Source organism: Solanum lycopersicum, chromosome 1 (genome assembly GCF_036512215.1).
Source record: "Solanum lycopersicum chromosome 1, SLM_r2.1".
Classification (NCBI taxonomy): domain Eukaryota; kingdom Viridiplantae; phylum Streptophyta; class Magnoliopsida; order Solanales; family Solanaceae; genus Solanum; species Solanum lycopersicum.
In genome coordinates, this window is record NC_090800.1 from 9,266,274 (window position 1) to 9,338,362 (window position 72,089).

Here is a 72,089-nt window from a genome sequence, read left to right on the forward strand (position 1 = left end):
AATGCAGGTAATGAACTTACATAAAATAAAAACTTTTTATAAGTAATCAATAACATCAAATCTATTTAACAATATCAACTATCCTAACTCATAGGTACAATTCAATATCATGCATTTAGCACTATCCATACAAATTCAACAACAATATGCTCAAAAACCTCGGGATCCGTTAAAAGGGACATTTCAGACCGAATTCAACACTTAGAAGCTAACCGCACAGAAAAAAATCTAATCTAGGAATGTTTACCAAGAATGTTGGTCAAGGTCAAACTTAGGCCTAAACTTAAATGATAAAAGGCCTAATTGCATAAACTTGCATCAGAAGCCTTAGGATATGTGTTTATCATCCCACTAGTCTAAAATTACCCTTCCAAAGCTGATGGAACCATGAGAATATTTTTCCTAGGATTTCTTCCTACAATTTTATTCGAAATCAACTGTTTAAGGTTTAAAAGCTCCAAAATATTAAAAATTCATTAAAACTACACGAACGACAAGGTAACAAAACTATCAGTCCCAATAAGTCATAAATGGCTTGGGCTCAATATGGAAAATTTCTAAATGACAAACAAAAAGGCCTTCATAAAGAGATGACTGTGAGGGTCATTACACCATGACACTCTCCAAAAACCAACCACTTACCCACGAAGTTTTTGATGTCCACGAGTTTGAATAACCCAAAATGGAGCTCAATTGAGGGAGATATCACCAAAAACAATCTTGAGAACAAGAACATATTGCATATGGTATTGTTTAAGAAATGAGACGGATTAATTTATAGTAATCATTAGGTAAAGCGTGAGGATCGTGGCCCGCTAATAAAATATTTCTCGCAACCATGGAGATAAAACTTCGTGATCATAATGTCCAAAGGTGGTCAACTTGGTCACGATTGCGACAAGGAGAGCATATGAATGCGAAGGTCAAATGGTCTACACCTTCATAATGTGTCAAGGACACACAATCGTAAACCATAGATACCCCCCCCCCTCGACCACCCGGACATGAACTCGTTACTCGATTACACCAGCAGGGGCACATCAACTAGTTTGTCCATTTCTAGAATTCTCCACGGGGGGGGGGGGGGGATTAGAATTTATTCAAAATCCTATGCGCACTAACGAAATATGCTATCAAACAAAATTTGAAATTATCAAAACTTCATACCCTGGCCATCTCGAAAAAAGTGAGTCGTCCCCACCGAAGCACCATTTTTGCAAAAATGAACAATAGGTCTTGAAATTGGCATAGAAGCTTCAGGACCCACACAAAAGGTTTTTCTAGACGAAACTCAAAGTTGTGGAGCTAATAGATTCTTTATAATTGCATTTTTGAGGTCACTTTCTTGAACTTTTGATTGAAGTCAACTGTTCACGTTTCAAAAGCTCTAAAACAAATAAATTCATTGAGAAATCAAATTAACGACCATGTGACTCTAAGTCAAGGCCGACTCAACAACATTTACGGCCTAAAGCAAAATTGAACAAAGGGACCCTAATATCTTATTTTTTTTCATCATATATACTTTTATTTAAAATCTACTTTTATAGCTATTTTAGATGTGAAATCATTAGGCACTTTTTTAAGATCAATTTGTTTTAATAATTCTTTTTCAAATGGTAATATAGCTTCTTAAAGAAGATTTAATCAATTTAAATTTCAAAAAACTTCTTTCGGCTGAGGTAACGGTTGCATAAACTATTAACATTATTCTATATGCAATATGAATATTTGGCAAAAAATCAAGTCTTTCTATTTAATTGAATATTCTCATTTGATCATTATCTTCTACTTTTATTGTTTCCCTTAACACTTTTAATACAAAAAATATATCTAAACCATCAATACAAAAGAACTACTACATGTTAAAGAAAGTTCTAGGTTAAGACAATATTTTTAAGTTCTCATCATCTCTTGATCTCAATAATTTACCACTAAATAAGAAATTTAAATATTTTCATATGCTTAATTGGTTCGAATCTATTATGAAGTGAAAAAATAGTTAGATCTACCCTACATATATAAAGCAATAAACACTAAAATATTCTTCAAGGGACTTGGTGACTTTGCTATCCATATATACATCAAATTGTTTCTTATGAAATTCAAGTTTATTTTCATCTCATATGCAATTTCCTTTGCATAAATCATAACACTCATTAGTACCCCCAGTAATTGATTGTTCCAAAATGGCCCCGCAAAATATATGAGGCCCCAAGCAATGGCTTTAGAGGCCTAGCGGTTAAGACAGTCATAAACGAATTGGGTCACTATAGAAATGCTTCTAAGCCGTAACGATCAAATAAAGTCATTTTCATATAAATGACCTAGAGGGTTGTTACGTTTAATTACTTGGCCAATTAATTGTGCGCATTTTAATATATGAATAATAAGAAACTGACACCAATTAATTGTGAACGTGCTTTCTATACATCCATATGTTATTGAAGAATTGACACCCATTTCTAATTACCTTTGTGGTGATATCACACCCTACTATTGTTATGAAGAATGGTGTGAATGTGGGCAACAACCTCCTCAAGGTCAAGTTTTATAAACTAGTTAAGGATAAATTGAAAAAATTTCATGAGATGAAATAATACAATAATAATAAAAGTTGGGACACTTTATTTCTTCCTTTCAAAATATAATATTGGAATTCAACTCCTATTTTTAAGTGGCTTAAAACAAGGAATTAACTAACTAAGAAATCTTATTGCTTCCTTCTTCATGTCCTATACCTTTCTTTTGATTTATAGTCTCTAATGATAATTGTATTCTACACTAATAATCTGTACTTTACAAAACATAGCCTTATTTAAAAAGGGTGTTTAATGAATAAAACATTTCATTATTGTTAAGTTGAACTAAGATGAAAGTTATTAGTTCGAGACCGAATAACATACTATTTTGAGAAAAATATTCACAATTGTTAAACTTCAAATTCTTTAGCCTCTATTTGATTGTGTGATACTTTATTCTCTAGCTGACTAATATATTACATTGAAAATATTAATTTTTATGTTTAAATATATTTTGTATTTCCATCATATAAGTCAAAGGAAAAATCACATAAATATTATTTCCTCTTTCATGTAATGCTAGTTTGACTTTGTTAAATTTGTTTGGTAGAAGGAACATAAGATAAAAACAAAATAGTCATATTACAGATTCATAAACTATATATATTTATTAAGTAGTCAACTAAATATACTATAAATAGGACACAAAGAAAACAAAACATCATCATCAAGTGACTTACTGAGCATACAAAAAAATTAAGATGTGTCTTTGAAAGTGTGGGCTTTTTTCCTCATGTTTACGATGATAGGGATATGTAAGTCTTTTACTTGTCTATTAGTAATGGTGTATCATATGCTTCTCTCTAATATTTTCTAAGTTAATTTTGAAAAGCTTCTTGTGATGAAATATGAAATATGTTTTTCTATTAATTATAGATTCTAACATTTAATTTGATAGGTGTCTCGCAAAAGGTTTAAGCAAAAGACATACCCAGGTGTTGTTGCAAGACAGACGCAGACTGTAAACGTCTTTGTGGCGATATACCTCCCTATTTTTGTGATGGTGAATGGTGTGAATGTGGGCATCGTCCTCCCATAGGTCGAATAACAAAAACTAGTGAAAACCTAAATTGAAGAATGAAAATTCATAGCATGAAACAAAAAGGAACAATATATTTGGAATTTAATTTCTCTTTCAATGTAACTTTCAACATGACATTACCTTATTAAGAAAGCTTATCGTTTCCTTCCATTCTGTTTCAATGTAACTTGCAACAAGGCATTAGCCAATTCCGAAAGCTTATTGTTTCCTTCTTTATGTCATATACCTTTATTTTAATAAATAATCTCAGATTTTTATATCTTTTTAGTAGCATTTCTCTATAAAGAGTTCTCATTTTTTTAGAGTTGAACTCCAAACTGTACATTTTGACACAAAACTTTGAGATGCAACTTTAAGTTGAGTTCAAGAATTTTAAGAACAACAAATAGTTGTTTTCACAATTTTTTCCCCAAAAGCGAAAAATCTGGAAAAGAATTGACCAAGTTAAGAAAGTGAGTTTTGGTTATTTTAAAGGACCATAAATTCTAGCTCAGGATGAATTAGGGTTATTTCTTGATATGGTTGGAAAGTCCTTGGAGAGATCTTTCAACTCCATTGAGTTTGCGCATTTTCGATATCGTATATGAAAGATATGCCTATCCGAATTTGGATTGTTCAAGTAAGGAAAGTCCAAGGTTTTCTTTTTGCAATTTTTATCAAAATTAATTGTTTAAGATTTAAAATCTTCAAAATATTAAAAAAATTCATTAAAACTACACGAACGACAATGTGAAAAAACTATCAGACCAATAAGTCATAAACGGCTTGGGGTCAATATGGAAGAGTTCTAAATGAAAAACAAAAAGGCCTTCACAAAGATATAATTGAGAGGGTCATAACACCCTTACACTCTCCAAAAACCAAATCACATAGCCAGGATGTTTTTTTACGTCCACGAGTTTCAATCACCCAAAAAGGAGCTCAATTGAGGGGGATATCACTAAAAACTATCTTGAGAATAAAAACAACTCGCATCTGGTCTTATTTTAAGAAATGATACTAATTAATTCATTGTAATCTTTAGGTAAAGGTTCAGGATCGTGGCCCACTAATAAAACTTTCCTCGCAACTGTGGAGGTAAAATTTCATGATTATAATGTCCAAAGGTGATCAACGGGGGTTAGCGTCTTATCAGATAACGACAAGGAGAGAATATGAATGCGAAGGTGAAATGATCTACATCCTCATAATTGTGTCAAGTCCACGCAATCGTAAACCATAAAAATTAGGCCTTTATGAATGTGGTCAAGGGGCCCTTACATGAACTCGTTACTGGGTAACACCAGTAAGGTACATCAGGTAGTTTGTCCATTTCTAGAATTCTCCAACTGGTGCTCAGGATTTATTCAGAATCTTATGCACACAAACGAAATATGTCATCGAACCAAATTTGAAATTTTAAAAACTTTATACCAAGGTCATCTAGGGAAAAAAAGTGAGTCCCACCGAAGCTCCATTTTTGCCAAAATGAACAATAGGTCTTGAAATTTTCATAGAAGCCTCAAGATCCATACAAAAGGTCCTTCTGACCAAACTCAATGTTGTGGAGCTAATAGAAACTTTTGATTGATGTCAACTGTTTATGTTTCAAAAGCTCTAAAACTCATAAATTTGTTGAAGAATCAAATTAACGACCATGTGACTGGGATGCAAGGCTGACTCAACAACATTGGGGTCATAACGCGAAACTGAAAGAGGGACCCAAATATTTTTTTATCATATAATTTAATGTAAAATCTACTTTTCTAGCTATATTAGATGTGAAGTCATTGGGTATTGTTTTATGATCAATTTGTTTTAATAATTCTTTTTCAAAAGGTAATATAGCTAATTCATTCAACCTTTCTTGAGACTATATTGATCTTAAAGAAGATTTAATTAATTTAAATTTGGAAAAACTTCTTTCGGCTTATGTAACGGTTAAAAAAACGGTTAACATTATTCTATAAGCAATACGTGTATTTGGAAAAGAATCAAGTCTTTTTATTTGGTTGAGTATTTCTGTTAGATCATTATCTTCTACTTGTATTGTTTCCCTTAACACTTTTAATACAAAACATAAATATAAATCATAAATATTAGAAGAACTATTACATGTTAAATAAAGTTCTAGGTTAAGGCAACATTTTTAATTTTCATCATCTCTTGATCTCAATAATTTACCACTATATAAGAAATAGAAAATATTTTCATATGCTTTAATTGGTTCGAATCTATTTTGAAGTGAAAAAATAGGATGATCAACCCTACATATAAAGCAATAAACACTTAAATATTCTTCAAGGGACTTGTGTCTTCGCTATCCATATTTACATCAAAATGTTTCTTATGAAATTCAGGTTTATTTTCATCTCATATGCAATTTCCTTTGCACAAATCATAACACTCATTAGTACCCCAGTAGTTGATTTTTTTTAAATGGGCCCCCAAAATATATGAGGCCCCAAGCAATGGTTTTAGTGGCCTAAGGGTTAAGATGGTCATAAACGAATTGGGTCGGTATAAGAATACTCTTAACCCCTAACGATGAGATGAAGTCATTTTCTTATAAATGACCTAGAGGGTAGTTACGTGTAAATACTTGGCCAATTCATTGTGTGCATTTTACTATACAAATAATAAGAAACTGACACCAATTACGTTCTTTCTATACATCAATATGTTATTTCATAATTGACACCCATTTCTAAATACCTTTGTGGTGATATCCCACCCTATTATTGTTGTGATGCATGATGTGAATGTTGGAAACAACCTCCTCAAGGTCAAGTTTAATAAATTGAAAAATTAAATTTTCATGGGATGAAATAAAAGTAAATAATAAAAGTTGGGACGCTTTTTTTCGTCCTTTAAAAAAATATTATTGGAATTAACCTCCTATTTTTAAGTGACTTACAACAAGGTATACCTAAATAGTTATTCTTATTGTGTCCTTCTTCATGTCCCATACCTTTCTTCTGATTAATAGTATATCATTAGAATGATATCTGTATTCTACATTAATTATTTGAACTAAAACATAGCCTTTTTAAGAGGGGTATTTTATGATTAAAACATTTCATTTTTTTGAAGTTGAACTAACAAGAAAATTATTAGTTAGAGACCGAATAAAATATTATTTTAAGAAAACTATTTACAACGTATAAACTTCAAACTCTTTAACCTCTATTTGATTGTGCGATACTTTATTCTCTAGATGAGTAATTTACTACATTGAAAATATTAATTTGTATGTTTAAATATATTTTGTGATTCCATCATATTAGTCAAAGGAAAAATAACATAATTATATTTTCCTCTTTCATGTAATGCTAGTTTGACTTTATTCAATTTGTTTGGTTGAAGGAACATAAGATACAAACAAAATAGTTATATTACAGATTCACAAACGATATATATATATATATATATATATATATATATATATATATATATATATATATATATATATATATATAGATATATATATAACATGAAAATTATTAGTTCGAGACTGAATAACATATTACTTCAAGAAAAATATTCACAACTTATAAACTTCAAAATTCTTTAGCCTCTATTTAATTGTGCGATACTTAAAGACCTAGATGAGTAATTTATTACATTGAAAAAATTCATTTTTATGTTTAAGTATATTTTCTGATTCCATCATATACAAAGGAAAAATTACATAATTATGTTTTTCCTCTTTCATTTAATGCTAGTTTGACTTTGTTAAATTTGTTTGGTAGAAGGAACATAAGATAAAAACAAACTTGTTATATTACAAGATTCGAAAGCTATATATATTTATTAAGTAGTCAATTAAATATACTATAAATAGGACACAATGAAAACAAAACATCATCATCAAGTGACTTAGTGAGCATAAAAAATATTAAGATATGGCTCTCAATTAAATATACTATAATTGCGTTAAAATTGTAAATATTTTTCTACTAATATCCATATATTTTAATGGGAAATAGGTTCATTAAACAATATTAGCAATATTCCAACATGAATTTAATTATTTTTCATTATAACGTAATCCAAGAATCTCTAATATATGAATTAATCACGAAAGGGATAATTCACAAGTGCCCCCTCAATCTATGCACTAATCCCAGAGACACACTTATACTATACAAAAGTTCTATTACCTCCCTGAACTTATTTAATTAATAATTTTTTACCCCTTTCAGACCTATGTGACACTATCTTGTGGGCCAAACGCTGGTTGACTTTTTTTTCAAACTAGTGCCACATAGGTCGAAAAGAGGTAATAAATTACTTATGAAATAAGTTCAGGGGGTTAATAGGACCTTAGTATAGTATAAGTGTGTCTCTAGGATTTTGGGCATAGGTTAAGAGGATACTTGTGCATTTTTCCTTCATGAAAAAATAAATCATTGGTTCTTTAATCATTTATTTATATTAAAAGAGAACATTCGGCCCGCCTATGTGGCACAACCACAAACCAAAATTCTCTTTTAACTTATTTATTTCCAAAAATAACCTTACGCTTCATGAAAAGTTGTGACTTGTGAAACTTTGCGACTTTTACAAAAAGTTGTGACTTTTTATAAAAAGTTGTGATTGTTACGAAGAGTTGCAACTTTTATGAAGAGTTGCAACTTTAATGAAGAATTGCGACTTTATGAAAAGTTGTAACTTTTATGAAAAAATTGCGACTTTAATGAAAAATTGTGACTTTTCAAAAGAGTTGATACCTTTTTAATAAACATTTGTTCACAGTCTATAAATAGAGAGATTTTCTCTCATTTTTAAATTAAAAAAAATTCTGAACTACTTTTTCTTCTTCTTCTTCTTCTTCTTCTTCTTCTTCTTCTTCTTCTTCATCTTCTTCTGTAAAATTATATATTCGTGTACTTTGCTCATGTTGGGTGACTGACTCACACCATTGTTTTTGTATCAACACACTTGTGAATAGAATCACACTATTATGAGAGGATCTATTTAAACTTCGGGTAGTAGAATGGACTAATATTCTTGAGGGAAAAATGTGCATTACGTGAGCTCGGTTTTTCCTTTATGTTTTATTTTGTTATTACATATTATGGTTTTTTTACAGTCATAATTTTTACTTATTTTATTTATTTTTGTGTACATGTTTTAAACATTGTTGTTTATGTTTATGATTTTGATTATTATGTTGAAGTAAATATATGTTAATCAAGAGTTTGATGTAATCATTAGATATTGGATTCATGTAGATTAGAATTCTCAAACTTGTAAAATAAATTACTTTAATCTTTATAGAGTTTTCAATAGCTAAAAGTTCTATGAGATGTGCAACAAAGGACTTCCAATGTTAAAAAGTTAGGGTGTTTCAACACTACTTTGGAGTTTTATTTATTCAACTTACTATCTTATGTCTGTATTCAATCGATTAGTGACATTCAAAAAATAAAGGAATGTTGTGGGATGGTAAGTATTGTAATCAACCTTAATCAAACGTTTGGGGTTCAAATGTTAGGTTGGAGTCAATAAATTATCACTCAAAGTAGGATGAATCTATATAAATAAAAGGGATAATGCCAAAGTACCCCCTCAACCTATGCCCGAAATCTCAGAGACACACTTATACTATACTAAGGTCCTATTTCCCCCCTGAACTTATTTTATTAATAATTTTTTACCCCTTTTTAGCTTACGTGGCACTAACTTGTGGGCCCAACGATGGTTGACTTTTTTTTCCGAACTAGTGCCACATAGGCTAAAAAGGGGTAAAAAATTACATATGAAATAAGTTCAGGAGGGTAATAGGACCTTAGTATAGTATAAGTGTGTCTCTGGGATTTCGGGCATAGGTTGAGGGGGTACTTGGGTATTTTCCCTAAATAAAATATTAAAGAAATAATTGCCTCCATAAAATTTAGATTTAATATCCCAACAATAAAGTTTTAACTATATTGATCAAAACATAAACAATGAAATATATGTTTTGGCTATCAAAGTAATGTCCTTGGCTGCATATTATTTTGAATAAGGGACCTGCCAAGACATTATCTAATCCAAATTATTTGAGAAATATACGTTATTTCATTGAAATCCAAGAGATGTGTTTTAATTAATTCATCAAGTACGCAAATGATTATATAAGATGCATAATATTTAGATTTTGTATGTAGTGATGTTGAGTAGGAGAAAAAATCTCGCATAATGAATATAATGTTTTGAAAACTTTTCCAAAATACAAATATAGCCAGTGAAATAATTGCATATCTTTTGTTAAGACTTTGGTGACAAACACAGATGTGTTTTAATTAATTTATCAACTAAGCAAATGATTATATAAGATGTATAATATTTAGATTTTATATGTAGTGGTGTTGAGTAGGAGAAAAAATCTCGTATAATGAATATAATGTCTTTAAAACTTTTCCAAAATACAAATATAGCCACTGAAACAATTACATATCTTTTGTTAAGACTTTGGTGACAAACACAGATGTGTTTTAATTAATTTATCAAGTAAGCAAATGATTATATAAGATGTATAATATTTAGATTTTGTATGTAGTGGTGTTGAGTAGGAGAAAAAATCTCGCATAATGAATATAATGTTTTTAAAACTTTTCCAAAATACAAATATATCCAGTGAAACAATTACATATCTTTTGTTAAGACTTTGGTGATGAACAACACAGTAAAATGAAGAATTGATAACAATATCTGTAAACACTTAGAATCAAATCTTTGTCGTTTTAAGATTAAAAAACATTTAATTTCATCTTTGGATATAATATTCTTGACAATTTATGGTAGGATTTTACCCTCTCAAAAACACATGTATTATCATCTGTTCAGAAATATATTATTTACATAGTTCATCACCGCGTGAAGCGCGAAGAATTTACCTAGTTAACAATAAAAGGAAAATTAAGAAGAAAATAGAATATATTTACAAAGGAATTTCATTATAAAAAGAATCATTTAAGTTGCTTAGATTATAAAATTGTGATATATGTCTTAGGAGAAAATTCAAAAGCTTGTTAACGTATTCAAAAAAGAAATTACTCTTGAACAGGAAAGCAATTATAACTTTTGAACTTGCGTAATGAATTTCTTCAATTGATAAGTGAAAAATTACATATCTATGTAAAAAGAGGATAATATGTAAGTTTATATATAGTACTTTTAAGTTATAGAACTTAATATAGAATCTCAAAACATGAATTTTTGGAGCTAAGTAAATAATTATTTTCTTTACAATGAATATACGTACTATAAGTGTATATGTACAATATAATCGGAGACAATAACTTTGTAGAAACATAAACAACAGAATTTAAAATATGTACTCAAAAACAACAATTAATATCATATGCATAAATTAATGGGTATAAAACTATTACCCTCCAATACCAGGGGTTTAATGAATTACATCCCCTCGTGATGGAACAATTTTATTCACCAATTTATTGATACAAAAACAACAGTGTAAGTAAGTTACTTAACTAGAGCAAATCAAACGAATATTTAATTTTGCAAAAGTAGAAGAAGAAAATAAGAATTTTTTTTAAAATGAGAGAAAATCTCTCAATTTATAGACAACAAAGTGTAGTGTGATCAAATGTTTGTTGTGCCTTATTTGGAAGGGTATAACTATTTGAAAAAGTTGCAACCCTACGTAAAGTTCATAACCTTTCATAAAAGTCACAACATTTCATTAAAGTTGCAACTTTTTCATAGAAGTAATTACTTTTGAAAGACATCACAACTCGTCATTAAAGTCACAAATTTCGATAAAATTCACAAATATCGATAAAAGACAAAATCTTTCATTAAAGTCGCAAATATTCATAAAATTCACATCTTTTAATGAAAAAATGATGGCTAGTTTTGGAAATAAATAAATTTAAAATGAAATTCTTGCTTGTGGTTGCGCCACATATGCAGACCTAGGGTTCTCTTTTTATATGATACCTTTATTTTGATAAATAATTCCATATTCTTATTTATTTTTAGGAGCATTTCTCTATAAAAGTTTTCACTTTTTTTTTAGAGTTGAACTCCAAAAAATTCATTTTTCCACAAAACTTTGAAATTCAACTTTAAGTTGAATTCAAGAATTTTAAGAACAACAAAAGTTGTTTTCACATTTTCCACCACAATTACTCACCAACACTTTTAATTTGTATTCATTGCCAAAGACAACTTTAATTTTAAAATATATCTTTTTTGAAAATAAAAGTCATTTTAAATAAAATTTAACAAAAAAGTATGGCCAACCATTAAGCTTGATGGTGGGTTGTGCTACTTGATATGTTTGTCTGGATGCCGCTCAAGACCTGTAGGTTTGAATGCATTGTCCCACGACAAGGGGTGCCAGTACAAAATAATAGAGCATGTAAGATATGCTGGAAGTTGACACTAAAGTAAAAGTATTGAAAGAAAAGGGAAGGGATGAAATACAAGTAAAATATCCAATATCCCTATAACAATAAATTATAAGCATATGAAAAGCAATTACCTAACATTGCCCCCATAAGCCTGGTAGGTACAAAAAACACACAGTCCCTTTAGGTCCTAACGACAGTAACAATCGCTAAATACCCATATTATCCCCCTTACCTGGATCCCAATGACAATATGTTCTAAACCATCTGAACGTACAACTTCCAACAATCAATCATTATCTAAAAAATAATCTTTACCGGCAACTAATTAGAAGTTGTCACTAAATATGTATTCTTAGAGGAAATTAGCACTCTTTGTATGTATCCCTAAATGATTTAGCGACATTCGATCTAATGACACTTAACTAATGCTGGTAAAGACTTTAACACACTTATTGATGTGTCTATTTATTGCCTCAGAAAGTTATTTTTGTTGTACTGAATGCAAATCTGAGGCTCTGTGGTACAACACACATATGCTACCCCGCAGGTACAACCTACCTAACCTATATACATGGACTGCTCTTCCTGTAGACTTGGTCTACCATGATCATAGGCACGGTCTACCCTTCCTTGAGTAATTTCTAACTTGTCTTGTCAAGGCCTAGTGGAATGCTCGAGTATAGATTCTCTATAAACCTGTAATTGGTCGGGGACAGCCGACCCATATATCTAAAAGGGTAGACACAATATAAAAATAAATAGGTATGCTAGTGTATGTGTTTGTTGAGGCCAAAACAAGCTTCTAGAAGTTAGTTGACAAAATATCAAGAAAATAACAAGTAATCATAATTGATAATAATTTAATTATCACATGTTTTTATACTCCACTAATAATGAGTCGAGTGTCAATGGTAGACGCTATGTCATTTGGAGGAAGCCAAGAAAGATGGACAAGGCTACAAGTCAAATAATGTCAATAGAATATCAATCTAAAGCTTATATCTTTACGATCATGCTAAAAGAGAAATAATAGCTTTAACGTACCTTTCAAAAAAGCTGATAGATGTGTGCAACATCTCACAATTTGAAATAGAAGGAACAAACTAAGAAACTAAAGATAATCATTTTTGGGATGAAAGGGGAAAATCTAACAAAATTGACTGAGTTAAGAAAGTGAGTTTTGGTCATTTTCAAATGATGATAACTTCTAGCTTAGAATGAGTTAGGATAGTTCTTGATATGGTTGTAAAGCACTTGGAGAGATCTTTCCAACGCCGTCGGTTTGTGCATTTTCGATATCATATGAGGAAGATATGCCTATCAAAAGTTGGGCTATTTGAGTATGGAAAGTCCAATTCCAGATTTAAGGGAGGGCAATCTAGTTTTTTCACCAATTAAATTCTTATTTCATATTAGGGATTTATTTGGGAATAAAAACAAGTTTTAGTTCAGATTAGAAAATCAAAATCACGCTTAGGGCTTGGAGAAGAGAGAAAATAAGAAGAAAAGGGAGAAAAAATCATGGATTCGCCAAAAACGCCAAGGTTTGCGAGTGGATTTCATCAAGGGTAATCGCTATCAAGGTATGTGAGATCTTTTAGTATTGGGTCAGATCACCTACACACCAATCTTCCTTCAATCCTTGGATTTTTCGAAATTGGTTGAATGAGAAAAGTGAAGTTCTTGAAAGACATGATTGAATTCTTGTTGATTGACTTGTTGAAATGCCTATTATTGCTTTGATTCGTAATTTTGGGTTGTTTATTGAGTTAGATCTATTGGGGATTAAAGGTACTTATAATCCTAAGGGTTTGGAAAAAGAACTATGGAGGTTTGAGTGATTTAGGATCAAAAACAAGAGCAGAAAATCGTTCAAGCGCACCTTGACACCACCAGGCACGACACACACCATCTGCGCTAGAGGTCTTAGGGCGGCTTGCCTGCAGTGCATTTAATGGTGCCTCGGACCAATGGGTCTGGCGCGGAGTGCCCCGAACGCGCCAAAGTTGGAATTTTTCGTCCAGTTTCATAGTGCAGTAGGATTAAGACCATCTAAGGTGTTTAACTCTTCCTAACGACTGTAAATACTCTAAATAACTTCTTATCATATAGAAATCATCCAGAAACATGAATTTACAACCTTGAATCCCTAACTTCAAACTCAAGGAAAAGTTAGAGCCGAGTCTAAAGATTCCTAAAGTTCTTTCATAAAGTCTTTTGCAAATACTTTAAACTTGTTTTAAGACTTAAAGATCAGTTTGAGTAAGGGCTAAAGATAAGCAGAAGAAGTTCATTTCAAGTTTCATAAGTATTTCAAAAACATTTTGTGCGTAGTTTTAAGACTTAAGCTCAAGTTCAGTTCCGAGTAAAGTGAAGTATTCTTTCAAAGCACTATATGGGAACTAAATATTTCCAAAAGAACTTAAAAAATTTACATTTAAGAATAAAGGAAATGAGATTTCCAAAGAGCCTTCAGGCTAGTTTTCAGTTAAAGATAAATAACTTTCTAAATAAAGTAACCAGGGAAACTAAGATTTCTAAGATATCCTTTGAGCTAAGTATTTTGAGCACTAATCTAAAACCAAACAATCAGTATGTTTTTAAAACATAAGAGCTAGTATATTTTGGGAGTAGTCTTGAGCACAGATATGGGGGAGAGTTCAGACACTCACAGCTCCCATAAACCATGTAGCCACCATGGGTAGAAAAGGGTCATACTTTTTAGATGAACCCTTTTTCATAGTAGACTAGTGGATTCATTAGGCATTTCAAGTCTTATACCTTTGGTCGGGTATAGGATGCGCTGACAGCGTGAGGTAGACATTGTATCATCACTATAGCTCTTAAGTGATGGTTGTCGGTTAGAGAAACTCTCACAGAAGTTAAATGTATTTATATATATACATCAGTTTATTTGTATTTTTACAAACATCTCAAAGTTATTTGTATCCTTGCAGGCATTCAGAAATTACAACAGGTATTCAAACAACTTTTTTTTATATTACACTTGCTTTAAAATCACTTTATATTAAAATGAGTTATGTTATTCATAAGTTGAGCAGAGCCAAGTTAAGTATTTATCATTACTCTTTTCAAGCTTAAATCGGTTTAGCATTCCAACTTGAATGCTCGTACATTTAATGTACTGATTTCAGTTGTTCTGCATCATATAATGATGCATACATAGGTAACGAGGATCGACATTCGGCGCATCGTTGATCCAGTTGAGCACTCCAGAGTCAGTGGTGATCCTCCTTGCATTCTGGAGGACTCTTTTTATTGCTCGTACAATATTTCTCCTTATTAGTATGTTTTACGGTTTGTCCTAATGTCCATCTTAGTTTTAGAAGGCTTCATAGAGAGACAATCATACAATTAACATTGTCTCTTATTTTTGTGTTGCTGACATTTTGTGATTGATACTTAAGTGCCATTTTGTCCAACTTATTTACTTAAGTTATTGAATGAGTTTTTTTCATTGAATTAAGTCTTTCGCTGAGTTAAGTAAGCCAGGTCTAGGGTCCGCTCAAGGCCATCAATAGTTATTGGATGTCGGCCACGTCCAGGGTATAGGCACAGGGCATGACAAACTTTGTATTAGATCTCATAGTTCAAGAGTCCTAGGGATTCTACGAAGTCATGTCTGTAGAATCCTAGTTATCGGTGTGAAAATGTGTCACATCTATAATAAGGAGGCTGGGACATTTTGGAGTTCCTCAGTTCTTTCATTTTTCTTTTCGTGTGTTAGATTTTATCTCTAAAAGTTTCTCTCTAATTCGTGTTTGCACATATTTCAGATAATCATAAATCCACGAAGAGCAGCAAGAGCTCACCCAGTTAGGAGGAATGTAGAGGAACCAGAGTTGCCAAATGCAGCTAAAGTACAACTGCAAGGAGAAGATTCTAATGGTGAGTTTATAGAGGTAACAAGGATTCTCAGTCAAGTGGTACCCATTCAAGTTGGCAAGCAGACAGGATCCCGACAATAAGAGGCTGACACTTCACGGATTCGTGAGTTCTTGAGGATGAATCCTCCAAGTTTCACGAGTTTGATCGCTACTGAGGATCTGGAGAATTTTATTTGAGGAACTGAAGAAGGTTTTTGATGCGATGCATGTTGATGATGTTGAACGAGTTGAGTTAGCAGCATATCAACTAAAGAATGTGGTTAGTACTTGGTTAGATTAGTGCAAGAAGGGAAAAGATGAAGATGCACCACATCCGAGTTGGTCCTATTTTGAAGAGGCTTTCTTGGGGCGTTTTTTTCCTGAGAATTGAAAGAGGCTAAGGTACGGGAGTTTCTTGCACTGAAAGAGGACTTCTTAAGTGTGCATAAGTATGGGTTTAAGTTCACCCAACTGTCCTGCTATGCTCCTGATATTGTTAAGGACATGAGGAGCAAAATGAGCTTATTTTTTGCTGGCTTGGGTCATGCATCAAGCAAAGGGGGTATAGCTGCAATGATGATAGGTGAAAGGGACATATCCAAGTTGATGGTTTATCTGTACTAGGTTGAATAAAAGAAGATGAGGGACAGAGAAGAGTATAGAAATAAGTGATCTAAGACAAGGAATGATTTCGGAAAGCAGAAGAGTAATCCAACAAGTAATCCTTCCAAATAAAACAGAAGGGTCTTGCCCCATCATTTTCTAGTGCACCTGTACCTATGAACAAATGTGAGTACTATGGTCAGAATTCCAAAGAGAAACATGCCTATTCATATGGTAGTGTGGCGCAAGGGGGTAGTAAGCGTCCTGCCTGTGCCAAGTGTGGAAGAAACCACTCCGGTGTTTGTTGTGAGGACTCTACTGGTTGTTTCAAGCCCATTAAGAATGGGCATGTCATGAAAGAGTGTCCAAAGAACAAGCAATGAAGTGGTAATGGATCAATAAAGCCCAGACTTCATCAGTTGCTCCACCAGACAGGGTTGCACCTAAGGGAGCTATTTTCGGTGTTGGTGGAGGAACAAACCGCTCATATGCTCTCAACAATCGCCAAGAGCATGAGAGCTATCCAGATGTTGTCATGAGTATGATTCAAGTCTTTGACTTTACTGTTTATGCATTTCAATACCCATGAGAGAATTTATCTTTTGTAACTCCATATGTTTCCATGAACTTTGATATTATTCATGAACAACTTAATAAACCATTCAGTGTTTCCACACCTGTTAGTGAATCCATTTTAGCAGAAAGAGTCTAGCGTGATTTTCATGTTTCTGTCAATCACAAGAGTACCATGGCTGATTTAGTTGAGTTAGACACGGTAGACTTCGATTTCATTCTTGGTATGGATTGGCTTCATGCGTGTTATACCTCAGTTGATTGTAGAACTCTAGTAGTCCAGTTCCAGTTTCCAAATAATTCAGTCTTTGAGTGGAAAAGTAGTCAGCAGTGCCTAAGGGTCGATTCATTTCATATCTCTAAGTTGGTTTCTAAGGGGTTTGTCAATCACTTAGTCCAAGTTAATGGTTTATAGTGTTGAGATACCTCCTATTCAATCAGTTCCAGTAGTGAAAGAGTTCCTAGAAGTCTTTTCGGATGATCTTTCTGGAGTCCCTCCTGAGAGAGAGATAGACATGGTATATATATCCTTCTAAATACTCGTCCTATAATTTCATGTTTGAGTTCATTTTCGTGAACATTTGGTTGGAGTCAATTGTTCATGTTTCAAAAGCTCTAAAACACATAAATTTGTTGAAAAATCAAATTAACGACTGTGTGACTGAGATGCAAGGCCGACTCAATAATATTGGGGCCTAAAGCAAAATTAAAGAGAGGGACCCTAATTTTTTTTATGTAATTTTATTTAAATTTTACTTTTCTACCTATTTTAGATGCGAAGTCATTAGGTACTATTTATGAACAACTTGTTTTAATAATTATTTTTCAAATGGTAATATAGTTAATTCATTTAACCTCTCTTAAGACTTTGTTGATCTTATAGAAGATTTATTCAAATTAAATTTTGAAAAACTTCTTTCGGCTGAGGTAACAGTTAAAAAAACTGTTAGCATTATTCTATAAGCAATATGTGTAATTAAAAAAGACCACTCAGCTCGCCTACAAAAATGTATTTCGTTTGCGTACAAAACCGTCTTTCTAGTTAAGTCTTTTTATTTAGTTGAGTATTTTTGTTAGATCATTATCTTCTACTGGTATTGTTTCATGTAACACTTTTAATACAAAAAATAAATCTAAATCATCAATATCAGAAGAACTATTACATGTTAAATAAAGTTCTAGGTTAAGACAATATTTTTAAATTCTCATCTTCTCTTGATCTCAATAATTTACCATTAAGTAAGGAAACAAAAATATTTTCATATGCTTTAATTGGTTCGACTCTATTTTGAAATGAAAAATAGTTTGATCTACCCTACATATATAGAGCAATAAACACTAAAAGATTCTTCAAGGGACTGTGACTTCGCTATCCATATTTTCATTAAATTAGTTCTTACAAAATTCAGGTTTATTTTCATCTCATATGCAATTTCTTTAGCATGAATAATATCACTCGTTAGTACCCCAGTAATTGTTTTTTAAAATAAATGGGGGCCCAAAATATATGAGGCCCCAAGCAATGACTTTAGTGGCCTAGGGATTAAGACGGTCATAAACAAATTGGGTCTCTATAGGAATGACCGTAAGCTTCTCATAGCCCGAAAGTACCCCCTAAAAGTTAGAATAAGCCTTAGTTCAGAAAATTGCGTACTTGACCTTTCGGAGGTGTTGTACTAGCCATTTTCTATCATTCATTACATAAGACATAAAAAGTAATGTGAAACTAAAACTTTTCACAACATTTATAATAATAAGGAAATATATTTTATAAATACTAAAGAGTAGTCTCGTCGTCACAAACCAACTGAAAGACAACTAAATATCTTAGGAACACGGCCCTTTACATTAAAGGAAAATACATAATGAATCTTAATAGTAGAAACTAATAAATAGAACTATGCCCTCGAATATATGAGGACATATTTAGTCTTGAGAGAGTCGATTCTCAAGATTACCTTCTAGTCTTCGCCTCTAACTTATACTTATAAAGTATAGAAAAGTATGGGGTTAGTACAAACAATGTACTAAATATGACATATGCAACAACATGTGAAAAAAGACATTTTGGTAGAAATAAGCTTTTATGTAAATTAAGTGAAACATTCATGAATATAGAGGTGAAATAGCATATAGATCATCATTTAGCACATAAGAAAGGACTTCTATAATTTTAGCATAAAAGACCACTTTACAGTGAACTCCAAAATAATTACAGTGAAGTCAACTTTACAGTGAACACATACATACCAAAACACAGTGAACTCATTTCCTTTGAAGTTTCCCTAACCAAGTTATCCTAAGACTCACTAAGATAAGACATGAAGGAACCGCCCATACACCCCCTTCAATGCACACCTAAGTGATCCTTAAGACTACCAACCATAGGCTTACCTCGTATGGAAAAACAAGTCCATACTCTATAACTCGACATTAGAAGAACATTTATGCATTAGGGACTTCACATAAGGGCCCTTCCCCAAGTGGACTTACAAGTTACACAAAGTGCAATGTGAGAATAGCATCCCATACTAGTATTCCCACTTTGTGCTCCTTGAGGATTCCATGAGGTTAGGTACACCACATTTATCCTTCATAAACTTCATTATACAATATATAACTTTAACATGCTTTCTTAACATTAGATATTTAGTCACATAACTTCATTTGATTACATAACAACACATTCATACATTAAAGGTAAAGACACACCAAGACTCCCCTTTCTAGTGTCTACTTGTTCAATTTATAAATAGCATCCCATACCACCACCTACCCTAAGTAGTACACTCGTTCACTACATTATTTTGTGGAGATTTAGATTTAACTTAAATAGACCATTTGAGCTAGAATGGAATCTCGATATTACCCCTATCGGATGAGGGATCCCCACTTGCCTAGGGTAGGGTCATTCTCTTAGCCTTTGCATAGATTGGCCAATAGCTACACCTATGTGGACGCATAGTTAGGGATAAGGAGATTATTTCTAAGTAACTCATTCTCTACTAACGAGGAGTATTCATCTCAAGAGGTACATCGAGTACAAGATATCTAATCACAATGTGTACCCACCCCTTCTTCAGATCCTCTTCGATGCTAAGCTTAACTCCACACGAAGTCTTAAACATTCATTACTATAGGTTAAGGGATATCTAATTAGTACCACATCTCAACTCACGAAGGATAATTATCCCTAGAGGTTACATTGGAATACCACATCTCAACTCACGAAGGGTATCCAACCTCCAACCTATCTTAGAACGCTTTTGGGAGATAGTGTGGTTGCTACTAAACACTACATCTCAACTCACGAAGAGTGTTCACTCCAAAACTCCCCTTTAACATTCGTTAGCTTCATTCATTCATTCAAAACGTGAGTGTGTATGTACATGTGAGTGCACCTTTCACATAATCACCATATTCATAACATTGACTTCAAAACATGGTTTCATCTTCATTCATCATATTCCACACTTTAACATGCTTCACTTAGACATAATATCTAGCATACTTCATATAATAATCATCATAAAGCACATCAACAAGAACAACATCATTACCATGTTACTTCACATAATATTCCTCATGGCTTCATTCACAATACATATGTAAATTCATATTCATATACTTCAAGTAAACACCGCCACCAAAGGTGGACCATACCACTCAAGTACATTCCATAATAAGAGCTAAACAATGTAATCAACTTACCATTAATCCAAGATTTCACCACTTATTCACAAGTTCTTCAATAATTCATCATAAAATAGCCTTAAGGCAGTAGCTAAAACACAATATAACCATAAGCAAAACATATTTCTAACATTCTCTAATGATGCTCATTAAACCTGTTGCATAACCTAAAAGTTGATAAAAAGCATAAACATGGGTACATTGGGGTTTTGACATTAAAATCATCATTTTATACTAAGAACAACTCATTTTAATCATTAAAACAATTTAATACAAAGACCCATACTTAAGGTCAATGAATAAAGAAGTTTGATGTTTGAAACCCTTTTAGAAAGGCATAATACATATATTGGACCCTAAACTTGACTTCAAATTTTAACTTTGACCTCCAACTTTCATAATGCACAAACAGGCTTTTTAACTATCAAACTTTTAAATAAATAAACACATGAGTCCTACATGGCAAAATACATGTAGGATGAAAAATGACCTGTAGGATGATATGTAGTACATGTGTGTCTATTTATTAAACTTTATACAAGTTTAAGTGTCTACTTTTGTACACCCAAAGTTGAAAGGCATAAATGTAATTCGAAGTCAAGTTAAAGGGCACATTTATGTATTATGTCTTTTAGAAATATCTTTGAAGTGGCTCCTTGAATGAAAGAGGGTTCAAGGATGACTACCATACCTTAATGAGAAGAAACCTACTAATATTTTATGAAGAAATGTCCAAAACCAGCCCCTTCTAGCCCTTCCTTGAGTTCTAGCTTCTATGGAGTTTGAGAGAGTCTTTCTTGAGGGAGGAGTTTTGGGTTTTTGAAAATGAAGTCTAAAATTAGATCTTAGTATTTAAACTCTCTTAATATACCTAAAATACCCTAAAATAATCATCCTTGTTTCATAAAATTCTTGATGTTAACTTACAAAACACCCCAAGCCAAGGCAGTGCGTCCAACAGCTTTTGCAGGACCACCATCGACGGACCCAAGCAATGGCATCGACTGAACGACGTCCCGTGCTTCTGGGCGTCATTTGGGTTTGCATCTAGAAGAGTGGAGGTTTTATATCCAAGGTCAAGTCCCAACCTACACCCCTAGAGGACGGGGCGTCGTCTTGACTACGGCCAGTAGGTTGATGGGCGTTGATTGTCCATTTTTGGTCGCTTGGTTGCCAAGTCTAGTGTCCTTCACTAGGGCCCCTTATGGGTCGTAGGTAGAGTCGTACCCGTAAGTTGATCCCCTAAACATGGTCATCTAGTAATCAGGATCACCCCACATCAATTTCAATTAAACAAACACGTAAAACTCTTTAGAACATGCTAAGACACACAAGCACTTTCTAATGCAAATATTCCAAACATAATGGACGTTCTGGGACGTTTGACCTCCAAACATCACCAAAATTTAGACACTGCTTTAAAACATCATTATTAACCATTTTAGCACAAAATTAACTCATGAGACATATGCGAGGCTCTAGTTCAACCTAGTTCGTTTTAGGGATGTTACAAAGTCGTAACGATGAAATGAAGTCATTTTCACATAAATGACATGGAGGGTTGTTACGTGTAAATACTTGGCCAATTAATTGTGTGCATTTTATCGTATGAATAACAAGAAAGTGGCACCAATTAATTGTGAACGTTCTTTCTATACTTCGACATGTTATTGCATAATTGGTACCCATTTCTAAATACTTTTGTGCTGATATCCCACCCTATTATTGTGATGACGCATGGTGTGAATGTATATATATATATATGTATATATATATATATATATATATATATATATACACACATACATATATATATTAAATTGTCAACTAAATATAATATAAATAGGAAACAAAGAAAACGAAACATCATCATCAATTGAATTAGTGAGCATAAAAAAAATAAGATATAGCTTTCAAAGTGTGGAATTTTTTCCTCATGTTTATGATGATGGGGATGTTAAGTCTTTTACTTAATTTTATCTTTAGTAAAGGAGTATAATATACTTCTCTCTAATATTTTCTAAGTTAATTTGAAAAGCTTGTTGTGTTGAAATACGAAATGCGCTTTACTATTAACTATAGATTCTAACATTTAATTTGATAGGTGTTTTGCCAAAGGTTGAAGCAAAAGACATTCCGAGGTGTTGCAACACAGATGAAGGTTGTAAACATCTTTGTGGCGATATACCTCCCTATTATTGTGATGGTGAATGTGGAAATCGGCCTCCCAAAGGTCCTGTTACAGAAACTAGTGAAAACATAAATTGAAGAATTAAAATTCCATAGCGTGAAATAGAAAGGAATAATATATTTGAAATTTAATTTATGTTTCAATGTAACTTGAAACATAGCATTACCCAAATAAGAAGATTATTGTTTTCTTTTGTTTTGTTTCTGGGTAACTTACAACAAGACATTAGCCAACTCAGAAAGTCTATTGTTTCTTTCTTTATATCATATACCTTTATTTTGATAAATAATATCATATTTTTATTTCTTTTTAGGAGCATTTCTCTATAAAAAGTTCACTTTTTTAAAAAAAGTTGAATGCCAAAGAATACATTTTACAAACAAAACTTTGAAATTCAACTTTAAGTTTAATTCAAACAATTTTAAGAATATTCTTTTTCTTCCCCCCAAAAATTACTCACCCAAATTATATAACAACCATCAATTTGTAGTAATTGCCAAACACAACTTTAATTCTAAACTATTTTCTTATTTTAAAAATAAAAACTATTTTTATAAAATTTAACAAAAAAACATGGCCAACCATTAAGCTTGATGGTCGGTTGTGCTACTCGACATATTTGTCTCGCTGCTACTCAAGACCTGTAGGTTTGAATGCGTTGCCCCCAACAAGGGGTGTTAGTACGAAATAATGTACATAACATGTAAGATATGTTGGAAGTTGACACTAAATTAAAAGTATTGCACAAAAAGGGAAGGGATGAAATACAAGTAAAATATGCAATCTCCTCATAACAATAAATTATAAGCACATGAAAAGCAATTGCGTAACAGGTCCACTATTAGCTTGATAGGTACAAAAAACACAGAATCCCTTTAGGTCCTAACGAGAGTAACAATTGCTAAATACCCATAGTAGCTCCCTTACCTGGATCCCAACGACAACATGTTCTAAATTCTCTGAATGTAGATCTTCCAAGAATCAATCACAATATATAAAAAAAAATTAGCGGCAATTAACACTTTTTGTATGTGTCTCTAAAGGATTTAGCGACATAGGATCTAATGACACTTAACTAATGTCGGTAAAGACTTTAGCACCCTTTAATAATGTGTCTATTTATTGCCTCAAAAAGTTATATTGTTGTAGTTAATGCAAATATGAGGTTCTGTGATAAAATACACATGTGCTACCCGTAGGTACAACCTACCTAACCTATAGACACGGACTACTCTGCACGTAGAATTGGTCTACAATGATCATGGGCACGATCTACCCTGCCTTGAGTGATTTCTCACCTATCTTGTCATGGCCTAGTGGAATGCTCGAGTATAGATTCTCTATACTCCTGTAAATGGTTGAGACCGGGCGGCCCATAGATATAAAAGGGTAGGCTCAATATAACAATAAATATGTATGCTAGTGTATGTGTTTATTGAGGCCAAAACAAGCTTCTAGAAGTTAGACGACAAAATATCAAGAAAATAACAAGTAATCATAATTGATCAAAATTTAATCATAACATGTTTTTCAAATTCACTAATTATTGAGTTGAGTGTCACCGGTAGACGTTATATCATTTTGAGGCAGCCAACAAAGTAGGACAAGGCTAAAAGTCAGATAATGTCAATAGAATTGCTATAAAAAGCTTAGATCTTTACGATCAACAAAGGCGAAAAATGTGTCTATGAAGCTTGCTCAACCCTTTATTTCTTCTGGAAATAATAAAACTTGACGTTATGAATGAATAATTTGATTTTGAGCTTTTCATATACCTCTCGTTATGAACTAAAAGTACAACAAAAGGGGATACATGGATTTATTTTATTGAATATTAATATTTTAATTCATTCGTCACAACTTGAGATTATTTCATTGTTAAGAATTTTAAATTATCATTAACCAGCAAAAAACATTACACCATAGGATTTCTTATTATTATATCAGACACCTTCTCAGAAGAGTAACAATTAGATGTTAAGTAACTTGGAATTACTGTGGTGGTTCAAATATCTTGTTAACTTAAGTATTCAAATCAATTTATTTTGACATGAAAATTACATATAAGCGACAAAAGTTTTGTTCATAAGATGATAAGATTATGTAAAAACAAGAATTTATGGAGTAAAAGATTTTTTAATAACTTTCCAAAATTGATTTCTTAATTTTCCTAAAATAAAAAAGTTAATCTGTTTTCAAACAAATATCTACTAAACCATATGAAAATTTTTACTTAAGTTCAAAATACATAAGCCCATATCAAGGTGAATTTTTATTTTTACATTATTTCCTCTTTAATGTTCCTCCTATTATCTAATAATAATATTTTTTTGGTTATATGATGGAGTCAACAATACAAGAGAAATCTAAAGTAAAGCTACACAAACATGAAATTAATCATTGGCTCCAAAATAGGTTAAGGATGAACAAAATTAGCCCTAGCATATGATAGATGGTGCTAGCCTGAGTAACATCATATGTGCCAAAGGTTATAGATACGTTCACATGTAATGAACCTGCATGAAATAAAAAAAAATTAAGTCATCAATAACGTCAAATCTATTTAACAATATCACAAATAAAATCATGAAAATGCTACTTACAATTATAATTTGCCCAACCAATTCTTTGTCGAGCCAAATCATATACAATGATCCTATCTTTAAGTGCAACATCTGAGTAACAAGGGAGAATTTCATAAAAATTAAATTATGATGAAACTAGGGAACAAAGAAATAAAACATCTGGTAAATTACATAAGGCCTTATTTTTCAGTATTTTACGATCAGGATATTAAAATGTAATACTAACAGTAAAAGTATATGAAAAGTAACCATTATTCAAAAACTAACCTCCTATAGTTGTTAGGCTTAAATCCCTTCTTATAAAGTGAATGCACCACTTAACAGCAACATCCTGTTAAACACATATAATATAACATATGAATTTTATTGTTGAAGATTTTAAACTACAAATGAAGATCGAATCAAATACTTACAACAAAACCCATATCCTTGAGATAGTCTGTTGGTGTTAAATTCATGGATGCATCACCAGCGAAGTTTAGAGAAATTGTAGGAAGCACCTCGGCTATGTTCTCTAAGAAACTGCTCAAGTCATTAAAGAGACCAATTAGGTATTCAATTAATAACTTTTATTAAGTATTCACTGATAGAAAACAAAGTCATTTAACTTGAGGAAATGAGATAGCATGGGTACATTGCTGATTTGATTGGCTTAGCTGAAGGTGAAACAACTACAGCTATCTGCACATTAAATGTTCAAGTTAAGAAAAATGGTAAATTAGTTTGCTTTTATTGTACATGTACATGTTAATACATAATTAGAAGAATAGTTGAAATCAACTTTGTTTGATCTATAGGATAAACAAGCATATCTCCTAGAATTTTGAAAAGTTAGGAGAAATAGTCTATCAAATTACCGTACGTTGCCTTATTGCCCGATAGAGCACTGAAGGTAGTGGTTACTGCCTTGATGCATTAGCACACGTCAAAAACATTTAATAATAGCCCTAAGTCGGGGTTCACCTCCCAAGTCAAAAAATGTATCCTAGCTAGCTCTCAAGAAACTGATTAATCTCTACACGGATTATCCGTCATCCAAGGTATGAGTTGGCCATAAAATTTTGATTATTTATTCATCCTTAACACAAATGTTTATTTCTAACTTTTTGTAATTTTTGATTTTGAGATTTGTACCTACATCTTCACACATCTGCATCCATAGATCTACTAGATCTCTCTTTCTCTCAATTGTACCTAATTTAGACCTCGAAGATGAGTCACCAAACTTGTGTGTTCTCTTTCCCCGCCTTTTTTTTAAACTTTGAATTATTTCTAGAAATTTTGGAGAATAATTATATTAGATACTACCTCTAAAGTGATACAATTTTCTCATTTGAGATAGGCACTTGTTCTGTTATTAAGGCTAGGGATGTTGCATTGAGGACGATATGCTCTTTTACTTGTGGTGGTTGTACATTGAGTTAATGTTAGTGCTCAATATTATTTTATATAATCTTCTAGGTTGTGGAAGTAGCTGTGATTACCTTCAAGACGACAGAGTATGACTATGGAAGCATTGGGTCCCCACCGAATATCCAAGTAAGTTAACTCTGTAGATCTTTTTTACATGCTGCAAGCATCTCTTGTCATGAAATCTCTTATAGTACCCTCGGTGCGACTGACACTGTTCATAGATATATATATATGCCAAACCACTAAGTTGAACATATATTAAACTCCAATTCATAACTTTGGGAGTATGATAAGCTTAGTTCTAAGAACTTAAGGTTAAAGCCATTAAGTTTAGATCATGGATTTGTCTCAGTTATGAGGTTATAATTGAATAGGAGAATTTGTGCTCCTCCTAATCCCAACATTATTATGTTCTCTATTGAGAAAGGGAGAAAAAACAACAAAGGTTTGAGCTGGGCGGGACAGTATTCTTTGTGGTTATCTAATTGTTGAGTTTGAAACATCTTAATATATATAGGGCAACCCTTGTTATCAGGTAGAGTTGGTGGCTTGTAGACCACCTAAAGCTCCAATGATTTTATTAGTAATTGCCACATACCGGAGTAGTCGACTGATTTTCCATCAACGAAAAAACACAAGAGACTTTTGAAAGCCCACAGGCTTTGCAAACTTTTGATTGGTTCTGTGGAACTTCAAATCCAACATGCACAAAAAAGAAGGCTCTAACATGAATCCAAAGTTGATATAGGAATAGCTTTGGTCTTTGTCCCTTGAAAGATTTTATTTCTAGTCTATCTCTAGTAACAACATGGAGAAGCACGCCAATACTAATGAGATAAAGCAATGTAAACATATGCAGATTATAAAGGATGGTTATCAATGGAGGAATATGAATGCTGAAACGGTGACCAGCTGGACAGAATTGTAGACACAGTACTTGACCACTTTTGTGATGAATGATGAGCAATTTCAACTATATCTTACGTCAATGATAAGCGAAAGGCGAGTCAGAATGTATAATTGCAGACATGGAGCACTTGGGGCTAAGATTGGGGTACCGTTTCTATTTGGCTGCTTCAGAAGGGCTTACGTTTTTGCTAAGATTTGTGGCCATAATTTATGGTTGTTTGAACTATTATTGGCTTAATTAGATTTAGAGCATTGTTCTAAGAATCAATTTGTGGAGGTTCAAACCGTCAAAAAATAACCTCCGCTACTTGTTACAGGGGTTAGCAAAAAACCGCCACAGCTTAATTATGAAACACCTAATTTTGGGGGTTGTTGAAACCTCTGTTACAGCAAATTGCGGGGTTCCTAACCCCCATAGTATGTAAAATAAATCCCCGCTATTTAGTCTCTTTTTTTTAATAGAATATCTTCCATGAATGAGTTTAATAGAACCCCAAGAATCCTCCATAAAAGAATCCTATTCCAATGAATATTCTTACCCCCTTGAGTTTTACAAGATCTCAGGTATGAAATCATGAAAGTTAACGGTTTTTGTCTAGAAAACTAAGTGTAATGATTTCTTAACAATTTTTTTTACAACTTCTTAATAGTTTCTTGATATTTCTTGATGAATTCTTTAAAATTCTATGTCACGAATCCTTGAATGATAAAGAAATTCTTCAAATATAAATCTTATGATGTTATCTTATGTTTTCTTGATTATAATATTATGATGTGATATATATCTCTCATGAATGCAAAGATATGATACATGAGTTGTAACCTCATAACATGAACAAAAATAATGAACTATAATCCTCAAAAGGTATGAATATGAGTATTCGAGCTAATCCATGAACACATGGGCATAAGGGAGATAAATGGTTAACAGAGAAGGCATAAATAAATCTAAATGATGAACGCCTAAAGTTATGTTTGCTGACGTAGTTTAAGGATCATGCAGTTGGTTCGTATGTCTCATTCTTTTATATGTCCAGTAAGGGCTATGTATCATATTCGGTAAGGTATGAGATGACTTAGCTGATCGAACCGAGATTAAATTACATGAGCTCACATGGTGGTTTTTGTTGGTTATACCGCTTAAATGGTAGTTTTTGTTGGTTATGATATTATACTTCTATAATGAACTAAAATATTAGAAATACATATCCCTAAGGCAGTCTAATTAAATGACCTCATCTCTTAAGCTTCCTATATTACGATCATTACTATGGTTGTTGCTTCTTCTATTGATCTTGATATGTATGTTATGTTTTATTATGTCATTTTACATACATTACTATTTCACATGTACTTACATCCCTTTTGTTGGGGGCTCAACATTCTTTTATTGATGCAGACTTAGGTGTGCATGCACGTGATCAAGCCGCTCCCTAGGTTTCATATCTTCTGCTATTGGTCCCTTTATTTCATGGGGCATAGTATTCAATTTTCTACTATTTTATGATATGTGTTTAAGTTATAACAGGGGTCTTGTCGTGGTAGACATTACTTAGTGATATTTAGAGGTTTCATAAATACAGTTAGACCTGTGTGTTCTTTTTTCAATATTATGATTCAAATATATGCAAAGTCTATTAAAACGTTTTTAAACTATGTTTACACTCATTACTAATATCATGTTATTGATACGCTGGGAATTACTTACTTGAGTTTTGTTGGGTTATTGGCCTTTTTCCCTTCCTATGTGGATAAATAAAAGTCCAATTTGGACCAACCCATTTTTGCTCATAGGCCCATTCTTATGAGGCAAATTTAAGTCTATTTAGGTCTTATTTTCATACACACAGAGAGTGTTTTCAGTAGCCAAAAAGAGAGAAAGAGAGCAGTTTTCGCAGTCAAGATCCAGCCCTAACAGCCAACTTCAAATTGCGATTCCCACTTTGTTTCTTGTCCGATTGAGCTGATTTTTGGACAGAATATTATATTCATCTCAATCTTTAAATAGGAACTGACATAGTTGGATTTGGTGGCCTGTAGCTTCAGTTTTGTTGTCGTGAACAGTAGCTGCGAAGTTGTTGATTTTGCTCCTTTAATTCTCTAGATTTGGTTCAATCTTATTTTGTTGTTGCTCGTTGTTTGACACTTGTTTTGTGGCCAATTTTGGAGAACAATATTGTAACTCTTGGTGATTATAGTGGAGCTTTTGGTCCCGTGGTTTTTTACTCTTCATATCGAAGGGTTTTCCACGTAAATCTTGGTGTCTTGTGTGATTGGTTTATTATTGCTTTCTTATATTTGTTTGGTTGAATTACTTGCTGCCTTACTATCATATTGTTTGTGGTTTTTTATCTTCTCTTGGTTCAAATCGAGAAGGGAAAGTATAGACTTGGGTATTCTTCCGCTGTTATCCTGTCAGGCATTCTTTGTCAGTGCCTTGTCTTTCCCAACAAAGTGGTATCGGAGCATTGGTTATTGTTGATTGTCGTTTTGAATGATGGAGGCAAATATGAGAAAAATGGTGGGTTTAAATGGTAGTAACTATCATATTTGGAAAGGCAAGATGAAAGATCTTCTATTTGTCAAGAAGATGCATTTACCTGTGTTTGCTTCTAATAAGCATCAGTCTTTGAATGATGAAGAATGGGAATTTGAGCATCTGCAGGATTGTGGATATATTAGACAATGGGTTGAAGATAATGTTAGAAATCATATTGTGAATGAGACACATGCCAAAAGTTTGTGGGACAAGCTCGAGACACTTTATGCTTCGAAGACTAGCAACAACAAGTTGTTCCTATTGAAACAATTAATGAATATCAGGTATAAAAAGGGCACTCCTATTTCTGATCATATTAATGATTTTCAGGGTGTTCTTGACCTGCTGCCCGGAATGGGTGTAAAGTTTGATGATGAGATACAGGGACTTTGGCTTCTTAATACTCTGCCAGACTCTTGGGAAACTCATCGAGTTTCTTTGACTAATTCTGCTCCCAGTGGTGTTGTAACCATGGAATATACTAAGAGTGGTGTCTTGAATGAAGAAATGAGAAGAAGATCTCAAGCCTCATATTCTTCAGCTTCACACTCCGATGTTGTGGTTACTGAAGATAGGGGGAGAAACAAGTCCAGAGGTCAGAATGATAGAGGTAAAAGTAGAAGCAAGTCAAAGTCTAAATACAAGAATATTACATGTGACTATTGCCACAAGAATGGGCATATCATGAAATATTGTTACAAACACAAGAGAGATATGAGACAACAAAAGAGAGAAGGCGATAATGAAAATCGTGTTGCTGTTGTTGATAATGATGATCTTCTTGTTTCTTGTGATGCAAATACCATTAATCTTGTTCGTGATGAGTCTAGCTGGTTTGTGCATTCTGGAGCTACTTTTCATGTCACGCCAAAGAAGGAATTATTTTCTTCTTATAGTCTAGGTAATTTTGGAACGTTGAAAATGGTAAATAATCATGAAGTTGAAGTTATTGGCATTGGGACAGTTTGTTTGGAAAGTAACAATGGTTCCAAACTAGTTCTCAATAATGTCAAGCATGCTCCAAATGTTCGCTTGAATTTGATTTCTGTGGGATATCTTGATGATGAGGGTTATGTTAATACACTTGGTGTTGGCCAGTGGAAGATTACTGGAGGTTTGATGGTTGTGTCCCGTGGTGACAAGTTGTCTAACTTGTATGTATTTCAGGGCTCCATGTCCAGAGACTCAGTAAATTTGGTGGAGAATGATACTTCATCACAGTTATGGCACAGAAGGCTGAGTCATATGAGCGAGAAGGGGATTGATAGTTTGGCTAAGAAAAATTTTCTTTCTGGAGTGAAACAAGCAAAGTTGAAGAAATGTGTTCATTTCTTAGCCGGTAAATAGAAAAGAGTTTCTTTTCAGAGTCATCCGCCTTCAAGAAAGCTTGATTTGCTGGAGTTGGTACATTCTGATTTGTGTGGTCCTTTTAAGGTAAGATATCATGGTGGTGCACTTTACTTTGTGACTTTTATTGATGATCATTCTCGCAAACTCTGGGTATTTCCTTTAAAGTCCAAGGATCAAGTACTTGATGTGTTCAAGAGTTTTCAGGCCTTGGTTGAAAGACAAACAGGGAAGACATTGAAATGCATCCGCTCAGATAATGGTGGTGAGTATATTGGTCCTTTTGATAGATATTGCAGAGAGCAGGGTATTAGGCATCAGAAAACTCCTCCAAAGACTCCTCAGTTAAATGGTTTAGCAGAGAGGATGAACAGAACTCTAGTTGAGAGTGTTTTATGTATGCTTTCAGATGCTAAGCTGTCAGATTCCTTTTGGCAGAAGCACTTAATACTGCTGCTTATGTTATCAATTTATCTCCTGCTGTTGCTTTAGATGGTGATGTCCCTGACAGAGTTTGGACTGGTAAGAATGTTTCTTATGATCATCTTAGAGTCTTTGGGTGTAAAGTCTTTGTACATGTTGCTAAGTATGAAAGGTCAAAGTTGGATGTTAAAACTAGGCAGTGTATCTTCATTGGTTATGGTCAAGATGAATTTGGCTATCATTTCTATGATCCTGTTGAGAAGAAACTTGTTAGAAGCCGTGATGTTGTGTTATTTGAAGACAAAACAATTGAAGATTTTGATAAAGCTGACAAGGCTGATTTTCAGAGTAGTGAGAGCTTAGTTGATGTTGATCCAGTTCCTTTGACTATTGCACCGGAAGAAAATATTCATAAAGATGAAAATCAAGTTGATAATGAAGATGGTGATCATGTTCAGAATGACCGCCATGATGTTGTTGATGCTCCAATGCAAGATGATGTGGTTGTCCAACAACCAATTAGTGATGCTCCAGAGAGTTCTCTCAGACGATCTAGTAGAGAGAATTCCTTTATCTCGTTATTCTCCCAATGAGCATGTACTCTTGACTGACGGGGGAGAACCTGAGAGTCTTGATGAGGCCATGAAAAGTGAAGAAAAAGAAAGGTGGTTTGATGATATGGAATATGACATTAATTCCTTGCATGATATTCATACCTTTGATTTGGTTAAGTTACCTAAAGACAGAAAAGCTTTGAAAAACAGGTGGGTTTTTCGGGTGAAACAGAAGATGGTAATCCAGTTCCACGGTACAAAGCTAGATTAGTTGTCAAGGGATATAATCAGAAAAGGGGAGTTGATTTTGATGAGATATTCTCTCCAGTTGTGAAGATGTCATCCATTTGTGTGGTTCTAGGCTTGGCTGCAAGTCTAGATTTAAAGGTTGAGCAAATGGATGTTAAAACTGCTTTCCTCCATGGTGACTTAGATGAAGAAATTTATATGGAGCAACCGGAAGGTTTTGAAGTCAAGGGTAAAGAGAATGATGTTTGCAAATTGAAGAAGAGCTTGTATGGTTTGAAACAAGCTCCCAGGCAGTGGTACAGGAAGTTTGGTTCTTTTATGAGTCAGCAAGGCTTCAAAAAGACTTCTTTAGACCATTGTGTTTTTGTGCAAAAGTTCTCTGACGGTGACTTTATTATTGTGTTGCTTTATGTTGATGACATGCTTGTTGTTTGTCATAATAGTTGCAGGATTCAGAAGTTAAAGCAAGAGTTGAGTAAGTCTTTTGCTATGAAAGACTTAGGACCAGCAAGGCAGATTCTTGGCATGCAGATTGTCCGTGATAGAAAGGCCAAGAAATTGGTATTATCACAAGAGAAGTACATTCAGAAAGTACTTTGCATATTCATCATGGACAAAGCTAAGGTTGTCAGTACACCTTTAGCTATGCACTTCAAATTGAGCACGAAACAGTGTCCTTCTAGCGATGATGAAAAGGAAGATATGAAGAAAGTTCCTTATGCTTCAGCTGTTGGTAGTTTGATGTATGCGATGGTTTTTACAAGACCGGATATTGCTCACGTTGTTGGAGTTGTTAGCCGTTTTCTTTCTAATCCGGGAAGAGAACATTGGAATGTTGTGAAATGGGTTATGAGATATCTTTGTGGCACTTCTAGTCTGAGTTTGTGTTTTTGTACAGGGAAGCCTATTCTTTGTGGTTATACTGATTCAGACATGGCTAGTGATGTTGATACTCGCAAGTCTACTTCAGGGTACTTGGTTACTTTTGCAGGGGGAGCTGTGTCTTGGCAATATAGGTTGTAAAAATGTGTTGCTCTATCTACTACAGAAGTTGAGCTTATTGCTATCGTTGAAACTTGTAAAGAATTGCTTTGGATGAAGAGATTCTTGGGGGAACTTGGTTGTGCTTAAGAGAGGTATGTGCTTTATTGTGATAGTCAAAGTGCTATACATCTTGGCAAGAATTCTACGTTCCATGGTCGGTCTAAACACATTGATGTGAGATAGCATTGGATTCGAGATGTGTTGGATTCTAAATTTCTTGAGCTTGAAAAGATTCATACAAATGACAATGGTTTCGATATGATGACTAAAGCTTTGCCAAGAGGGAAGTTTGAAGATTGTTACATGGTCGCCGGGATGGCGATCTCCTCCAAATAGTTGTGAGGGGGAGAATTGTTGGGTTATGGGCCTTTTTCCCTTCCTATGTGGATAAATAAAAGCCCAATTTGGACCAACCCATTTTTTCCCATAGGACCATTCTTATGAGGCAAATATAAGCCTATTTAGGTCTTATTTTCATACACACAGAGAGTTTTTTCAGCAGCCAAAAAGAGAGAAAGAGAGCAGTTTTCGCAGTCAAAATTCAGCCCTAACAGCCAACTTCAAATTGCAATTCCCGCTTCTTTTCTTGTCCGATTGAGCTGATTTTTGGACAACATATTATATTCATCTCAATATTTGATTAGGAACTGACAGAGTTTGATTTGGTGGCCTGCAGCTTCAGTTTTGCTGTCGTGAACAGTAGCTGCGAAATTGGTGATTTTGCTCCTTTAATTCTCTATATTTGGTGCAATCTTATTTTGTTGTTGCTCGTTGTTTGGCACTTGTTTTGTGGCCAATTTTTGGAGAAAAATATTGTAACTCTTGGTGATTATAGTGGAGCTTTTGGTCCCGTAGTTTTTTACTCTTCACATCGAAGGGTTTTCCACGTAAATCTTGATTGAAGGCTATTATAGAAGTTATGTGTGGTCTAATTCAAATGAGATAACGAATAAGTCATTAATAGCATGGTCTAGAATATGTCTACCTAAGGCATCTAGACGGCTCAATCTAATTAATCTAGCAGTATGGAACAAAGATGCTATTGCCAAGACATGTTGGGACCTCTCTGATAAGCGGGATAAATCAGGTGGATTCATGCATATTATATAAAAGGCCATGAGCTACATACTATGAATATTTCAACTCAGGCTTGTTGGATGGTGAAAATGATTCTTGCTGGCAGGGGAACACTTGTGCAGGTTCACACTGAGATCAAGCCTGGACATAGTGTGATCAGGCAAATATATTTGCTGCTTCTTGGGGTGACATCGAAGATGGCTTAGAAATGTCTTATGTTTCAGAAGAAAGCAAGGCTGAAAGCTGTGCTTACTATGTGGCTACATCTTTATGGAAGATTTCTAGCAGCTGACAGCTTACTTAAATGGGGTAGGGTAGTGGAACCTATTTGTGTTTTGTGTAGTGAAAGGGACGAAATAAAGGAACATTTGCTTTTCAGTTGTCATTATACGATTCAAATCTGGACTAGAATCTTTACTTAGCGAGAATGGAATGGACAAAGTTGGAGAAGCTGGGATCAACATATTGAATGGACTATAGCTCATGCTAAAAGAAAGTCTCAAAAAGCTATTTTATTCAGAATAGTCTTTGCTGAAGTGATACATGCTGTGTGGATAGAGAGAAACTTGAGAATCTTTAAAAAAGATAGAGATTGGGAGGAATTTCCAGAGAAATTGCATATGTTTGTAATGTTAGAAGTCATGTCGGATGTAGCCCCCTTTTGCATAGTTTAGTCTTTTGATCCTTTCTAGTTTAGTGGTCATACTTAGTATGCTTGGACTTTAATTTAGTCGTTTTTGTGTTACTTTTGAGATAACCAACAGGGTGTGTTGTTTGGTTAGGTTATGTAATTGAAGTAACTTGGTGATTAATATAAGGATTAGTTACCAAAAGAAAAAGATATGCTCGAGTCAGGCATCGAGTGTCAGTCCCACATAGGATCTAGACTCGGGGCATGACAACATAAATTCTTTTATGGATCTAGAATCTTAAGTATTATATTTTTTTAACTATTATATATATAATAATTACAATTACTTGATCATCACGTAAAATGTCAAAATAATTTATATTTATAACCTGAACTATATAGCTTAATTAATAAGACATCAAGAAAATATATGTGTGGTTGAGAACGATTGGTGAGAAGAATACTTACAGCATTGACAACTGATTCATAAGCTTCCGTGACAAGATAAACTAAACTTGTACTGGAATCAACTATAGTTCCTCGATCACCTGAGTTTGCAAAAGCTTTTGGATCAATAGGTAAAATTCTTCCATGTACAGAAATGCTCTGCAAATACACATTGTAATGACCCCTACAAGAATTGGAAAAAGAAACAAACTAAATGTCATGACAGAAGAATTATTTTGAAAAAAACAACAATAATTTATAAAACGTTGAATAAAATAATGCTCTTGGAAAATTGCAGTACGTACTTTGATGGAACAAGGGGAGTATAGACCATACTCAGATGCAAAATCTCACCGAGCACTAATATCCCTCCACCGCTTCCCTCTCCTTTTAAACAATGTGAAAATGATTTCGGAGAAATTCCATGTGAAGAAAGTTGAGATATTATTGATAGTCTCTGTTGACCAAATCCGAGAATTCCATCAACTACTTTATCTGTCAAGATCAGGTCTCCTAATTGAGAGGTACTGCACCTGTTTTGATTTTACACTATTAAATCACCTAACGATATATTTAAGGTATAAGCCTCTTATTATGACATTCATAATTAAAAAATTAAATTGGTTACCTATTATGCTATTACTATAGATAATGGTTATCTCATGGTATAAATTATTATTTTGACAAAATTTACTCACACAAATATAGTTACACAACTTCAGCTCTAAATTATTATGAATCACACATTAAAGGTCTAAATTATTAACATAATTGTTTTATATAAGAATGAATCAATATAAATGATATTTTCTTTACTTACATTTTTTATTGATTGTTAAGTAATTAGCAATTTAGTACATTGTTAATGATATTACTTTAAATTTAATTGGAATAATAATAACTATTTTGCTATTAGATATATAACTAGTAATGCCATACTTTGTGATTTGTAATATTCAACCCAAAAAGATATCATATCCGTGACTTTTTTTATGGGATCAAACTTTAACTATATTGAACTTCAAGTAATTTTTGATAAATATTTTGAACATCTCCATAGATAAATAAATCAATTAAATGTAATGATTCTATTCATAATATTTTCAAGTAAATAATAAAAAAAATACCACTAACTAAATTTACGACAATTTTTTTATAATACTTTCATGTAAGAAAATCATCAGCTAATAGAAAATCCCCAAGTATATCATCACAAAAAAAAATTCTACAATTTGTTGCGCAATAATAAAATACTCAATAAATTCCCTGACATAAAATTCGGGGTAAACTCCTATACAATAAATTCGTAGCTAAATTTTTAGAATTAAGATCCAAAGTAATTTCTCACCTGAATTTTTTTAGGTAACTATTTCTAGCTAAATTCGCAAATAGCTTAATTTAGGTATTTCACTGCAAAATAATGAAAGATCAATTTTATTTTCAATGAAGTCACCTATGAAAATGATACCTAAATTAATTTTCATAGCTATTTTGTTATATAATATTTTTGTGCGAAAATGGCATAAAACATATTTATGAATTTTCCTAATAAACAGTTTTTGCATATAAAATAATTTAAAATTTATAGATTTTAGGTAGTTGCATGAAAATCTGTATATTTTTTTGGGGAAATAATTCTCAAATAAAATATTCATATAATACACACTTTTCTACTTGATCAAATTTATTTGTTAGCCATTTGTATAATTAGTCTAATTTTTTGTTTGGAGAGATTGAATGTTGATAGACTCGTCTTCCCTCTTCTTAAAGGATAACAATTGTATTCTTGTATTCTTATTGGAGTTTGATTCTATACTTTCTTTCTGAATTATAATACTCTAGAATATGTGAATAATCATATAAAAGAATACTCACCCGAAAATAATGGATGTTGAAGACTTGGAAATCAACGAGGTCCTCATAATTTTGTCAAAGTAAAATTAATCTAATACAAAATAGCCTGATGTGCCACTATTATCTGTGTAATGCAAGGAGTAAGCACATTGATTTGTTTCGCTGCACTCATCTGAAGTGCATACGAATGCTGAACATGTTGGATTTTATTTGCCCTGATTTCTTACCATAAATAGGTCTTCCTTTTAGGAAAAGGTTTTGGATTGACTAATCCTTTTTCTGGCAGGAAAAGGTTTAGGACTCTATAAATAGAGGCATGTTCCTTCTAACTTAATCAGCATTCACAATGTAGTCTTAAAAGGCTTTGAGAGTTTTGGTTAGAGGGAGAATTTGTGGGTCACAAGCTTGATATGTTATCACTTGTGTGAACCTCCCATGTATTCTGAGTGAATTGGTTGAGGTTGTTTCTCTCTGTATTTTGTACTCTCATATTTATAGTGGATTGCTCATCTCCTTTGTGGACGTAGGTCGATTGACCGAACCACGTTAAATCTTTGTGTCTTTTGGTATATTTCTCGTTGTCTTCTTACTCGTGGTCTTTCGAGGTTTGCTCTGCTAGCTTCCGCATTGACACCTGCTTATTTTCGGTCCTAACAAGTGGTATCAGAGCCAGATTTAATGATGGAGTAAGGTTCAGTGGTTCGATAATCGATGATTGAACCAGGTTAGAAAGAGGTGTTCATCTTGGCGGGTGTAGTTCTAGCCGTAACTTTTTTGACAGTAATGAAGATTTTGTTGGAGAAATTGTTTCAGAGAGGTTCTCTGTGTTGAGACATAAATTTTGCAAAGGAGATTATGGAGAGGAGAAGCAAGTTGTTGAAGATTAAGTAAAGAAGGTGGACAAATTTATTTTGTCAGAAATTCAGGCCAAGGGGGAGATTTGTTGGGTTTTATTTGCTCTGATTTCTTACCATAAATAGGTTTTCCTTTTAGGAAAAGGTTTTGGATTGACTAATCCTTTTTCTGGTAGGAAAAGGTTTAGGACTCTATAAATAGAGGCATGTTCCTTCTAACTTAATCAGTATTCACAATGTAGTCTTAAAGGGCTTTGAGAGTTTTGGTTAAAGGGAGAATTTGTGGGTCACAAGTTTGATACGTTATCACTTGTGTGAACCTCCCATGTATTCTGAGTGAATTGGTTGAGGTTGTTTTTCTTTGTATTTTGTACTCTCATATTTATAGTGGATTGCTCATCTCCTTTGTGGACGTAGGTCGATTGACCGAACCACGTTAAATCTTTGTGTCTTTTGGTATATTTCTCGTTGTCTTCTTACTCGTGGTCTTTCGAGGTTTGCTCTGCTAGCTTCCGCATTGACACTTGCTTATTTTCGGTCCTAACAGAACATGAGATGACAGACAATGTTGATGAATTGTCCGTGTCATAAAAGTTCATCTCAACCTGTAATAATATAATTGTGTTAGAAGTTCATCTAAATCTACAACAATATAATTATGTTCAAAAAAACACTAAAAGAACAAGTTTCTATGTCATAATTGTTGACACTCAATTTTGACTATTTGAATTTCTAAAACAGATGATGATGATTTGTTATATTCCTACTGGTAGTACAACTTTTGGACTTTTTCTTCTTCTTTTTTAAAGTAATTATTATTATTATATAATCTGACTAAACAATATTCTATTCTAGTCAAATAAGAAGCCAAATATCACAAGAGAGAAAAGAACAAGGTCCAACACTTACAGCTCAGTTAGTTTCAACCAAATGAAACCTATTCTTGGCCAAAATGACCCCAAATATTGAAGGAATAATTATGCAAATTAGCAAACATTAAGACTGCATTATTTAATAAAGCTATAGTTTCACATAATTATGAGTTGCAGCTATATTTTAATGAAATTTTCTCTTAATTTCGGAACCCACCAAAGAAACTCATATCAGGAATGTGATTTGTATACCTTTTATATAAAACATAATTTATCTATTCTCTTTTACTCAACTAATTTTCTCCTAAAATCTCTCATCCATATCAAAATTGAATTTTGAATTCTCTCATTCTCCCTCTTAACTCAATTCCAGGTACAGGCTCAAACGTGTTTCAACCAACTTTTTTCAATTTGTATATGTTTTTATAGTTCATCCAATCATTCATTATAACATGTCATTTTAAACATGTATAAATAACATATTTTAACATTTACATATATTTTGTATATATGTACAAAAGAACATATTTTAATATATATATATATATATATATATATATATATATATATATATTGTATATATTTCGTGCAATAGAGTTCTCTTAAGACACCTGAAGATTCGTGCATTATTCTAACTTCTCCGACTATGCCTCATCTTCGAGGTACCTAGAATAGTTAAGTTCTTATTCCTACCAATATGGACCCTGAGATGGAGCTAATAGAATGTCAAGAGACTGCACAACTGCTCGAGAAGATCCCATTAGTGCACTTTACTCCAATTGATTCAAAAAGATGCACTCTTGTTCGTGTTCACCTAAATTGTGTTTAGCAAATAATATGATATACTATCAAACCCCTTCTTGAACCTTTATATAGATGATACCTTTAAGGGCAAAGTATGCTCTAGAGCGCTTGGGTAGTGTTGTCACTCAAAAGATAGTGTGATCTTTATGACCCATTAATAGTAGAATTGCCCGAATTATAAGTTTTGAGTTGGAAATCTAATAATCCTAAAGAATGGTGATAGTGATGGAATAAAGTATGTAGTTTCAGTCATGTTCCAGTAAGTTAATAGAACACTAGTAGGCCCTCATATGTTGACTAAAGTGTAATCAATTTGTGGAGATTTCATGTTACTAGCACATAGAGAGTTATTGATTAGGTGACTTGAAGTATGCTATCTTGGCAGTATAGATCAGGTCTAGGTGGTGGATGAAAAATAAATGTGTGTAGGATTTTACATTAATAGACTTGTAATAAGAGTGGTGAGGCAACTAGAAAGTATATGTGCTCCCTTTGTGAGGTAGTAAGTGATGGAAAAATATTTAGGAATATGAGGACTCTAAGCCTTAGGGTGAGAGATGTGCACCCAAGATAGTATAGTATACAGTCGTGTGAAGCTCTAAGCTCATAATTTGCTATGTGTTATTGTCTGTATCCTTGAGTAAAATCAACATAGGCTAGTTTAGATAATTATATGAAATAAGTCAACAAACATAAAAGGTCAGCTTTAGATCTCAGAGCGAGATGATAGGTGATGTATTTAGAAAGAGTAGCAGTTCGTTCATACATTTATGCTCATTTCCTAGAATAAGAGGCCTGGATTCAACTCATGAACGACCTTAATCTTACTCTATGAAGTGGTGAATGTCAGTCTTACGATATACAACTCATAATGTATGCACTCATGTTTCTGAATATGCTTAGTCCCATGAACTAATGATATACCTTCAATTTCTAGTGTTAATGCTACGGAATGCATATTATTAGATCTAACTTCTTGAATGATTCGTGCTTATGATCTTTTCTCTCAAAGATCTTCTAGTAGTCCTACTTCAGTTTTGATAGAGTTGTTGATAGAAGTTGAATGTTGGTTTAGATGAGAGGGTAGATGCTCTTTATGGTGAAGATCACAGTATGTTTATTCCACGTGTGAAAAAGATTGAAATGACGATTGGTTATATGTAGTAGCTAGATCAAAATATTTTGTGTGTTCCCTTATTAATAATACCTGAATTTCTAGTTGGTTGAGATGATAGGAAGATGGATATTTCTTAGAAGAATTGATTACTTAGAAGTTCATGGAGTGTTTATAATACTAGGCTTGAATAGGGTGTTGATATACATGTAAATGACATAATTAAAACTCGAGGTTTGTTGAGTGAATTTGTAAGAAAAAGTCGTATTCTTGAGATGAAAATCCCTACAGAGTTGTAGATCGTGAATACAATGATTTAGATTAATATGATCACCTTATGTGGTTCACCTTGTGACTCCAAGTTAGGCTTGAACACATTAAGAGCATGCAGTTAGACTATGACCTTCAGACCTTCATAGGAGCAGACATATGTACCATTGGAGGAGCTATAGGTAGTAGCTTATGAAGTGTAGGGTTCACAAGAAGGAGCGTAGTAAGAAGTTTTGCTAAGCTTAAAAGCTATTAGTCATATCACTTAAGGCATAGTAGTTCAATTCTTTTTACATGCCCAAGATATCCCTATTTCATGTCAAATAGTTTGAGGTAGAGTATGAACAATGTCTTAATCTATATCATTCATGTTTAATGGACCCAGGCCAGATAGCTAAGACTCTTAAGATTTGTGAGTTCTTTATGTTCGAATATGAGACACAAATCGTGACCGTATTTCTTTCTCAAGAAGGTTATGAGAAACTTTTATGAGAACATTTGATGTGAGCCTTATTTCTATTGTGATTTCTAGAAACTTCATGTCATGACCCGTAATCTGGGAATCTTACGTGAACGTTCATGAGAAGCATACCCTAGTTGAGTTTCCACCTCTCAATACAAACCACTTCTATCTTTGTTAATGGGAAGTTCAAAAGTCACAAAGGTAGTAGAAGTAGCTCATTTCTCTTTTATTGCAACTTGACCATCATTCGAGGATGAATGATTTCAAGTGGGATATATTGTCATACCCTGAAATTTGTAAACTAAGATCAAATTGTTTTTCATATGTGTATAAGGTCATACAGAGTGATTATTAATTGTGCATAGGTGTTAAGGTCAATTCTTTAGTATTTTAATTGATTTGGAGATATTTTAAGGTCATAAGAATCCACTAAGACAAAGTTGAGTTCTAAGTTCCCATACCAATTGAGTTTCGATGTAAGATTTTACAAAGGTCAACTTCAAGTGATCATATCTCTTAGAATACTAAGAGTTAGGTGGCCCATAACTTAATCAAACTAAATATATTTGAGTCTTCTTTCCAAATCCACCAAATTTGCATCAAACAGAATTTGAAGTAAAGAGTTATCATCAATTTACAAACCTGATGGAGTGTAGTGACGTTTAGGCCGCTTGGAAGATATTAATAATAGTCATTTTTGTCATTTTACCTCTAGGAATATCCTAAACAAACTTCTTAACTTTTAAATGGCCTTAAAAATCAGATTTTCATCTTTTTATTCTTCCTACTCCTGTTTCTTGAACTTAAAAGACAAAATCCTAAGGAAAATCAAAGCATAGAACTTTTAACAAGATTCTATTTCAAGGTAAGTCCATCTCCAATGATTTCATTCTTCCCAATTTGAATTCAACATACATACATGAATCGTAAATAGAAATCTTAATTCTTGGTTATAGGATTTTAAAGAAATTTATTCAAGAATTTCAAGTAAAATTTTCTTGACGTTATTCTTCAAGTTAGGGTTCTTCGGCTAGATTCAGCGTGATTTTAAGGTGTGTAGAGCTGTGATAGTGAGGAACTTAGTTCTTGCTCACACCCTACATCTACAATTTTAGTTAATACGATCAAAGTTAAGGTTTCTGACCCCCAACCCCCAATACAACCCCAAGGATCATGATTTTTGATTTATCTCTATTTTTTATCTTTGATTCTGGATTTTTTTTATCACAATTATTGTACTCCATATTTTGTTGATGATTCTTGATTGTTGGTTCATTCTTATAATACCACATGCACCCTTTCTAATCAAAGTTATTTAAAAATCTTGTCGTGGTATTTCATATTCATTATTTTCAAGAATAAAGTATGTTCAAAATTTTAAAAAAGTATTTCAAGAAAGTGTTATTATCTTTGATTTATAGTGCATGATTTAAGAAGAGTTTAGAGAAAGTATATTTTACTTCAAGTGCTTTATTTTCAAGAAAGTATTATTATCTTTAATGTAAAGTGCTTGATTTTAGAAGAGCTCCAATACGATATATTTTTAACTTCATGTGCATTATTTTAAAAGAGTTTTGAAAGTATATTTTTACATCAAGAAAGCGGAGAAGTTTTTAAGAAGCATGTCAGCCTAATAAAGTGAAATCCAATTACCCCTCGAAGAGGGTTTTTTAAGTATTAACTCACCCTAGAGAATATACTTTTTATAAATGAGCATATAAAGTTAAAATTTTGAGAGTAGCGTTGAGCCTCAATTTTGGGTAACAGTTAAGATAACTCAAACTCCATAAACTACGTAGCTAACAAAGGACAGGATCGTACCATCATTCGGTAACTCCATACTGCCTCTAAGAAGTCCTATTAGATGTATCCATAAGTTAATATATTGTTCTATACTTAGACGGGGTTTAGAATGGCTCTGGAAATGTAGGTAAGATGTATCATTACGAGGCTCGCTTTATGTTAGGTTACTTTTAATTTGTCGGTTAGATAAACTCCCTAATAAAGTAAAGTATATCTATTTATATATTTTAGTTCAGTATTATCAATTGTTGCATCTTAGATTATAAAACTTAAATGATTTTACTTCATGAACGCTCCACTTTATGTCAGGTTACTTTCAGTTTCGTTCCAGTTTGTTTATTTACTTCAGTTATTTGCTTCATTCATCTTTATTGTAATATTACATATTGTACATTCAATGTACTGGCTCCATTTGACGCTACATAATTTTATGATGTAGTTTGTATGTACTCTCAACTAGCATATGTTTGGTAAGATCTCTTTCCATCAACAGTCGGTGAGACCACCTCACTTTCGAAGGGCTCCAATTTAGTTAGATCAGTTTATTTGATTTTATAATCATTTTCCGTTGAATAGTCAGGTAGTTTTGAGTTTTGTAACGACGCCTATCTTCAGTTAGTAGAGACTTCATAGATAGATAAAATTAGTGAGCCAGTTACGTCTTCAGTATTCATATGATTTAAACATTTTATTATCATATTTTTATATAAAAGAGAACCCTAGGCCCACCTACGTGGTGTGGTGCCTTGACAAACTAGAATTTCCTTCTAAATTATTTATTGACAAAAATAGCCTTCTCTTTTCTTGAAAATATGTGACTTTTATGAAAAATTGTGACTTTTGTAAAGAGTTACGTCTTTTATAAATACTTACTCAAAAAATAGTCATCTTCTTTCATGAAATGATGTGACGTTTATGAAAAGTTGTGACTTTTATGAATAGTTGCGACTTTAATGAATAGTTGTAACTTTTATGAAAAGTTGTGACTTTCATAAAAAGTTGCGACTTTAAAGAAGAGTTGCGACTTTCATGAAAAGTTGTGACTTTTATGAAAGATTGTGACCTTTCTAAAGGGTTGTAACTTTTTCAAAGTCATAACATTTCCAATAAGGCACAATAAATATTTGTTTACACTACCATTTGTTTCAATAAATAGAGGTGTTTCCTCTAATTTTAAAACAATGAAAATTTTGAACCTCTTTTTCTTTTCTTTTTTCTTCTTCGTCACAATTCTATATTTGTGTACACTGCTCAATTAAGGTTAAATGATAAGATGTAATAATTTTCATTTTCCTTTACATTATTAATCTTTTATGTAAGATACTAGAGTATTTTAGTTTTAGTGACCGGTAAATTTTAAGTATTATTAGATTCCCGCCGGAAACGTGGATAATTTTATGCTAATTCTTTAGGTAAATTTCTACCATGTTCATTCTCTATGTAAATTTACACAGATTTTTTCCTTTACTTATAGGTCAATGTCTCATATGTTTTCAAAAAAGAAAAATGAATGTACACTCAAAATCTAAGGTTTATTCTTTTACTCAATAAAATACCTACTACCTTATATATTTTTCTTTACAACTGTTATTCAGGGTAGCAAGGATCTTCACCCTTCATCAATTAGGTAGTTTTTATTTTTAGTAAGTAGAAATCACTTTTTCGTGAACGGAATTTGGGGTTGCAGTGAATTTGTCTCCAAATAATTGTTTTTGCAATGAAAATGTATGCAGGTTTTATTAATTATCACATTTATGACTCATCTACAAAGTAGTTTATATTTTTTTATCCTCTACTTTCAATTTAAAATGTACCCGAGAAACTCACAACTATTCCACAATATTACAATGGTGTTTTGAAAACAAAGAGCAAACTAGAGTTCATTACATGATTTGCTATAGATCTGATTAAATTTACGCAATTTTCATTTTCAATTTTTTTTGCATTGCTACAAATTGTCCAGCTTTTAGGTGTTTTTGCTATGATCATTGATACGTAAGTGTAGGAGACCAGAAGTGGTTTTATTCCCTCCTTAGCAATGTTCTTTTTTGTAATTTTACTTGCGAATCTAATATAGTATGTTGATAATAATCAGCTTCAGCGAGAGGGAATCTCAACTTTTAGAATAAGTATTCCAGAATGTATGTTATATAATTGTCAGACGAGACGAGGTATATCACATATATTTTACGTTTTCTTTGGCCATACAAGATACCTTTACTGTAAATGGTGTACCAAGTCAAAAACATATCCATCATGGGTAAAATTAATAAGGATCATTACAAATTCTATAAACATGCATACATAGTGAAAGAAGGATATTTGGAGTTTCTCAGTTTGCTTACTCTTTTATAACTTTTGCTTTGTCTGAATTTTTACTGTTGAAGCCTCATTGGATTGTGAAGGCAGATAGTTTATTTGGAGTTTCTCAGTTTGCTTACTCTTGTATAACTTTTCCTCTGTTTGAATTTTTTACTGTTGAAGCCTCATTGGATTGTGAAGGCAGATAGTTTTTGTTAACAAGTGATTGTGCAGTCCGTAGTTTGGGACTTGGAAAAGCATGTGATCGTTGTGGTCAGATGTAATTTGAGATAATCAAGCAAGATAACAAGCAAAAAGAAATGAAGGTCAAAGAAATAGTGCTTGCATTTAAGCTAACATATTCAAGGAATTCGAAGTACTGCACTCAAACCTTTGAAATTGGAATGCATAGCCGCATTGCATGAAGCTTGGCAATTTTACTATCCTCAAGTGAGGTGCTGACTATTTACTTTGAATTATCTTTTACAATTGTAAGACATGTAAAAAATGATACGTTATTTCATCTTTGTCCAGTGTTGAAACGATAAAGGGTAGTTGGAATTTCTCTCTTTGTTTGTAGTCTTTGTTATAAATGTAGTTACAATGTTCGAATCTCATTAATTTGTAAGGGATTATTTTATATAACTAATTGATAATTTATGTTTTTTCCTATTTATGTTTCAAGTTCAAATAAAATTCTAGTTATTCAATATGTACCTCTCTTCTCAAAACAGTTAAACCAAATAGACTAAGAATGTAACATATTAACAAACTTTTGTAAATTAAAGATGTTTCATCCGGTAGAGTTGTCATCATCATTGTCACTTATGCAACCACGCTCAAGAATTTGTTGGTAAATTAAAGACATTTTTTTCAAATTCACTCATATATAATATAGAGGAAGATAGCGAAAACATTTGAGGCAAATAAAGTATTTTAGTAAGTGAAAATAGAAAATACTTGCATTGTCAAAGTATTAATTGAAATATTTCTAGCAAATGGTATTTTCGGTTATATTTGAAAAGAGTTAAGATAGCCAATGCTTTACTGATTTTTAATGATTCATTTGCTACCTAATAAAAAAGCATTTTACAAGTGGGATGTTGAATTAACATGGAGGAGATGAATTAATGCATTTATATCTAGAGACTCGAAATCAGAGTATTTTCTAACTTAACATTTGAAGTGAAGCTTAAGTGTATGTCTATATATTATCCCGCAAAAAAATAATGACGACAGTGTCATAATATTCTCATATTCTATCAAATAAAGGTCACAAACATCATGCCCAAGGTGTAGGCTCGTAGCGTGATTGTCGCATATCGAGAGTATATTTAAGATTAGTTATTAAAGTAAGAGGTGATTTTAAAGCTGTCAATAGTACAAAGATGAAACTAATAATTTACAGAAAGTTTAGGGGTGTTTTCAAAATAAACTTTCAATTCAACATATCTCTCTAACATGATTCTAATCAAATTCAAAACAATACCGTTAACACCCTTTTAGTCTACCAATAGTCTACACATGGAATAATTAAGGAAATTTGAAAGTAGAATTCATCAGCTTATAAGTTATTTATTTTTTATTTCTGCCCAGCAGTGGTTGTAGTAGATTATTACAACTTTTTAGTTATTTATTTTCCCTATTTCCAAGTAGCAATTGTTGAAGTAAGGAGGTTATTATTCCACTTTCTCATTCAATTGTAGTAGGCAGTTTTAGTAGTCAGTAGACAGTTATTTTCCCTATTTCAGTGTTGTATTTAATCTATTTCAATTCAGTGAAATGATAAGCAAAAAATTAGCACCATAGGTCGTAAGAAGAAAACTTCAGATTTCATATTCCAGCGTCCCATTACGAGATCCATAACAGGGGACCATAACAACTTGGTATCAGAGAAGGGAGTCATGGGAGACCACATTCAACAACAACTAGCACAACTGGTGAACTTGTTCCACGAAGAATGGGAAGCTAATTTGGCCAGATAGAAAACAATAAATGCTCATTTGGATGCACTCGCAAAGAATTTAGAGAATTCTAAGGTCGATTCCAATTCAACTGAACATATCAGTTAGAATCGTAGTTGGAAGGGTAGAAACAGAGTGGCAAGAGGGTCGGGATCAGAAACAGGTGGAAGTTTCATCATTCCTCGACAAACAAAACTGGATTTCCCACGATTAGTGGCCAAGATGACCCTTTGGAATAGTTGAACAGGTGCGAACACTTCTTTCGACACCAACAAACTCTGGAAGAAGAAAAGGTTGGACTTGCTTCTTTTCATTTGGAGGACAATGCACAAAGTTGGTTTCTTCAATTGGAGACAGATTTGCCTCAACTGTCTTGGGATGACTTCATCCATTTCAAATAGGATTTGTCCCCTGGACACACGAGCAATCCAACCCGTAGGATTTCCTTTTCCTCTTCCCATTAAACGTCATTGTAACCTTCATTTTGGGCCACCAATCAGAAGTCAAAAATTGGGAGAATTGGCTAAGTTACGCCAGATCGGGTCTGTGGCAGATTAGCAAGAATCATTTGAGCAATTAATTTCGAGGGCTGGTACACTTACGCAGTCACAAAAATTGAACTTTATATTAGCGGTCTTACTTATTATATAACAATTGAGGTTGAGTTGCATAATCCTCCAGATTTGGCTACAGCGATGAGTTTATCCAAACTTTATGAACACAAGGAACAACCCATTTGTTCGCAAGTGTTAGATGCTTGCAAATCAAAGAGAACAGATTTCTCACCTCAACATGTCATATTTCTAACAAAACTGACCAGATCTGAAATGGAGGAAAGGCGACTTAAGGGACTCTGTTTCAACTGTGATGAACCATTCACTAGAGGTCATCAGTGCAAGAAATTATTTTGGATCGACTCTATATACGATGATGTAGAATTTTTTGGAAAAGGGGGAGTACTAATACTTTCCACACTTAGCGCTTGGGGACAAGCGCGATCTAAAGATGGGAGTAATGTTAGCACCCTTTTAGTCTACCAATAGTCTACACATGGAATAATTAAGGAAATTTGAAAGTAGAATTCATCAGCTTATAAGTTATTTATAATTTATTTCTGTCCAGCAGTGTTTGTGGCAGATTATTACAACTTTTTAGCTATTTATTTTTCCTATTTCTAAGTAGCAGTTGTTGCAGTAAGGAGGTTATTACTCCACTTTCTCATTCAGTTTTAGTAGTCACTAGACAGTTATTTTCCGTGTTTCAGCGCTGTATTTAGTGTATTTGAATTCAGTGAAATGATAAGCAGAATATTAGTCAAGTTTTTTAGTACTTCAAACTCAAGAGATCGCAAGTTCTCTCTTAACGAACCAGCACCATAGGTCGTAGGAAGAAAACTTTAAATTTCATATTCCAGCGCCCCATAACGAGATCCATAACAGGGGACCATAACAAATACTCTTTCTCTGTCCTAATTTACATGACACTTTTTCCTTCGTGAGAATCAAACTATTTAAGTTTTCACTATGAAATTTGGCATGAATTTTTTAAGTTTTAAAAAATAAAATATACATTTTTGGAAACGGTGTAAAAATCAATTTAAGTCACAATAATTGACAATTCAAATATTTTATAAAATAAATAAAAAACTTACGATATTTTTAAATTTCAAAATTTGAAAGATGCTACATTAATTTGGACGGAGGAAGTATCATTTTTCTCTCAATTTCCCGTATTAGTTTCACCTTTTGGTGAAAAGCAATATCCACAATCACTTCACTTACACTGCTACAATTCTTCTTATTTCAACTCTCTATTCATGGCTCCTTTATAATGAGTCGGAATATGATTTTTTGATGTTTTTATAAAATTATCATTTGACCCTCGCGATAATTGCCCCTACTCATGTTGATCAGTTTGCGAAGTTGGTTCTGAAATTTCATTCAAAAGTCGTGATTTTTGAAAGTTTTGAGTCTTGATAGGTTTATAGTTGTTAAATTGGTTATTCCTACCTACCAGAGTTTCGATTCTTAGAATGGAATTCCTTTAGTTTCATCAACCGTGGAATGTGGAATTTGGTCGGAAAGTGTTGTCATTTCTGAATTCGGAGTTGTTTTGTGGATTTCAGGTCTTGAGTTAGAAATCTAAGTAAATTTAGACCTTGTGTTGACTTTGGTCAACATTCGGAGTTCGAATGCTCGAATCAGATTTCTGATAAGAACATAGGATTTAGAGGATTATTTTAGACTTTGCAGAGGTCTTGGTTGAACTTTTGAGGTTTCGAGGGAAGTTTGGTATTTTTTGGGTGTTAAGTTAATTTTTTGGTTGAACATTGTATTGCTTGCATCCGCTGTTTTGTTCTATTTCTGTTATTAAATTATTGTTCTGTCTTATTTCTACCCTTATATCCACTACTTGTTATTCTGGATTACTAGTTAGCTTACCTACACGTGGATTATAGAAGGTATCATCATGACTCAATAAATCGGGTCGTGAAACTTATGAATTAGACATATTTTATGGTCAAACGAATAAAATAGTGATAGCCAAAGATGGTTAAGGGATTAGTTGTATGAATTATGTGGTCTAGGTATAAACTAATTCACAATAGTTAAAAGATATCTAATTTACTAATTAACTAAGTATATCTGAAACATTTTCACAAGAAAAACTTACTTATTCAGATGCAATTAATCCTTACTTGTGACATGTAACTTTTTCATGCATACATTTTCATAAATTAAATCATTTTACTTATGGAATAAAACTTTTCATGCATACATCTATATAATACATACATTTCCCATCCTTTTGGGGGATTGCTGAGTTTTGATTTCTTAGAGATTAAGCTTTAAAGATAAGGTGTAATGTGAATTGAGAAATAGAGGAAAAATGAAATTTGAATAAAGTTCATTTCTCCCTTGTTGGTAATGAAGAAAAGAACTATTGTGTTTACATGTAGAAATACTGCTTCTACCTCTTGAAGAGTTGAGAAGAGACTGTCCCCTTGTGATGTCATCGACTTGTCGTAGTCGCTCTACTTCGACTTTGGCAAATGATTGATTAATAAATCTTTGAGAAAATGGCAAAAATCCCCCCCCCCCCCAATCTATAGCCGAATTCCCAACTACACACTAATACTTTACTGGGGATCCTATCACCCCCCTGAATTTTATAAAACTGAAATTAGTACCTCCCTGAACGCTTAGCTGGCAAAGTGAGTGTAAGAGATCATGGCGGAGTTGTCTCTCCCAAGCTAGAGAATGATGTTAGAGAGGACCAGGTTCCTCCAAAGGACACTGCTGCACCATTGTTTTAGGACACTTTGTTGAGGGTGTTGGAGGTACTTGAGAGTTTCACTCAGGGTGGGGGGGCAGGCACATCAGAGGGCTCTTAGACTAGAGTGGAAGCTCAGACCCTAAATAAGGGACACAATCCATTTAGTTAAGGTCCGATGGGGAAGCCACCAGCGGGTCTTACAATTGAGGCTGATCCTGCGCCAAGAGTTTAGGTTAAGGATGCCCCTTTAATTGTGTTGACAGAGGATGAGCAACGCTGTTACGAGAAGTTCAGAAATATGGATCCACCTTTATTTTAAGGTGGAACATGCGGGGATGTGCATGAGTTTTTGAGTACATATAGAGAGTTGTTAGAGAGTGTTGAGTTGGATGAGTCTCTGGGGTTTTTTATGTTATACTCCAGTCATGTAGGCCAACTAGGGAGTGGTGGCGAGTCTATTTGTGATCTTTGCTGATTGGATCTCCGTAGCAACCTGGATGTGTTTCCTAGTTTCTTTTTATGACTGTTTCATCCCTTAAAGTGTGGGGAAGAGAGCCGGTTTGAGGTTTTAGAGTTTGAGGTAGGATAGACTTACACTTAGAGTGTGTTTGGTATGAAGGAAAACATTTTCTGGAAAATGTTTTCCAATTTTCTCATGTTTGGTTAGGACAAAAGTTTTGGAAAATGTTTTTTCAAATCAACTCATTTTCCTCAAAATTAAGGAAAATGACTTCCATTCAAAAATTAAGGAAAACATTTTCCATAACTCTCCTCCAATTTCAAATTACTTTTTTTAGGGTAAAACATCAATTTAAATAAATATTTTCAATTTCAAAATTTTATTTTTTCACCTGATCCTTGACCATACCCCCCCCCCGGCCAGCCCCCCCCCCCAACCCCAACCCCTCCCCAAAAAATTAATTTTGCTTTTTAAAGATATTTTCAACTTCAAAATTTTATTTTTAAACTCCTATCCTTCCCCCCCCCCCTCCCGGCCAGCCCCCCAACCAGCCCCCACCCACCCCAATCCCCAAAAAAATTAATTTTGTTTTTTAAAAATACTATCAACTTCAAATTTTTATTTTTTCACTCCTATCCGCTCCCCTCCCCCTCCCCCTCCCCCTCCCCCCTCCCCCCACCCCCACCCCACCACCCAAAGAAATAATAATTTTGATTTTGAAAAATATTTTCAATGTCATAAATTATTTTTACTCTAGTAAAAATAAAAAATGTCTCTAAAAAACATTTTTCATTCATAAATCAAACACTAAAAATCATTTCCAGAAAATATTTTCTATTCACCAACCAAACATGAGAAAATAAGTCTAAAATCTACTTGTTTTCCAGGAAAACATTTTCCTCCATACCAAACACACCCTTAAAGAGTGTGACACTCATTTTTATCAGTTTTCAGACATGCCTTGGCTATTCTTCTTAATGAGGCCGAGAGGACCCATAGATTTGTGAGGGGTTGTACTACTCTATTTGTATGGTTGTGTTCAGGTCAATAACTAATAGTGTATCAGTTCATTACACTACATTTTTATTATGCTTTACATAATTTATATATTTACTTCATGAAACACATAATTAAATAAATAATTTGAAATTGATTGCAGTACGTAAATATGTATGTACCCGACGAGTTTGGGGTCGAAGGAACCAGAAAGATAGAACTCGACAGCTCCAGCAGTAGTGGAATTGCGCAAAATCCGAGCATGCCTTGCTCGGTCTCTAGCCTCCAACTCATCCGATGTAGTAGTGCGATTCCTCAGGATGAGTTTTTCGAAATGCAGAACACTCGAAGAACCTGAAAGCAAATTCTAAAAGAATTAAGACTGTAACCATATAATTACAACCACTGTGAGCGTAATTACAACTACAGAACAACTAAATAATTACAGTCTACAGAGATGGAAAAAATTAATGAAGTTACCGCTCAGTTTAGATTTTTGGGCAGAAAAAAATACAAATGCAGGTGAGCACCAAATTATAAAGAGGAGGAGGAGGAGGAGGCAAAAAATGTATGCTTTCTTCATCATTAAAGAATAAAAGGAGGAGGAGGAGGAGATGGAGTAGAGAGAATACTGAAAGAGTTCTATCCTAAAGGAGAAGGAGTAGGAGGAGGAATCAATTAATTAATATATCTAAATAGCATTCATGGAAAATAATAACAGATAGTATCAAATAATAGTATTAAATAATATTAGTATTTACTGTGTACTAATCCTAGTCCTATTAGGATTAGTACTCCTTAATCATAGTCCTATTAGGATTAGTTCTCCTTCATATATCTCCTATATATATCTCCCATGTATTTCCTTATTAGGTTAACACTTCAATACAATCAATATTCCTTCATGGTATCAAGAGCCAGAAAACCTAGATCTTCTTTTCTCTAGTTTTTTTTTCTCTTTAGGGCACCGATCGTTCCCTCTCTTCTCTTGGGCGGAGGCAGCCATGACAACTGAGGTGGATCCTCTCGATTCACTTCCTTCTGGAGTTAAACTCCTTCTCAGGCATCTTCATGCCCTGATTCCCAAAAAATTATCAGACATAAATTACCCTACATGGAAAATCACCATTCTTATAGCCCTTGAGGCCAATTACCTTCTCAAATACGTCGATGGAAGCACAGAACCGCCGCCGGCAGTCATCACCACCACAGACAAATCAGAAAAAACCAATCCGGCCCATGCCACCTGGAAAGCCGTGGATGGCCAGATCCGATCATTTTTTATTGCGGTCATCTCTCCCACGGCTTAGAAACACGTCCGATCCTACACAACTGCTTCAGCCCTGTGGACGGCCCTCGCAACACGCTATGCATCAATTTCCCACTCTCATATTTTTAAATTGCGTGATCGTCTCCACACAATTACCAAAGGCACGAAAACTATGGCGGAGTATTTAGACGAGGTCTCCACCATCATCAGAGCCCTCGACACCGTGAACGAAATCAATCCCGAAAAAGATCTCGTCATGTGCGTCGTTCGGGGGCTCCCATCAGCTTACTACTCCATTAAACAGGCGGTTCACATCAGTCCAATGCCTGTTGACCTGGATACTCTCTCCTCGTGGCTAAAAAGTGAAGAAATCAACGTGGATCTGGAGAGCAAACTCTTCTCCGAGAAGCCGCTGTTATGGAGCCAGCCACCGCCCTCACCGCAAGCCAGAACTATCGCGGGGGCGTGGTGGTGGCCGGCAGGGGAGCCGCGGCGGCTATGGCAGAAACAGTGGAGGCCGCAGGCGCGGTGGTCGGCAAGGCAGTCGTCCGCCGTACGACGGTCAGCAGCACGGCAGCAATAACAGCCTGCACTCCTTTGGCAACGGCGGGCAGTCATCTTCCAACGGCGGGCAGGGAACTTATGAGCGGGATCGTCCAACTTGTCAAATCTGTCTGAAAATAGGACACACCGCTGCTCATTGCTGGTTTCGGTAGTGATAACCGTACCAATTATGCATCTCAAGCTGGCCCTTCCTCTGAATGGCTGTTGGATACTAAGGCCAACATGCACGTTACTTCTGATCTATCCAAGCTTAACGCTCCAAATCCATATCATGGCTCCAATGGTATTATTATTGGCAAAGGTGAGTCCCTTAATATTTCTCACACTGGCACGGGTACTATTAAAAACCCCACCGCTATCTTTCACCTAGGTAACCTTACCCACGCCCCTTCTATTAAATCCAATCTCCTTTCAGTTCACCAATTCACAAAAGACAATTATTGCTCACTCGTGTTCACCTCTAATGATTTTCAGATCCTAGACAATACTACCAAGAGGGTGATTTTTTAGGGCCCCTGTGAGCATGGTCTGTACGTTCTTCCTAGCACAAGTTCGTCTGCCCACCCAGTTTCAGAAAGCGTTCATATGGCTCCGGTGGCTCTTTCGGCTGATGGCCACAGTCTGTTGTGGCACAGTCGTCTGGGTTTTTCTTCCGTTCATCTAAACAATTGTGACTCCTGTTCAATTGCTAAATCTCATAAATTACCTTTTACTTTATCTGAAAAGCGTACAACTGCACCTTTTCAACTTATTCATTCTGACCTACGGGGTCCTACTGTTGTTCCTTCATTTAATGGTTTTCGCTATTATATTTGTTTTGTGGATGATTTTATAAAATACACTTGGTTGTACCCACTAAAACACAAATCACAGGCATACACCACCTTTGTTACTTTTGAGAAAATGGTCAAAACACAATTCAATTCTAATGTTAAACTTTTTCGAAGTGACAATAGAAAGGAATAGGTCAATAACATCTTTGGCCAGTTTCTGCAATCCCTGGGAATTATACATCAAACCTCCTGTCCATACACTCCCGAACAGAATGGGGTGGCTAAGCGTAAGCATCGCCATCTCATTGAAACGGTGGTTACTCTTCTACATCAAACTCATCTCCCTGTCTCCTTTTGGGTAGAAGCTCTAGCCACCGCAAACTACCTCATTAACAAAATGCCCAGTCACACTCTCTCCAAATAATCACCCTATCAACTCCTTTACCAAGAACTTCCCAATTATACCAACCTCCGCGTCTTTGGGTGTCTTGCCTACCCTTGGCTACGCCCTCATATTACTCACAAATTACAACCCCGATCCCGTCCTTGTATTTTTTTGGGCTTTCATCCTACCTCTAAGGGTTATCGATGTCTTGACCCACAAACTCATAAAGTCTACATATCTCGTCATGTCAAATTTGTCGGAAATGAGTTTCCCTACGAGTCTATTTCCTCCTCCACAAATACATCATTCATTGGCGTCCTTCCCCTTTTTCCAACATACTCACAGGGTCCCTCATCACCTTCCCCCACACCTCCACCCACTACCCAACCACCCCTCATCACCCCTTCGACCGTCACCCACAATACACCCGCAACCACCACCCACACCCACAACATCTCCAGCCCGATCCATTTTGGGTCCTTCCCGGCCACCCCCGAATCACCACCGCCCGTGCCACCCCCCAATACTCATCCCATGTTAACCTGTGGCAAAGCCGGTATGTTTAAACCCAAAACCTTTCAGGCTACCATACTACCAAATACACCCCTTCCCGATAGTGAACCAACAACCTACTCTGTTGCCTCAAAAAATGCTTATTGGCGTCATGTTATGGATGACAAGTTTAAGGCTTTGACTGATCAAAAAACTTGGGTTCTTGTACCTAAGCCCCATGGGCGGCACCCAGTGGGCTGTAAATGGGTTTACAAAATTAAACAATGCGGATGGCAGTATTTCCAGGTACAAGGCTCGTTTGGTTGCAAAAGGCTACAATCAGAAGTATGGGCTTGATTACTCTGAGACATCCAGTCCTGTAAACCATTCCCCTGGTACTGTCACTCGTCGTGCGCAACAATTGGCTCATCAATCAGTTAGATGTTTCCAATGCTTTTCTTCATGGTATGCTTGATGAAACTATCTACATGATGCAACCACCGGGCTATGTTGATCCCCGCTTCCCTCAACATGTTTGCAAACTCCAGAAGTCTCTGTATGGGCTCAAGCAAGCCCCCCGTGCTTGGTACACACATCTGAAAACGTTCCTCCAGGGACTCAGCTTCACGTGTTGCGTACACGACACGAGTCTGTTTACTCGACATTCAGCACACGGTACAGTCATTCTCCTTTTCTATGTAGATGATATCATTATTACAAGCTCTACTGCAGCACTCATTCAGGATGTCACTCGAGCTATGCATACTACTTTCAAAATGAAGGACCTTGGCCTGTTACATTAATTTCTGGGAATGGAGGTTTCTCGGAAAGGCAGCGGCTTGTTTCTTCATCAGTCAAAATATGCTCGAGATCTATTGCAGAAAGCTAGACTGGAAAAATGCACCAGTCAACCAACACCGATGGCAGTCTCTTCGTCTACGAATGGAGCCGACACCCCCTTTGCCGATATCACCCACTTTCGCAGCCTCATTGGGGCTCTACAGTATCTGGCCATTACCCGTCCTGACATCCAGTTTGCTGTCAACCGAGTTGCTCAGTGCATGCATCAACCAAGTGAACATGATTATCGTAGTCTAAAACGCATTCTCAGGTACATTTTTGGCACTATTGGTCGTGGTTTACTCATTCGACCCGGGGACTTGGAGCTTTGAGGTTTCTCAGATTCAGATTGGGCGAATGATAAAAATGACAGAAAATCTACATCGGGGTTTCTCTTTTTTTGCGGCCGAACCTGATCTCCTGGTGTACAAAATATTAACCCAAGGTCTCTCGGTCCTCGACTGAAGCTGAATACCGCGCCCTTGCTCTTCTTGCTGCTGAGACCATGTGGGTCACATATATTCTTCGCGAACTCCGTGCCACTCACACTGTTCCTGCTCTCTATTGTGACAATAAATCAACCATCTGTGTGGCCAAGAATTCCGTCCTACACACCAGAATGAAGCATGTTGATACCGATTGTCTCTTTGTTCGCGATGAAGTTCAGGCCGGCACCATGACTGTGCAGTATGTACCCACTGAAGAACAACCGGCTGATATTCTCACCAAGCCTCTCCTGAGCCGACAGCACGATTACCTCAGTTCCAAGCTTCCGTTCGCTTCCGCTCAGCTCAGCATGAGGAGGGATAATAACAAATAGTATTAAATAATAGTATTAAATAATATTAGTATTTACTGTGTTCTAATCCTAGTCCTATTAGGATTAGTACTCCTTAATCCTATTCCTATTAGGATTAGTATTCCTTCTTATATCTCCTATATATATCTCCCATTTATTCCCTTATTAGGTTAACACTTCAATACAATCAATATTCCTTCAGAAAATACCAATTTTTTTAAATTACTTTCAACTTTTAACATATATGCTAAATTTTGAAAAGAAACTTTTTATGAGAAAATAAATCACCAGCTACTCTATTCACATGCAAGCATATATGACCAAAGTTAATAGAATTAGAGATTTAATGTATAGAATGAAGAAATAGAAATATAAAGTGCAGGTACCACAGGATTTCTAAATGTCAATTGGAATCACATTTAAAAATGGCCCATTGGGATTAAGAACAAAAACCAACAAAACTTATATAAGTGCAAAGCAGTCATGACATGTCATCATACTGAACGCAACTATGTACACAAGTAGGTAATAAATTTTCATGCCTCATTTGTTGCAGAAAATGTGAGTTATGCTACCTAAATGAAAGTAAAATATTTTAGATGGAGCAATAAAAATACAAAATATTGTTGAACCAGGTGAGTTTGGAGATTGTAAAACAGTGCAAAGTATCGGCACCTTTGAAATACTGGTCGAGTAAATTGTGTAAATCCAGTACCCAAAGCCTGAAATAAGAGAATGTCTATCGACAATATATATTGTGTCCATTATCCAGAGCAGGTTCAATGGATAACGGGGATGGAATAGCGGTTGGATGGTTAGGACACCCTATCTTTAGAGATAAGGAAGGGCGTGAACTTTGTATGTTTATTCTCACCCCACCCACTACTGCAAAATGGTATTGTGATAAAAAAATCTAGATCTACTTGACCATATAAATAGCTGCATGTAAACCTCCAAATTTTGTCGAACAGATTATTCATGTATCTCACCTTATCCCCTTTTGTATCGCTGAGCATCATCAACAAAAATACTGACAAGGGTCAAAATTAGGTGTAATATATTCTAGATACATCATATTCTAAAGTGGATTTGCATGTATGTTGAGTACATAGACAAATCTCGCTTCAATCTCCTATGTGACACAAAGTTAAGAACACAACAACTTTCGAATGTACCTTTTTCAAACGCATAAAAAGGATAGGTCAGGTCTTGCTCTTGGTCAACCACAATTGATGAAGAAAAAGCTCTACGGTCAGTATCTGCATAATATGATTGTAATGTTATTCTTTATCTGAGATGTATATGGCAGTAAAAAGGAGTAATTAAACAAAAGTTTCATATTAGTGCTAATCGATAATTCAAACCCATTCAAAGGTTATACCACGTGACTAATGTGAACCTTGATTTAACACAAATATGTATCAAATGAATCCAGACAACAAATAGCAGTTCATAGCAACTGGCATTGTTACAAGAAAATTAAACAAGTAATATATTTTTTCCTATTGTACATCAAAATTTCAAAAAGAATAGCAGTAAATAGCAGTTGGAGTTGTTACAAGAAAATTCAGCAAGCAAAGTTCACACATAAATTAACTAACCAACTAAATAAAAATTAACTTAACGGAATTCTAGGGCATATGAAACACTCAATTATTAAATGTTGAGCACTTACTTCGGGAGGAGCATAATGAGATGACTTCCCATTGAAAGTCGACCAGTTACTGATCTTTCTTGTACTTGTCAGTGTAAATAAAACATTAGCTTTGCGTAGACACTGCAATAGCTCTACGGGCACCTAATTTGGGTTTGATAGTGAACTAATTGTTTCTATATCGAACCACCATCCAGAGGAAGAAATCAAAGATATAAGTTCGTTTCACACAGAGCCAAGTTTTGGTTGGACGGGTTGCTTCTAGGAAGTGCACCCAGCCCTTTAAATTAGTTCTTTCCACAACTAATATAATATGTGTCACTTCTTCAATGCTTTTGGGAAGTCACTCTAGGCACTGCTGGACCATATGACTTTGGTTACTGGACTTGGGACCCAAGAATGATACACTTTTCAATTCAATTTGTTTGTTTAGTTTTTATTTGATACGAAGTTCAACAAAATAAATAGTATAATTTTTTAATTTTGTGATTTTAAACTAAAGATACATAGGATGTACCTAAATATCCTTTAATCTTATAATTTGAAATTAAGAAGTTCAGAAAAGGAAGAAGACATTTGTTTTTAAATGAACTAAAAAGAAAACCATTCAAACAAATTAAAATGGAAAATATGCATCTTCAAAGGTAAAGAACGGTTGATACTCCAATAAAAGTTTTTATTTCTTGTCATATGATAAGATTTGGTTAAAAGTATGAACTAATCTACATTCTCAAACACTAACCCCCACCAAGAATGAAATGCGTGGATGAAAATATTATACCGTCTCTACATATTAGACAAACCACTGGGTTTCATGAAAATATTATACCGTCTCTAACATTTTCTTCAACATCACTCTGGTTTTCAGTATAATACCTAATTAGCCAACAAAGTTGAACTCTTTTGACCAGAAAATCCAACACATTTTCTTCCATTTGAGTGTTGTATTTCCTGTCAACTGAAGGAATGACTTTCGACTAATCCAAAAAGTAGGCTTTTGTTCCTTTGGTTGAGATCAACAACTTATTGGACCCTATAAAATTGAACCTTTGCAAATACTATCAGCGTCATAACAATAAATAAAGTATGAGCGTTACTTATTAGAATTAAACTAACATCGGCAAAAAATAGAGACTTCTTAATTGTTCGACAAATTTGAATGTTACTTTCCAAAATTGACTGTCTAATACAAACAAACGCATAACGTAACTTGTATGTGTTTCTCTCTCTTTTAAACCTGTAAAGATTGGTACCTCATAATTCCTGCGAAATCAAGAAGAGTAACTGAAAACTCTTAATGCTAGTTTTGTTTTTCTTTTAATATCTGTAAGTTTCAAGTCTTCTAATAAAGCTTCAAAGTGTTTTTTCCTAGACTCCATAATTCCCCATTACCATGGGATATTGGAACAAGAGAGTTATTAAATATACAAAATGACATGCAATCTAAATAGACTAAAATACAAAGTAAAATACGTAAATTAAAAAAGAGCATTATTTCTCGCTTCAGGCCCTTCGGCAGTGCCACTCTTGGCTGCATTATCACTGTTTGAACAGCTAGTAGTATTAGTTGCAAGAACCTTGGGGAATTCAGTACGAAAATTTTATTGTTTTTTAATGGTTACTGTAATATGGGAAAGGATAGTGAGAATTGAAGTGAATGTTGTTGTACATTTTTCTATTTAAAAATACGACATCTACCAACACTGTCCACATCATTAATATAAGTAGCTGGATCTGTGAAAGCCAGCCATCATTGAAATTATAGTATAATATTTAGATTAAATTAGAAGGGTATGAAATGAGCTAAAAACTTTTTTAGTCTTTTAGTTTGGGGTGCAAAATGTAGCATAGTTGCCTAGTCGTCTTTCCTCCAACGTATTACACTACTTTTAGTGGAAACGGGCTCTTATAAACTCTCCCCATCCATATGGTACTATGAGTGTACAACTACAATACCCTAAGAAGAGATTTTCCACTCTTCGAAGGGATTGTGACTTGCCCTACTCTATCTAAAATAGATAATTTTAAAAGTGTTGAGGTGGATAGGTTGATTGTGCTCTACCTAGAATCGAAAAATAGCAGCTAGGGGCCAATGACGATATAATAATCATTCTAAAGCAATTCTAGCTGAACCAAGTGATGTTGATTACTAATGGTACTCTATCAACTAGAACTAATCCTTCCTTTTTTTCTAACAAATTGTTGAACACATGGTGAGCCTGACAAACTTTGACAAATCAAATTCTTATATTTCATTTCTGAATAACTGTATAAACATAATTTTATAAATTATTCAAACACCTTAGGACTCTACTGTATAACTTGCAATATCTATATGCAGAGGTAAACATGAGTAGTAGGCAAAGTAAATGTGTATCTTTTCAAAGTTTTAGCGAAATCAAATTATTGTGGTTAGAAATACGAGCAGTATCTCAAGTTAGCGCATCAGTGGTCAGCTAAATCAGAAAATCCTTCGTCGTTCGGATTTGGCAAAAAAACAAACTGGCATTTTTCACAGAGTACAGAAGTAACAATTTAGAAGATCAGTCTGCAAGATTTTAGATCCACAACACGGAGCCCTTCCCATTGATGTAGAAAAGAATTTACAAATTTTAACCCCCTACAATTTCAAATGTGAAGTACACAGTAAGTGTACAGTATTGTATCCATAAGGAAAACAAGTTACATAAGTGACATTGTATGTTTATTGTCACCTCACCCACTACTGTGAAATGGCATTGTGATTAAATAAGATCCTAGTTTGGTCACAGACAATGATACTCAAATGAAACAGAAAGCATCCTTGAGAATTTAAAGATACGGACCAGATTTAAGACAATGTCGGTGATGATAGAGATCTACTTGACCATATAAATACCTGCATGTAAACCTCCAAATTTTGTAGAACAGATTATTCATGTATCTCACCTTATCCCCTTTTGTATCATTGAGCATCATCAACAAAAATACTGACAACGGTCAAAATTAGGTGTAATTTATTCTAGATACATCATATTCAAGTGGATTTGCATGTATGTAGGGTACATAGACAAATCTCGCTTGTCAAACTCCTATGTGACACAAAGTTAAGAACACTACAACTTTCGAACTAACCTTTTTCAAACGCATAAAAAGGATAGGCCACTTTTTACTCTTGGTCAATGATATACCGTGAGTTTACGGTATGTCCAATGATTTCACTTAAGAGTTGTGCGTCTGGAGCCTTTTTGTATTGATTTTGATGGTTTGCATCATGTTTTGCAAGAAAGATGTCTAGGTGCGAAATTAAAGTAAAAGCTGAAAAAGTGCAGAAAAAGGCATCAACGGAGGCAATCGACGGATCATAGATCCACTGACGGCCCGTAGACGGGTATCATACATGGGCATCCCAGGCATTGGATGAAATCAGGAAAATCTAACTATGTGTGGAACCAAGGTGAGCATTAACAGTCCGTCGATCAATTGACGAACCGTACTGGTAAACCGTAGAATGATACTGCGAGGGTTCCAGTACCTGATTTTTGAAGATTCTAAGTATGGGGTCACGGAGGGGCATTGATGGACCGTACTAGTGGTTCGTCATTTGATTCAGAGAGGGTATATTTTGGATGTTGAAATATTTTCTATGTCCTGGGATGACGGAAGGGACTTACGGACCATGTATCCATTGACGGTCCATAAGTCGATCTCGTAGATTGAAGACGCATGCATGAACAAACTTTGCTTGTTCTATTTCCTTTTTAATTAGGAGTTAGTTTTCTATAAATATGGTATGTAAACCTCGTGTTTTGGTTGGCTTCGATTATTACTGTACTAGTTTGAGACTTTGGAGATTAAATTTTGCAAACCTAAGCAACTATTGATTTCTTCGATGTTTTGGATGGCGAAAGGTCACAAGGGTCTGCCTCGCCACAAGGGGAGGTGTTCGCCTTTTTGAAATGTGATACCAATTAATACCAAAAAGTTTAAATATTTAATTGCATATGTAAATAATCAAATTCTCAATAGCAATAGCATATTAGCGAATATTGAACTTGAATGAGAAAAAAACCGAACAAACGTCAAAACAGAAGAAGAAGTGAAGAAGAAGTGACTCTGAAGTCTGAAGAAGACGAGGAAAAAGAAACAGAAGAAATTTGAAGAAATATGTATTGGTTGGACTTTGGAGTAAAAGTCTGGTTGGTTGGCGGAGGAGTCTAGTCGAAAACCCTAAAATTACCTTTTTACTTTTAAAACCCTAGATTGGTCGCATTTTTTTAAGATAATACAAAAGGTGATGCCTTTCCAGCCTTTCTTGCCTCTCGCATCTCTCCTTTTGTCACCATGGTGTTGCCTTTTGGAGGTCGCCTCGCCACAAAGCTAAAAGGCGATGAACAGTCACCTTTCCACGCCTCTCGCCATTGGCGACGAGGCGATCACCTTTCACAACACTGGATTTCTTAAGTTGGTGTTGATATTCAAGTTGAAATTCCGGTTTTTGTTATTTCCAATTATGTAAGTTCATAATTCTTTCATCTAAAATAATGAATTGATTATGGGTAACTAAACTCCACAACTACGATTGTGGGAACCATGAGTGATTAACAACGTATAAATAGTAATTAAGCAATTTTCAAATAGTGTTTTGCATGCATTGATAATTCTTTCGTAAATAAGTCTTTTTAGCGGTTGCAAACGTTAAAACTCGCCTTGTTGCTACTTGCCGGACTAAGGAGGTATTTTATAAGAAAAGACTTATCAACATAAATTTAGTGTGATACTATATAATAGTCTAGTATCAATTGTTGCGAGGGTGAAAACTAAGTCATACATCGATGCGATGTCTAATATGAGGTAAAGCTAAAGATTAGTAAATTACACACACGTAACCAGAACAAAGTACAGGGTGAAATTTTCTAGATGTCGGACTAATGATTTAAAGATACATAACTTATCACTTTGCATGTAATACACTAGGAATGGATTACTATTACTAGGATTACCGCGTTATGAGCTTGTGGGGAACACGTACACCCTAGTTACTTTCTCATCTTGATAACAACCGAAGTTAACTCTTACTAACTTGATAACTACATAATATTAGGAATTTGTGTCTCAAACCCACCCTTTTCACTTGCTTGTTTCGGAAATACCTTAACTAAATGAATATAATTATGGGTTAAAGTTAAGTCTAAACCATATTCCTCATGGAATCGACCCCAACTCCCCATAAACCATCCAAATCCCTTTCCCCTAAATTCCAAATTCCTCTCTACCAAACCCTCCCCCATCTCATCTCCTCAAGTTCGGGTTAGGTGCAGGCAGCTTTTTGTAAGGTAATAAAATAAGACTTCCCCTCACTTTGAATTTTGATTCATAGATTGAATATAGGAAGTCGGGAGTCGAATCTTGACCTTGGGGGGTTGTTTAATGAAAAAGCATGCTAGAATTAAAATTGTGAACACCCTTGGTACGATGGATAGTGATTGTGTGTTATTCTATTACCCGTAAAATGTGTGTTTAAGTCTAATTGTAAGTTCCAACTTATGGTCCGTAGTTTATATGAAATAATCGTGAACATTGATGAATTGGAACCCTAAGAATGACAAAGTAGCATAGTAAATGTTGAAATGCATGAGTAGACTAGGAGAATGTTGAAAATGAACACAAAATTGGGACTTTGATTTGAAAGAGATCATCAATCTGGCACAGACCTCATCCACGAGACCCCATCTACGGACTGTCGATTGGGTCCGTGGATTAATACACAAACAAATCTCACTAATTGCTAACCAACGGAGGTAGACTATGGTCCATCGATTGATCAACGGACCATTCTATACACCCGTCGTTTCCATCAGAGGCCAATGCTTTTGGCCCTCTGCTCCAGGGAGGGGTTCAACGGACCGTCAACTCCCATCGTCAATGACAGACGAAGAGCCACTGTCTAAAAAGAATCTTTGGTTTTGTTCACTCGTGTTCTAAAATTATTTCGAGTGTGTTTTTAGTTTGTTTCGGTACTAATAACCCTTCCATAGGTACTATGGCACCTAAGAAGCAATTGGTGTACACAAAAAGGGCAAATCCAAGTCAGCTACCCCGACTAAGATTGCAAACGGACAAGACCGGGTTAATAGGATCGGTTTAACCGGAAATTGGATCGGTATCGGATTTTTCTTACCGGTACCAGATTTTAGCGAATCGGATTTACCGGAAAAAACAACCTGTTCCGCCCGGTCCGTTAGTAGCCGGTTCGGAATCGGGTCTTACCGGTTCATTCGATACCTTTTTTTTTAACTTTAATTATTTTAATTATTATATAATATTATATATTTATATTGAAAACTTTAAAGTTTATGTAAGTTTGAAATTGAATTTATACTTTAAAGTTTATATTGAATTTAAAGTTTTATATTGAACTTAAGTTTGAAATTGAATTTAAAGTTTTTTAAACTTTATATTGAATTTAAAGTTTGAAATTGAATTTAAACTTTAAAGTTTATATTGAATTTAAAGTTTTAATTGAAACTTTTATAAAAATTATTAAAAATTAAGTTTATAAAATGACATGAATTAAATAGAAGAGACTATTATAAAAGAAAATTAAAGCGAATAGCTGTATATTTATTCAAATAAATAAATTATACAATACAAATATTAGAAATAGAATAAGACTACATAATTTAGGAGGAATTGAATAGTAATTATTATACTAACAATTGCATTTTTTTTAAATTCTTTTTATAAATTTAGTATCATTTGAAAAGAAAGATTGTTTGGAATTGGCATTTGTCGTTCTTCTTCCATTGCTTCCATACCATCATCACTATTCTCACCAAATATGTCATCTATTTGGTCTTCTATTTGGCTACTTAATTGTGGTAGTCCGGTGTTTCTTCTTTCGGTATTGACCCAATCTCGAAACAACACCGATATTTTCAAACTGTCCTTTGCTAATGAATACGATGATCTCCAATCATAAATCTCGCCGCACTAAATGCTTGCTCTGAAGCGACCAATGATGCTTGAATGGTTAGCACATATCGAACTCGAACAATCCTAGCAAGGGTCGAAAACAATCATTAACAATTGGACTATTAAATTATAAACATGCGCGGCACACTTAATATGAAAACAATCATTATCAATTGGACAAAGTCTAATTTTTAAATAATCAACGGCTCTTAAATTATTAGAAGCATTATCTAAAGTGGCACTCATTATTTTATCACATATTCCATAATATTGTAAAATAGAGCCTACTTTTGATGCTATATAAGAACCGGTTTTAGTTTCTTCAACATATTTATACGGTAATTTTCGTTTTTGCATGTTCCATTCATGGTCAATCCAATGGACAGTAAGTGTAAAATAATCGTTACCATTAAGACTACGTCCCATATCAGAAATAATAGATAATCTACCATCATAATAAGCAAATAAACAACAAAGAAAATGAGAATATTCTTTGATATTTAAAAAGATCGCTTTTAATTGTATTTCTTGGAATACCTTCATAAACTGGGTTATATAATTCTCGAATATAATGAACAAAACCAGGATGTGAAGGAAATGAAAAAGGTAAACCACAAATAGCAACCATTTTAGCTAATTCTCTACGATCTTTTTCTTTACTATACGTGCGGTGTGTGCTTCGACTAGCCGGGTTAGACATATTTAATACACCTTGAACCATATTAGAACCTCCAACATCCATAGAACTTTCGGGTATGGGTGTTCCATTTATATTAGCTCTTTCTATATCATCTAGGCGAGCAAATTCTTTATTACACTTTCGTAAATGTGTTCTTCGTCGTCCCGTTCCCCCTTGTGTATCCGTAATTACATGTTTCATTACCAATTTACATTTTAGTGCACATAACAGTAGTTTTTGCCTCATTTTGTATCAAAAATTTCCATACTAACGATCTTTTAGCACGTACGACGGCGACATTTGAAAAAGTAGGTAAAGGGGAGACTTCGGTAACCGGACTAGTCGGGGTAGGGGTCTCTTCATCTTCCTCATTTATTTCTACTTCTTCTTCAAATTCTTCCTCAAAATTAGTATAATGTCTATTTAAAGACTCATGATCTAATTCATTTTCAGAATTAAATTCAATAGGTCTTGGTGACGTAAAAAAGTTTCATTAACACAAGTATAATCATTAGTATTTTAACTAAATATCTATGTGACAAATTTTTAGAACAACAACTACTTACTACTCCCTTGTTATTTTTTAATTCCGACATTGGTCTTTTACCACTATTTCTTTCCGAATTCATGTTAAGATTTAAAATAATTAAATATTATGAGAAAAACAAGAAAAATAATATATTAAAAGAGATAAAACAACTAAATAAATAAACAAATAACAACTAAAGTTGATAGTTGGAACGAATGTACCAAACGTCTACATAAAAGTAGACGTATAACCAAAGCCAAATTTGATAGATGCCGATTGTAGCTTCCGAAATTCAAACTCCAACTCAATATCACAATATAATAATTAATAATTGATGAGAGATTTAAAATTGAGACTTTGAGAGACTTTGAGAAATTCAAACTCCAACTCAAATGGAACTAACTTGATAAAAAAATGTCAACCAGCATTAGGCCCACAAGATAATACCACGTAGGCCGAAAAGGGATAGAAAATTATTAACAAAATAAGTTCAGGGAGGTAATAGGACCTCATTATAGTATAAGTATGTCTCTGAGATTTCGGGCATAGGTTGAGGGGGTACTTGTGCATTATCCCTAAAATATATTTTCTTATTTTTCTTATTATTTTAACTTCTTTTCCTTTTTATTTTTTCTCTTTCTTTCTTCTTTCTTCTTTCTTCTCAAAAATTCATTTTCATCTTCATCCATTGAAGTTTCTTACTTTCAATGTCACCATTTTTACCACAATTTCACCTTCTTCTTTTTTATTACTATTAGTTTTACTCTCATTAGTTTTTAATTTTTATCTAAATATTTTCTTACATTTAGAACAATTCGATAAACTCATTAGATTTCAAGATGATTAGGAAATATCGTATAGTACTTTTATTCGGTTTCAATTAAGTTCTTTCAATTTTCGAGAAACTAATTGATTCTTTTAAAATTATCATTTCTAGTTTTGAACTTATATGAAAGTGAGTAGTTGATGATACATACAAAATTTTAAATTTTCTTTAAAAAATAATTAATTTTATCATTAATAATTCAATAAAGTCTAAATAATAGTATGATTTTATATAGAATTTGACCGGAGAAGAAGAAAAAGAAAAAGAAAATGAAAAGATAAAAAATGGAAGTGAGTTTCAATTTTACATAGGGGGGAGGGGGGAGGGGAAGGAAAAAAAATGAAGGGATGAATTTGAGTGGTGGAAGATGAAATGAAATTTAAAATATATAAAAATTAAAATTCAAAAGTAAGAGAGAGAGAAATTTAGAAAGAAAAATTTTAAATGAAAAAAAAATATATATATATATATATATACTTTTAATTAACACGTATTATGTAATGATTGGGGTGTGAACTCACTTGCTTCTTAAAATTTGGGGCTGATCGAAAAATGGTATAATAACATTTTTTCAAAATTGTTTAGTGGGATAATATAACAGTCGCAAAGTTAAGGAGTCTTTATGAAAATCCGAAACAACTTTAATGGTGACTTTATATCTTTTCTCATCAGTCTACTTACTACTTATTATTGACATACTTGATACTTAATTTTTATTGAACTAAGACTGTTGGACTTTGATTATTAAGCCTTGTGAATTATATATTGTAAAACTGTTACGCTGGGCAAATCTCTATGCAGGTCGTAGTTGTGGAGACTCAGTTGGAATGAAAGGAGTACTCGTACTCTAGCTAGCTTTTCTTTGTTTAGTAGGTTGCTTGTTGAGTACCGTGTTATATAGTATTCACTCCTTACTTTTACACTAGTGTAGGTTCTAAGATCGGACCCCTGTGTTCGTTTTCAATTTTCGAGGATTTCTGAGGATACAGTGAGAGGTAGTTGCTCGTCATCCTCGCGAACCCTCTTGTTCCTTCTTTTATGTTTTTTTTTTACTCTAGAAACAAGGACATTGAGACTTATATTATCTTTTAAATTTTGTATTTAACATTAGCGACTTGTACACGGACAACCAAGTTTTGGGGTTATATTAGAATGACTAAATTTTCCACTTTCATGTTATTATTAGTTTAGTTTCACCTTTCTTTCATTTCGTTGGATTTGAGGCTGACTTATCTTGTTGGGTTTATATAAGTGTCATCATGCCATTATTTATGCATGTTTCTGTTGGGAGTTTACTTAGTACCAAGTGAACCGATGAAGGCTTACACAATGTAGAGGCATGAGACCTTAGTAATAATCCCTTTGTCCTAGAACTGCGTGTAATCATAGGATATTGTTTAGATAGGCATTAGCTCGTGGATCCACCTTAGCTCAGATTTCATGATTCTTACCTTGGCAAGTAGGACACTCTCTTTTCAGTGTGGAGAACTACATTGACCTCTAAGTTATAGCTCACATGATTTATATTGTTTAATGGTATCTCCCACAATATGATATGATTTTTAGTTATTGCATGACCTTGTACTATATTTTTTTATCAGATTAGCAGTTTTCATGTTATGTTTTACTTGATCATTGAATTAACATGTTTTCAGACTTATCATGTTTTTGTATCATATTTATGCAGTTTGCTTATGCTCAGTACATTCTAAGTATTGACCGCATACTTTTCTATCCATATTATTTCATAATATAAGTTCTGATTTACATCATTCGGGCCACAGCTAATACAAACTTTGATCAGCATAGTACAACTTTTGGTGAGTCGTCATTTTTCGAGGATGACCTATTACGGCTGTCTTTAATAATTTTTTATAATTCTAGACAATTTAGAGTTAGCCGAAAACATGTCAGATCAAGCTCATTAGTGTAAGGACTTTCAGACAAATAGTAAATGTTTAGGTGTTTGTATCAGATTCTTTTTTATGATATGTTAGACGCGACTTTAGATTTTATTCATTTTTTCAGTTTATTGAGTCTATCTTATGCTCGTTGGTGTCATGTCATGCGGTTAGCTTGGGATCATTGGTGACTGTAAACATTGTGTGTGAGAGAAAATATTATAGAAAGGTATGACTAATGAAACGAGTTCTACTCCCCTGTTTCATATTAGTTATTGACATTATTAAAAATAGGACAACTTTCACATATAGAAAATAAAAAATTCATATTTGTATGCTATAACAAAGTTTGCATAATTGCGCTCCATAGCAAAAATAGAAACTGTATAATTCGCTATACATATACAGTTGAAGCAAATTGTATAAAATGAAGTGTACAAAACAAGAAAGAGAAAGACACTTGGGCAGAGAACTGTATAAAAACGAAGTGTATAAAACAAATTGTATTATTATAAGTGTATAAAACGATTTTATACAATTTGAATTTGTATAAAATGAGAAAGAGAGAAAGACAAAAGAGACTTGACAAGGAATATATAATTGAATCGAATTGTATAAAATGAGAAAGAGAGAAATTAGATACAATTTGAAAATTGTATAAAACGAGAAAGAAAGAAAGGCAAAAGAAACTGTCACGGAGTATTTTTATTGTATAATTATAAGTGTATAGGATGGAAATATATGTACTTGCATGTGTATATACAATTTTCTCACACTTTATACAAATAGAAACGCAATTTATACATTTCGCTTCTGTTTGTATAAATGAGAAAAGCGAGGGTGGCGAGCGAGATTTGAGAGAGTGGCGAGCGAGATCTGAAAGAGGGGAGAGAGGGGAACAAAAATATATGTACTTATATAATTTTCTCTGCTTTATACAATTAGAAACATTTTTTATACACTTGTGTTTGTATAAAAAGTGAGTAAGAGAGCGAGAGATTGGAGGAGAGTGGCGAACAAGGTATTTGGGAGAGAGACGCCTGAAATTTTTTTGCAAATGTTTGCTACGGAGCACAATTAAATTAAACCCTAGCTACTCCATTTATTTTAGGTTATTAGTTTGCTATTATATACAATTTTCCCTTGAAATACATGTGCGCCAAATTACTTATAAATTAATAAAATCAAGGTACGAAGATTTTTATTTTCATTTTATTCTTAAAATTAAATATTTTTTTAAAAAAAATCAAAAAAT

General features: G+C 33.9%; 1 pseudogene; it reads right to left on the reverse strand.

Moving 5' to 3' along the window:
- Window positions 1-25,316: 25,316 nt before the first annotated feature.
- On the reverse strand, window positions 25,317-54,369 carry LOC112940692 (aspartic proteinase 36-like; annotated as a pseudogene).
- Window positions 54,370-72,089: the final 17,720 nt, after the last annotated feature.